The following is a 72,089-nucleotide window of genomic DNA, read 5'->3' as shown; positions in this document are numbered from 1 at the left end:
TGATGAAAAAGGTTGAACCCCGAACCGAATCATGGATTCGGTGCATCCCTACATATTTGTATTAACCACAAATATTACAATTCATTTTAGCTTTGTTGGATTGTTTTTTTCTTATTAAGGTGTCTTTACAATTTGTATTTGTCAGGTCTTCCACCCTCAGGAAGCTGGCAGGATCTGAAGGATCATATGCGGGAAGCTGGTGATGTCTGTTATGCTGATGTACACAAAGATGGAATGGGGATAGTCGAATTCATTCGCAAAGAAGATATGGAATATGCTCTGCGGAAGCTAGATGATACAAAATTCCGCTCCCATGAGGTAATCTAATTGTTTATATTTAAAAAGGATATATTATGGTCTACTGGTTTTTTTTCTTAACATGATCACTTTTTTTATTTTTAAGGGTGAAACTTCTTATATCCGTGTGTCCCCAGAGAGGAATACCAGCTACTCTCGCTCCAGATCCCGTTCTAGAGGGCGTGATTCCCCATATCAAAGCCGTCGCTCGCCTCGTTATTCTTCTCCCTTTCGACAGTACTGAGTTTCCACTATAGGGACACTTTCTATGAATTGAATTCTAAATCCCTTCTACTCAGAACAACATTCCGCGACTGATGGATTTCATCAACTTTTATACCATTTTTTTTTTTTTTTAAGAAATGTTTTCTTGACATAAGGTGTGTTTTTTTTTTTTTTTGTTTTGTTTTTTTCTTTTAAGTTCTGTCATCTTCAAGAAGGCAAAAGGAAAGTATTGTGCCTCCAAGGAAGAATGGATGGCCTGATCTAAAATTGTGTTAAATAGGCTGTGTATAATAGCTATACTGGAAATAACTAAAGTAGAATGGAACCAATACAACCTTAAGGGAATATACACGCGTGTCCTTCATATAGTTCAATGCCATCATTATGTTAGAAAGGTACAGTTCGGAATAACTTTTTAATCCTGTTCACAATCAAGTTTGTACGTATGTTCCTTTTATTATGAAAGTGTTTCAGTTAAATAAAATAAGCATCTGTAGCTGTCCTAATAAACAGTGAGCTGTTATTCTGTTTCTATTCTGATTCTTTGGGTGCTGTGCTTGAGCTCAGGCAGACTTTTTCATGATGGGCAGATAAAGGAATGTTACCTGTAAATAGGAGAGAGAGAGAGAGAATAAGGACATCCGGAAGATTTTTTGTTAATGTTTGTGGATATAAATTAAAAATGTAATATCTGGAGGTGTTACAAAGTATTCTTCTACAACAGTTCTGGCATTTCCTAGAAGTGTTTCAGCACAGTTTCCAGCTGCCACTGTATCTTTTTTTAATGTATAGGGCCCTGCAAAACACAAGCTTTAACTAACTAGAAACTACAAAAATATACATTTAGCAACAGTATCAGACTGTCTTTGACCATGGTAGTTTTTTTTTTACAAAATCATAATATTGCCTTTGAAAGCTACTTATAACCTTGCCATAAAGTATTTGCACAATGCTTTTACATTACCTGTCTGATGCCCCATGTTCCTGTATCAGGGGGCTGCCATATTTGTGCAGGAGAAAGCCGTCGGCATTGGAACATTTAACTGACAGGCTGAGGATGGGATAGTCAGGTTGGCAAAATAGTCAGGTTTAGGAACTTCAACTAACAATTACTTACAAAAACAACACTCGCCAAAAAACATAACCTATAGGTAACTTTTTTTAAAATTTTCATATTTTAAAAAGTAGTTTTTTTTAGTGTATCACTTTAAATGTTATCTTTTTTTTTATTCATACGTCATATTATACAGTATCTCCTGGTGATAAGTCTAAAGCCACTGGACTTGCGGGATTATCTTTAAAACATTTTACTACTCTAGTAAAATCTTTTCAAGATTATTCCGCAAGTCCAGTTGCTTCAGACTTATCACTAGGAGATATGGCTTAAGATATAAAGTACCTGTCTTCTAACACTGATGATAAAGGTTCCACTCCCTTGGTGTTGACTTTGTGCAGCTGATCAGCAAATTGTATGGCCTTCTGAAGCCGCTGCACGCCTTCCTCGTTTCCAAAATCCACTAAAGCTAGCTGCTCAAGATGGTCGATCATGTCTAGGCTAATCTGGGGCTTCTGCAAATAGGGAAAATGTATATTGTGTGTGTTAAATGATCAGGTTTGTGAGGTAGTTTTACACCAGGGCTTGCAAACAAACATACAAGGTATTTTAAAAAAAGAATTGTTTGACTAATGTTACAGCAGTAATACAATATTACAGGTTATAAATAAACCCACTAGGCTATTTGTTATACAAATCAGTTTAATAAACTTAGCATTAGGATATAAATACATACCATCTTGGTGCAATCAAAAGCTAAAGGAAGCAGATAAACTGGCCCCAAATGAGAATTACCCCAATGTTTCGGCAATAAGCCTTTCTCAAGGGGGGTTCTTATTGCCGAAACATTGGGGTAATTCTCATTTTGTGGCCAATATATCTGCTTCCTTTAGCTTTTGATTGCACCAAGGTGGTATGCATTTATATCCTAATGCTAGGTTTATTGAACTGATTTGTAAGACATGAATTGCCTAGTGGGTTTGTTCATATGCTGTAATGTTACTACTGCTGATACCATTGTGCAAATACAATTTTTTATTTTTTAAATACAACCTTGTATGGTTGTGTGCAAGCCTTGTTTGGAAATTGAATGTGCTTTATGGCCTTATACAGGTGGCTTATTGCACTTATATCTACGTTTATAGGAACATATATGAGTGAAATATTGGAGTGCCCTCCACTTTACACCATTCTTGTTTAAGAGTAATGTTCATTATAATAGGAAAAGCTCATACATGGGTAGTAGGGGGCGTATACCAGATAGATAAAGCCTAGTGCTAGTTGTTATTGAATTAGTTAATGGTTTGTGTAAGTGCGCACCTGGCTACTGAACTCGGATTGAAGGTTGGTTTAGGCGGCACCTACAAAATTAAAATGGTTACATCTTACAATACCTATGGCATACAGCGGGTTCTTCTAGTAGTAGTCCAGTAATAGCTTAAATATAATTAATTATAACTAAACCTAACCCGTGTAGCCATTATAAGCTGAACAATACTTTGCGCCGACAAAGAACGGCGGAAACCATAGATCAAAGCCGTACGGAGCGTCGCTCAGAACCACATTTTTTGTGCGGCGCTTTAATATGACGTCACATTAAAGCCACCGCTTTGCGTTTCTCCAGTCACCTTGATAAAGAGCTGATGCGGCCATTTATAAAGTATTTCAGCCAATAGGCGTGCTTCTATTGTAAGATGACAGTCGCGACTCTGCCTTAGGACAAGATGGCAGCTGCGGCATCTCTCGCTCCGTAGGAAGGGTAATGGTGGTGAAGCAATAACTTGTGTTGATCAGCATGAATAGCGTGGGCGAGGAATGCACGGATATGAAGCGGGATTATGACCAGTGCTTCAATCGCTGGTTCGCGGAGAAGTTTTTAAAGGGAGCAGGCAGTGGCGATCCGTGCACCGAGCTTTTCAGACGGTATAGAGAATGTGTTCAGGTGGGTAATACACTCAGTAATTTGAGAATAGGATATTTTCTGGCAGCACACTAACACCAGCTTCTTTATACAGAAAGCCATTAAAGACAAGGACATCCCGGTGGACGGAGTGGACTTTATGGGGCCTAGTAAATCAAAAACAGAATCCGACGGCTCCTCCTGACCCAGCGCGGGCCCCGGAAGAGACTGGGCCCGTATCGTCATATCCCCTGCGAATGGGAATACTTTTATAATAAATTATAGGCAAACTTGGTTGTGTGGTGTTGACCAGTTTATATATACATGCATGTCTTTGGGGCACATCATAGTTGCCACTGACTGCCTGGTATTTTACTAGCCTGGCTGGTAAAAATGATCCATACCAACAAACATTTTGGAAATAAAAAGAGGGACAAAAAAGGTGGCGAGTTTTTTTTACCCACGCTCATTTTTGTGGCCACACCCCTACAAAATTTGGCAGGTTATGAAAGTTTGAACATATTTTTTTTTCCAGTTATTACAGTTTTATAATGAAGGTGAATTGCCCTTTAAGATGTGAGTCTAACATTTCCCGAAGGGACCAGTTATCTTATATTGTTCCAATAAGGGTCAGGCCACACAAGGAGATTTGGGGAGATAAGTCGTCCCAGCAACAAAACTCCTCTTCTTTGGGGCAAATAATCTCCCTGAACTGCTTGCCGTCCGCCTGCTAAAATGCAAACTGGGGACTTCATTTTTTGAAGTTGTCCGAAGTTGCCTCATGAGGATTTTCTAGAAATTGTTACAATTACTTATTTGCTTTTCTTGAAATTGTTACAAACGTATCTTATCTGCTGCTGTGGCTGCTCTGGGCTCTCTGCCAAAAGCCAATTAGGTTAGAAACTTTGTTTCTTTTTCTACCTGTTCAGTGCAGGAGAAAACGGGACTTTCCATTACAAATGAGGGACTGCGGGTTGAGCTGTCAAAAGAGGGACTGTCCCTCTAAAATCGGGATAGTTGGGCTGTATGATGATGGTTTATCCGAATGTTATAAATAGGGAAAAAAGATAAATACATAGGAAGGTCGGTATTTTTTTCCAGAAAAGGTGGCAACCCTAGACATGTTGCAGCAGTTTTCAAAGGGTTAATTCGTTAACCTGATTTCCAAAGGTCAGGCTGCAAGGCAGGCGTTGTCGGAGGGTCTGTCGCTAAATGTTGAGGCCGGGCAGAGGATGTAGCAGAAATAAGTACTGCTGCAAAACTGTAGAGTGGGGTGTCCCAGCAGATATATCCATTATCTCGACACAGAAAAAATAGTCTCTGAAAAATCGCTCTTCAGTTTACTATTGATATCAGACTCTTCGGCCTCGTCATTTTATTCTATTGCAACTGGTTCTTAGAATAACATGTACGGTATGAGTGACCGCTCCCGAGTATGATCCTCCCCGCATATATGTAAGCATGTATGTAATGCTTATGATTAAGGGCGTGCAGCCTGAAACGCGTCAAGTGTGATGCTGTGCGTGCCTATGACTACCTAATAAAGATTTTGGATTTTAATCACCAACGGTGTGCAGAAAACTCATTTCCTTTTTCTTGTAATTCAATACGGCGTGGGACGCCAAGGGATTCCAGCACCCAACACTACTTTCATGGGCAGCCTGCAATGTGGACAGCACCTGCGGTGAGTCTGAGTGGTATTTTTTGTATATATTCATGTATGTAATAAACCTGGCACAATGGAGAAGTAAATAAAATGTTTAGTTCCGTGCCCCAAACTGGCAGGCTGCAGGCTACATCCAGCTGGTGGCCCTCTGTTAAAAGTCTGGCTGGTTTGATTGCTTATCTTTGTGTAAGTTTCAAAAGGTATCAGAATAGAGATCAATTAGTCCATGTATTGTTCACATCTCAGATGCAGGCTGTAAAAGCCTTGCAATGTTTACACTTTTAATCTGATGTATTACAATTGATCACACCTGTAAGGGTCTGGCCACCTGAGCAGATTTGGAGAGATTAGTCGCAACAAATCTCGTCCTTTTCGGGGCGACAATCTCTCCGAACTGCTTTCTCCCTGCCCTCCGCCTGCTAAAATGAAAATCGTTTGGGGGAAGGCACGCGTGGCGCTTCATTTTCCGAAGTTGCCTGAAGTTTCCTTGTGAGGCGACTTCCTCCAGGCGATTTTCAATTCAGCAAGGGGAAGGCAGTTCGGGGAGCTTGTCGCCCCGAAGAAGAGATTTGTAGATGGGGCGACCAATCTCCCCGAATCTGCTTGTGTGGCTAGACCCTTAGACCATGCACCGATCACAACTCGGACTGCCAGTGCCGACATTGTTCCCCTCTTCACACCTCAGACGCTGTAAGATCAGCACTGCCATTGTGTCACTGTAAATGTGGTTTGTCTTAAAGGAAAACTATACCCCTCAAACAATGTCTCTATAAAATGGTATTGCATAAAACAGCTCAAATGTAAAACCCTGCTTCATGTAAATAAACAATTTCACATAATATACTTTTTAGTAGTATGAGCCATTGGGTAATCCTAAATAGAAAAACTGCCATTTTAAAAAAATAAAGGCCGTCCCCTGGAATCCTACGATTCACAGTGCACACACACAAACCATACATGATGGGTCACATGAGCGAATTAACAGACAAGAGTTCTGACTTTTGCTTCGAGACTTCTTCCTGTTAGGGTAGGGCTACAGGGACGTTTTCGGCTCGATCCAATGCGCTGCTACAAAACGCATGTGATGGAAATAAGGTAAGACAGACATGTTGGATGAAGTTGCAGCGTTGATCTGAAGCGACACGACTGTCGGATGCAGACGCAGCGTCTTCATCCTACATTTCTCTCTCTTATCTCCATTGCATGCGAATTGTCGTAGGAATTGTCGCGGCAGATCGCGCCAAAAACGTCCGTGTAGCCCTGCCCTTAGAGTTGTAGTATTTCTGGTCAGGTGATCTCTGAGGCAACACATAGAATATCAAAAAATGGTGGCTCACGGGTAAAGATGTAAAAGGGCAATGTTTACTGAAATATATATTCCAGTTTGGTAAGTTTCTTTAATATGCCACTTAATTTGATATCAACTATCTGTTGCTCAAGTATTCATTTTGGAGGTATAATTTTCCTTTAAGAGTGATCCGGATAGGTTTCCCTGTCTCCTACACTACTCTTAGTAGTTCTTTGTCAGCACACAACTCCTCCACTATTTCTGGTGCACCTTCATTGGTGGCCACCCCACACCGTAGAAGATTCAATGTAGACAAGAACAGCACCTTCTTAATGTAATAAAAGGCCTTTATTCAAACACGGCACAGACCAATTGTAGCTACAATTGGTCTGTGCCGTGTTTGAAGAAAGGCCTTTCATTACATTAAGAAGGTGCTGTTCATGTCTACATTGAATCTCCTACCCTACTCTGCCTGCTCTACCCTATCTGTGTGTGCCATGCTGTGCCTGTGTGCACCATATTCTGCCTGTGGGAGGTGAACCTGGTGGGGATTTGTTAGCATTTAGAAATACATATTACTGAGGTCCCCAAGGTGTGTAATCATGTGCTGGAAATTGCTCCACTATCCACAGGGGAGGAGGAATCATGACAAACTTTTCTCACATATGCATGAGTAATATCCCTGCAGTGAGCACCATTTGGTTCTTTTGCTATAGTACCACCATTAACGTGAGTATAGAGTGTGGTTTTTATAAAAAGAAAAGTCAACACTGGCTTTTGCTATCAGCCATCCACTATATAGGCCAGAAAAAAAATTCCAGTTGGACAGTTGAACTTTTCAATTGACCTTCATTTTTGTGTTATTTGATGTCAATAGTAGCTCAGATCTATTTCTTAAAGTGATACTGACACGTTCCTATAAAAATCATAGGAACGTGTCAGTATGAAGTAAATGCTGCACAAGAAATATTTCCCCTCAAAGCCCCCCGCAAAGCTGCCCCCAGCCCCCGCAAACCCCCAACCCTCCTACAAAATCTCAACTGTTTCGTACATTTTCTGGGTTGCTTCACTGACGCAGGGCTGGGGGAGGTGCGATCCTTCCATAGGCTGATTACAAATCAAAACAGGACTTCAGCCTATGGAAGGATTGCCCCGTTCCCAGCCCTGTGTCAGTGAAGCAACCCAGATGATCAGTCAGTAGTGTGATCGAGTCGGCTGTGAAAGGTGCGCAGGGCTGGGGGCGGCTTTGTGGGGGGGCCTTTGCGGGGGAAATATTCCTTGCAGCATTTTCTTCATGCTGACACGTTCCTATGATTTTTATAGGACCGTGTCAGAATCGCTTTAATGCTGCCGCCTTATCGTAGGCTAGCTTGATGCATTCAGTCTCATATCCTCTACTTAGTCTGTCCCATAATTCCATGGCTTTCTCTTGGAAAGTTTACCAAGTGGAACAGTTCTGTCCGAGTCTGTTCTTTAGAGACTAAATTGCACAATATAAGTTTTCTAGAAACCTAATGTAATGTAGAAACCACCCTCCAATCAAACACTTGACTACCTTTCTTGTAGGGAAACCGTGCTATTTATGACATGGCGACATTAATGGAAAATAAAGTTTGAGATGTAACTTACAAGTAAGCAGGATCTGCTCAGAGACATAACTCCACACAAAAAACTCAAAATAAAAATAAGTATTCCTCTTCAATCCAGAGACAAATACTCTCACAAAGCTTACTCTTGTCGACAGAACATATTTTATTTAAAACAACCACAATTGTGGCAGGAGCTCAGAAGGGAATTTACAGCCGTAACTACAGAAGCTTGATCCCTAAATTCCATTTGGGTCCACAAAACACTGGTCTGACAGATAAACGGTCACCAACTTCAATGTTCTGATTCTTCATAGCCATTGGGAAGAGCATTTACATGAGCATTGTGGAACAGACTCTTGTCTCCATCACCCCATGGAAATCTCTGGTGAGAGGAAAAAAAAATAAAAGTTATCAGCAAAATGTATGCGGTTTTTACCATGGTGGTGTAAAGCAGAAGCCCCTTAAAATTTCAAACTACTAGTCTCTCCACCCACCATCCTTCCACTATTTAGGTTGTATTATAGCTGTTCAACAATAGCTGGTTTAGCTTGCTAAACAGCTATTGGAGGGTAACACCCTTTGCAAGTATGGCATGATGAAGATTTCAACCCTGTTGCTGTTAGTGATTTGGAACAGCACATTGCTAGGCAATACCGTAACCCTAAACCTGGGTATGTAGTTTATCGGCAGTTACTTTAATTGGCAACAAGAGAATCAATACTTTAGTTAATTTTGGTGTGTATTTAACGGCTATATGCCAGGTTCAATTAGTAAGTAAGTTGGTTTAGGTTTTTAAATTGTTTTTGGTTTATGTAGTTTAACTTTGATTGTGTTTTAGAATTACCAAAGGATGTGGTTTATATTTTTGAGCTTTGGCAGTGATAAAATGCTGTGTACTTAATATTTTTCAATCAACATGGAAAATATATTAGGAACAGTACCACCAAAAAAAAAAAAAAAAAGCATTTTAAAAGGGGTTTTCCACCTTCCAAACACTTTTTTTCAATTCAGTTGTTTTTAGATTGTTCCCCAGAAATAAAGACTTTTTTCAAATACTTTCCATTATTTATTTTTTACTAAGTTTAAAGTTGAATGTTCTTGTCTCTGGTGTTTCAGTCTGGCAGCTGAGTAATTCAGGTGCAGATTCTAAACGGTTACAAGATTTAGTTGATACATTTCTCACCAGCATCTCTGGTATTAGCAACTATTGTATCAATTCTAACATCTGCCCGTAATGAAACTCTAGAGATTCTGCTCAGCAGGGACAAAGATAAGAAATGTATCAACTAAATGTATCCATTTAGAACAGTTTACAGGGTCGGTGACCCCCCTCCCAGGGCTGCTTTAGAAGGTGAAAAATTACACTTTACACTTCATTATTATTAGAACGGTCGCACATAGAAAATATAAAGTCCTGTGCCTTTTGCCTTTGGGCAGCTTTTATTAGCCTGTGTGAGGTCAGATTTAAAGAGAGAGTGCAGAGGATATTTTTAATAGTTCTTAGGAGACAACTGTGCTATCTTAATCCCTGGCTAAAATACAACCACTTTACACATGTTTACATTATTTTCAGGCATGTTCAAACACAAATTGAAACAGGATCCGTTTAAAGGGTGATCCGTCACGTAGATATAAAAAGCTACATAATACACATTCTTTTCAAATTAAACCCAAGTTCTTTGGTAAAAACAGCCATACCTGTTGTAAAATGTATTAACAAATCTCAGCTGTCAATCATTTATTGCATCTATGCCCGCGGTAGAAATAATTTTCCATTCTGCAGTAAATGTCACGGACGCCTCACATCTTCCCTCTCTACTTACGGTTTATAATTGTGTTAGCATAGGTATGTGCATACACAAGAGTTTGGGATGTTGCAAAGCTTGACTTACTAACAGTGTCCACATAATGGATGTTATCGGTTTTCTATGATTGTGAACTACAAGACAATGAAAAATGTTAATATATTGTGTAAGTAAGGTGTATTTGGCTTCAATAACAGGATATAAAAAAAAATATAGGATTGTTAGTATAAAAGGTCCCCCTTTAATATCTTTAAAACAACCTCTACATGATCATGCATGCATCAGCTGTAAGAGGATAGGATTCCCAATTAATATGAAAGAAAAATGGCTGCCCCTGAAGGAAGGAAAACTGACTGGGGGTGTTCCCTAGTGATTTGTACTTTACTCTGCCTGCCCAAGCAAGTATTTGCTAGGAGAAGGTGGTAAACTGGCAGCATGACAGTCATTAGTAGGAAGCCAGGGCCATTTTTTCCCCATTGACCTAAGGCAGCACCAGTCCAAGACAAAAAAAAAAAAAGTTATTAATTGTATGCACAAGGGATGTCCAACAAATAGCTCCTCACCACACAAAATATAAATTAAATTATTGTGAAAATGATCAAATTAAAGAGTCATCTCTCAGCAATCTGTTTGCAGCTTTGTGATGGATCTTATATTGAAAGGCAGTTATTTATCTAGACAAACAACGCGCACACTAATTAAAAGGGGTTGTTCACCTTTAAATTAACTTTTAGTATGACGTAGAGAGTGATATTCTGAGACAATTTGCAATTGGTTTTCATTTTTTTTTTTATTATTCTTTGTGGTTAGTTATTTAGCATTTTATTCAAATGATCCTAGAAACCATGCACTGATTTGAATAAGGGACTGGAATATGAATAAGAAAGGCCTGAATAGATAGGAATAGATAGATGAGAAATTAAAAGTAGCAAAATTGTAGCCTTAAAAGAGCATTTGTTTTTTTTAGGTGGGGTCAGTGACCCCCCCATTTGAAAGCTGGAAAGAGTCAGAAGACGAATGCAAATAATTTAAAAACTATAAGAAATAAATAATAGACCAATTGAAAAGTTGCCTTGAATTGGCCATTCTATAACATACTAAAAGTTAATTTAAAGGTGAACACCCCTTTAACTGACAAAGCTGTTAAAACAAAAGCGGATTTCTGTATGAGAAAGAGAGGGGGTGGTGTATTAGCAGATTAAACACTGCAGCTCAAAAACCTTCCATTTTGCTTGTTGCTGCGTCCAACAACAGCTTTGAATGTTTGAGCTATATAGCATTGTTACTGGTAAAAACTACTATTCTTAAAGCGGTGGTTCACCTTCAGGTTAACTTTTAGTATGTTATAGAATTGCCAATTCTTAGCAACTTTTCAATTGGTCATTTTATATAGTTATGAATTATTTGCCTTTCTACCGACTCTTTCAAGCTTTCAAAAAGGGGGTCACTGACCCCGTCTAAAAACAAATGCTCTGTTAAGCTACAAATTTATTGTTATAGCTACTTTTTATTACTCGTCTTTCTGTTCTGACCCTCCCCTATTAATATTCCATATTCTCATTCAAATCAATGCATGGTTGCTAGGGTAATTTGGACCCTAGCAACCAGATTGCTGACACAGCAAACTGGAGAGCTGATAAAACCACAAATAATAAAAAATGAAAACCAATTGAAAATTATCTCAGAATATCGCTTCTTACGTCATACTAAAAGTTAACTCAAAGGTGAACAACCCTTTTAAAGGAGAATTCAAGATGAGCTCTATCACTGCAGGCGCTCAGCCGGAGAAAATAGGGAATATATGAACTTCATCAAATAAAGCTTTATTCAAGCAAACAATGTGATAAACAGTGGCAATCAAAGTGCAGTTAAGCCTACGCGTTTCGTGCCCAGAAGAAACAGCACTTCTTCAGAGATAAATTCGTAGCAGGTGAACTCCCCTTTAAATACTGTGATAAATCCACCCCCTACACGTATGGACGCAATTAGTGATATATTTGAATAAAATTTGTAAAATACCCATTTAAATTTTTATATATATATATATATATATATATATATATATATATATATATATATATATATATATATATATATATATATATATATATATATATATATATATATGCATAAGTTTGAAAAATAAAGAAATTTTTAGTTCACTAACCAAGGTGTGCGGGTCCTCTTGAACTTTACATAAACACTTTGACCCAGCACCCACGTTCATGGAAGACTGGTTTAGAGTGCAAGCGTCTGATTCAGGTTATATATATATATATATATATATATATATATATATATATATATATATATATATATATATATATATATATATATATATATATATATATATATATATATATATATATATATATATATATATATATTCCAGTTCACTACCACATGTGGATGTAAATTTGATGGTATCTGAACATACGTTAAGTTCACTTATCATATTATCAAAACTCTCTGTGTTGCCCTTCCAAATCAACACAATATCATCGATAAAACGTTTGTACATAACGATATTATGATGAAATTTAGACAAAATGTGGGTCACCTCAAATTGAAACATGAATAAATTTGCATATGTGGGGGCCATTGGGGCCCCCATCGCTGTGCCAGATATCTGTTGGAAAAAATTTTCTTCAAATCGAAAATAATTATAATTTAGGCACATATTCAATAATTCAATGACAAACTCTATTGGTGGACCCACATAATTGTCTACCTCTTTCAATGTTTTTTCAACCGCAGCAAGACCCTCTTGATGCGGTATGCTTGTATACAAGCTAACCACATCAACAGTGGCCAGCAGTAGGGACTCATCATCTGGAAAAGTCAGAGAATTGATATAAGCAAGAAAATGGGGCGTATCCCTTAGATAAGATTGTGTCGACTGTACAATAGGTTGTAACACCTGATCAATGTAAATCCCTAGTGGGTGTAGTAAACTATTTCTCGCAGACACTATAGGCCTCCCCGGAGGTGACACCAGACTTTTGTGCACCTTGGGGAGGGCATATAGGATTGGACAAATTGGAAAGTCCTGTTTTAGAAATTCATACAATGGCAAAGTGATCCAACCATTATTGAGAGCAATGGAAAGATAATTATCAATGACCTTCTTAAACAACTTAACAGGATCTGAATCTAGGCGTTTATATGTTCGATCATCAGAGAGCTGTTTTAGAAGTTCCTCTCTGTAATCATTATAATTAAGGATCACAATTCCTCCGCCTTTATCCGCAGGGCGGATTACTATAGATTTATCTTGACTTAATGTGTTAATAGCCAAAGATTCAGTCCTGGTTAGATTGTTATAAGACTTATGTCCAACACTTAATTGATCCACTTCTTGTTCAATCGCCTGTTTGAATAATTTAATTGCCACATTCTGTGTGGGCGGACAAAAAGTACTTTTAAGTTTTAATGTATCAATGTTATGAGTCTCATTCGGTTGAAAATCTCCAAAATATTCATGCAAATTGAGCTTTCTTATAAATCTAAAAAAGTCTATGTCCCATTTAAATCTTTCGAATTTCGTAGTGGGCACATAAGATAAGCCTTTTTGCAAAAGAGAAAGTTCCGCATCGGTCAAGGTGTGTGCTGACAGATTAAATACTGATGTTGTTACTGCTGGCCTGATCTCCCTCTTCTTACCCCTCCTCGTGGGGTACCTTTTCCTCGATTTGTGGAGGGTGGAATTGGTGGGCGAGCTTGTATCGTAGCTTGCTCTAAAAAACCTTGAGAGGCTTGTGTCAGACCACTGGCAACCTCATTGCTTCGTGTATCGCTGCCCTAAACATCTTTTGGTCCTCCAAAATATGACAATCTCAATAATTTCTCCAAAACATGCTATTCAATAAAAAAATATATTTTATTCACATCAGTAGTTAAAAAACATGTATAGTAATCCCTCTAACGCCTAACGCGTTTCATGCTTACCCAGCACTTAGTCATAGGCAGAATCCAACTAGTCTCTCTTATTTAGTTCCTTAAATACTAGCACATATAGTCCCTCCCCTTAGTAAAACCAAAATATGATACATGGTGTTTATTTAGTGTGAATTATTTGTTTCCTTTTGTTTTCTTATTTTGATTACATGTATATATATGTATTGAGCACTTTAACTATTGCAAATCATGCTGCTCCTATCAGGAGCTGCCATGTCAGTACCTGGGCGGAGTAAGTAAGTTTTAAATTTTGTAACTGGAATACATCTTATTAGAGGGAAAAGCATCTTGAGAAAGGTTCTAGATTCCGAACCGAAACGTTGATGCAATATAATTAATGACTTCCTAATAAAGTAACATTTATATCAACTTCGGTGTGCGTGTAAACTTTTGGACTTTTGGATTTTACGATCTACACACAGCACCCGAGTTCAGCTTTTAACGACGAGTGCGGACCTTAATGGTGGATATTTATTCTGTCAGAGATTGGATGGATTGGCCCAGCACCGTCTCTTTTTTTGTTTTTTGAATTTAATCTGTTACAATTTTTTCTATACTTCTTGGCTGAGAATGGAGGACTTTGCAGAGCGAGCAGGCTTGTTATCAGACTATGCTGAAACCTGGCATGTATCTGAAGCCGATGCGGATCGTGTTCTATGGGCAGGCACACAGACGGAACTCCCTACCAGCACCAATATCAAAGATGTCGGCAAAGAACTTACGCGGTTGAAACAACGCGTGATCAATTTAGACCTACACGGCTTATTTCTTTCCGATTATTACAGAGCCAAAAAAATCCCGCGAGGTATCCGGATCCGTAACATGCCGACGATCGGCCGATGGAATCCAGACTTCTGTAAAAAATGGACAGGAGTCCTGAATCGGTGCTCGTTAGATCTTATGGTGCTGGTTATTGAGGAGGTGTCGGGCGAACTCACCAAGGCACGTAAGTCCCTTTTATCCTTTGAACACGAGCATCAGGCTTTGATAATGTCGGAATCCTCTAGGGATATTTTGTCCACTACCAATGCGCAAGTTGATGCGTATAAAACAGACATCTTGCGTTTTAAAAGGGAAAAGTTAAACAAGGTCAATGAGGATTACGCCACTCATAGGGTCTACCGTTGGCTCAGTGGAGATAAATCACACGTTTAAATATACACCTAGACGGTTTAAAGATCGTCGTGTGAGGCCACACACTCTCCAAACAGTTGATTCCAGTTCTGGCGATTCCGAACCTGACGAGAACCCTGTATTAACGGGCAGCGGTACACGAAGCAATGAGGTTGCCAGTGGTCTGACACAAGCCTCAAGGTTTTTTAGAGCAAGCTACGATACAAGCTCGCCCACCAATTCCACCCTCCACAAATCGAGGAAAAGGTACCCCACGAGGAGGGGTAAGAAGAGGGAGATCAGGCCAGCAGTAACAACATCAGTATTTAATCTGTCAGCACACACCTTGACCGATGCGGAACTTTCTCTTTTGCAAAAAGGCTTATCTTATGTGCCCACTACGAAATTCGAAAGATTTAAATGGGACATAGACTTTTTTAGATTTATAAGAAAGCTCAATTTGCATGAATATTTTGGAGATTTTCAACCGAATGAGACTCATAACATTGATACATTAAAACTTAAAAGTACTTTTTGTCCGCCCACACAGAATGTGGCAATTAAATTATTCAAACAGGCGATTGATCAAGAAGTGGATCAATTAAGTGTTGGACATAAGTCTTATAACAATCTAACCAGGACTGAATATTTGGCTATTAACACATTAAGTCAAGATAAATCTATAGTAATCCGCCCTGCGGATAAAGGCGGAGGAATTGTGATCCTTAATTATAATGATTACAGAGAGGAACTTCTAAAACAGCTCTCTGATGATCGAACATATAAACGCCTAGATTCAGATCCTGTTAAGTTGTTTAAGAAGGTCATTGATAATTATCTTTCCATTGCTCTCAATAATGGTTGGATCACTTTGCCATTGTATGAATTTCTAAAACAGGACTTTCCAATTTGTCCAATCCTATATGCCCTCCCCAAGGTGCACAAAAGTCTGGTGTCACCTCCGGGGAGGCCTATAGTGTCTGCGAGAAATAGTTTACTACACCCACTAGGGATTTACATTGATCAGGTGTTACAACCTATTGTACAGTCGACACAATCTTATCTAAGGGATACGCCCCATTTTCTTGCTTATATCAATTCTCTGACTTTTCCAGATGATGAGTCCCTACTGCTGGCCACTGTTGATGTGGTTAGCTTGTATACAAGCATACAGCATCAAGAGGGTCTTGCTGCGGTTGAAAAAACATTGAAAGAGGTAGACAATTATGTGGGTCCACCAATAGAGTTTGTCATTGAATTATTGAATATGTGCCTAAATTATAATTATTTTCGATTTGAAGAAAAATTTTTCCAACAGATATCTGGCACAGCGATGGGGGCCCCAATGGCCCCCGCATATGCAAATTTATTCATGTTTCAATTTGAGGTGACCCACATTTTGTCTAAATTTCATCATAATATCGTTATGTACAAACGTTTTATCGATGATATTGTGTTGATTTAGAGGGGCAACACAGAGTTTTGATAATATGATAAGTGAACTTAACGTATGTTCAGATACCATCAAATTTACATCCACATGTGGTAGTGAACTGGAATTTCTGGACTTGTTTTTGTCCTTACACGGATCTCGTTTGGAATACACGTTGTTTCGTAAAAAAACTGATCGTAACACTTTATTACACGCCTCGAGCTGTCATGCTCCAGCCCTAAAATGATCTTTGCCATTATCACAATACTGTAGAGTGTTAAGAAACAACTCTGATTCCTGTAAATGTGAGGTACAACTGTCACAAATGACAGAACGGTTCCAGGAAAGGGGCTATTATAAAAAAGATTTGGATAAAGCCCTTAGTCTTGCTAGACAGAGAGTTTCCTCAGTGAATACTAACCAAGGGGATAAGAATAGTTTAATATTATCTACTCAATTTAATGGCCTGTCACCTTCAATTTGTTGAGCTATGCGCTCAAATTGGAAGATAATCAAAGCAGACCCTAAACTCGATAAAATAAGTCCTAAGCCCCCGATGTTTGGTTATCGCAGGGGAAAAAATTTGAGAGACTTGCTAGTCTTAAATGACCCAGTACAATGTTATACTACACAAAATGTTGATCCTACTTGGCTTCCTTCAAAAAAAATTAGGTTGTTTTAAGTGTCCTACATGTCTGTCTTGCCGATATATGACCCCAGGTAAAAGTTTCGTTCACCCTCATACGGGACGGCGGTACTCGATTCGCCATCATATCACGTGTACTACTACTCACGTGATCTATTTAATTACTTGTCCTTGTGGATTGTCATATGTCGGCAAGACAGACATGGCGCTGAGACTTCGTATGGATGGCCACAGGTCGGCCATTAATACGGCGTTCAGGGACAATAAAACTTCTAAGCCTGTTGCTAAACATTTCCTTGAGATGGGGCATGGTTTGCCCACCTTTAAGTATATGGGGATTGATCATGTCCCCATGCCACGTAGGGGAGGAGACCGCTCACGGTTGTTGCTGCAGCGTGAATGCTTCTGGATTAAAACTTTAGATACACTAGCACCACGAGGGTTAAATGAATATTGTTAATTTAATTGCTTTCTTGATAAACGATAGTTCTCTGCATCCTAAACATCTTTTGGTCCTCCAAAATATGATACATGGTGTTTATTTAGTGTGAATTATTTGTTTCCTTTTGTTTTCTTATTTTGATTACATGTATATATATGTATTGAGCACTTTAACTATTGCAAATCATGCTGCTCCTATCAGGAGCTGCCATGTCAGTACCTGGGCGGAGTAAGTTTTAAATTTTGTAACTGGAATACATCTTATTAGAGGGAAAAGCATCTTGAGAAAGGTTCTAGATTCCGAACCGAAACGTTGATGCAATATAATTAATGACTTCCTAATAAAGTAACATTTATATCAACTTCGGTGTGCGTGTAAACTTTTGGATTTTATGATCTACACACAGCTTTTAACGACGAGTGCGGGTGTGCGGGTGTGTGTGTGTGTGTGTGTGTGTGTGTGTGTGTGTGTGTAAAACTATTTGCCCCCTTCCTGATTTCTTATTCTTTTGCATGTTTGTCACACTTAAATGTTTCTGCTCATCAAAAACCATTAACTGTTACTCAAAGATAACATAATTGAACATAAAATGCAGTTTTTAAATGAAGGTTTACGTTATTAAGGGAGAAAAAAAACTCCAAATCTTCATGGGCCTGTGTGAAAAAGTGATTGCCCCCCTTGTTAAAAAATAACTTAACTGTGGTTTATCACACCTGAGTTCAATTTCTGTACTCGCCCCCAGGCCTGATTACTGCCACACCTGTTTTCAATCAAGAAATCACTTAAATAGGAGCTACCTGACACAGAGAAGTAGACCAAAAGCACCTCAAAAGCTAGACATCATGCCAAGATCCAAAGAAATTCAGGAACAAATGAGAACAAAAGTAATTGAGATCTATCAGTCTGGTAAAGTCATTTCTAAAGCTTTGGGACTCCAGCGAACCACAGTGAGAGCCATTATCCACAAATGGCAAAAACATGGAACAGTGGTGAACCTTCCCAGGAGTGGCCGGCCGACCAAAATTACCCCAAGAGCGCAGAGACAACTCATCCGAGAGGCCACAAAAGACCCCAGGACAACATCTAAAGAACTGCAGGCCTCACTTGCCTCAATTAAGGTCAGTGTTCACGACTCCACCATAAGAAAGAGACTGGGCAAAAACGGCCTGCATGGCAGATTTCCAAGGCGCAAACCACTTTTAAGCAAAAAGAACATTAAGGCTCGTCTCAATTTTGCTAAAAAACATCTCAATGATTGCCAAGACTTTTGGGAAAATACCTTGTGGAACGACGAGGCAAAAGTTGAACTTTTTGGAAGGTGCGCGTCCCGTTACATCTGGCGTAAAAGTAACACAGCATTTCAGAAAAAGAACATCATACCAACAGTAAAATATGGTGGTGGTAGTGTGATGGTCTGGGGTTGTTTTGCTGCTTCTGGAAGACTTGCTGTGATAGATGGAACCATGAATTCTACTGTCTACCAAAAAATCCTGAAGGAGAATGTCCGGCCATCTGTTCGTCAACTCAAGCTGAAGCGATCTTGGGTGCTGCAGCAGGACAATGACCCAAAACACACCAGCAAATCCACCTCTGAATGGCTGAAGAAAAACAAAATGAAGACTTTGGAGTGGCCTAGTCAAAGTCCTGACCTGAATCCTATTGAGATGTTGTGGCATGACCTTAAAAAGGCGGTTCATGCTAGAAAACCCTCAAATAAAGCTGAATTACTACAATTCTGCAAAGATGAGTGGGCCAAAATTCCTCCAGAGCGCTGTAAAAGACTCGTTGCAAGTTATCGCAAACGCTTGATTGCAGTTATTGCTGCTAAGGGTGGCCCAACCAGTTATTAGGTTCAGGGGGCAATTACTTTTTCACACAGGTTTGGATTTCTTTTCTCCCTAAATAATAAAAACCCTCATTTAAAAACTGCATTTTGTGTTTACTTGTGTTATCTTTGACAAATAGTTAAATGTGTTTGATGATCAGAAACATTTCGTGTGACAAACATGCAAAAGAATAAGAAATCAGGAAGGGGGCAAATAGTTTTTCACACCACTGTATATATATATATAATCAAATACATGCTGTATTGAGAAATTATTAAGTGCTATACGCTGGTAGTTCCAAATTTAGAGATACAATTTGTTCTTTTAGTTTGCTACATATGTAACTCTTTTAGCATACTGTTTCCACTAACATTTGTTTCGTGATTTTGTTACAGTGAATAGGAAATATATATGGATGATGAAAGTTCTTTTACGGGACAACGAAGTGAACGAAAAATGTGGGATGTTGTTTGTACATTAACAGTTGTGAAGAGAAGATACTATTTATTAATATACTGGAGGTAGTACCGATATATGAAACACGGTTTTGCACATTTAAATACACCATTGAAATATGATTGGGACTCAGGTTTGCTAGTGATAGATTCACAAAAAATGTTAAATGGGTATTTTACTCATTTTATTCAAATATATCACTAATTGCATCCATACGTGTAGGGGGTGGATTTATCACAGTATTTAAAGGGGAGTTCACCTGCTACGAATTTAGCTCTGAAGAAGTGTTCTGGGCACGAAACGTGTAGGCTTAACTGCAAGTTCATACGTTCCCTATTTTCTCCGGCTGAGCGCCTGCAGTGATAGAGCTCATATTGTTCCATGTGAATTGAGATTGCTTGCACCTGTGGAGTTCTCGTGGGATGCCGCTGGAGGGGAGACGTGCTTCCTAGACGCCAAATGGGTGAGCTCCGCTTATTATCCTCATATACCTACTTTAAAGGAGAATTCAACCCTGTATAAAAAAAAAACCATACCCCCCAGCCTAACTGCCCCCCCCCCCTCAGGGAAATGGCCTATACTTTATACTTACCGCTCTGCGCAGATTCTGCCAGTGTAGTTCCACGCATCCATCTTTTGGGTCCTCGGTAAGCTGACTGGGAGATCGGCAATTTCTGGCCAATTTGGAGCATGTGTAGTTGTTGCAAACCGGCAAACTGCTCCAAACTGCGCATGCATACCGATCTCCCAGTCAGCTGCGCCGAGGGGTAAGTATAAAGTATAGGGCACTTGCTCGGGGCAGTTAGCCGGGGGGGGGGGGGGGGGTCTACCGGGGTACAGGTTTTTTTTTTTTTTTTTTACTCAGGGTTGAATTCTCCTTTAAAGGGGTTGTTCACCTTTAAGACATTAATTAATTAAAGGTTAGAATACTTGGGGTGCCAATAAATTGAGCATCATCCACAGAGTCAAATCGCTAACTTGGTGGTCAGTGCGCATCTTCTATGACAATTGCCCCGGTCTTCCAAGGCACAGTAACCCTATACTGTATTAAAGGACCAGTAACATTAAAAAATTTTTTTTCAAAATTCGTTAGTATAGAACGAAAAATAAACATCAAGGCAAATAAAACTTTTGAATTGCAAAGCCTTTATTAAGAGATAACTTACCAAAACTCCACTTCCTGTCCTCTTCTAAAACGGCGAAAGGGCGATCATCCATGCAGCGGTGTTCAACTTCTCCACCCTGGCTATTCTAGTGACAGTATGTGAAGGAGGCAGAGGTTCGCTCTGCAGCGCTTCCCCTATTCCCAGCAGTCGGACTTTGACTCCAGCCTTTCCTCGTCCGGCGAGGAAGAAGAAGAGGAGGAGGAGGGCAGCCTCTGCCTCTCCAGCGGCAAGTGTTGTCTGCAGGCGCACCGATCTGCTGAAGAATATCCCCAGGACTACAGTGCACAAGCGCATGGACAAACCCCTTGTTCCCGTGATGTTCCCACCTGAGTGTGCCTGGGGCTGGCAGTCCCTGCTGCTGCAGGAGAAGGCGGCAATTTTAGATTCCTGTAGCGCCAAACCACTTGCTATCTGTCGATGCGCTACGATTGCGGGCTACGTTAGCACTCCTGGCTCAAAGGCGGAGCGGAATGCCAGGAGTTGTGCACTTGGAGAGTGCACTTGGCCGCATGGAAAGCCTTGTGTTTGCGCAGCTTCTCCACGTCGCACTGATCCATGCGCTTGGGGATATTCTTCAGCAGATCGGTGCGCCTGTAGACAACACTTACCGCTGGAGAGGCAGAGGCTGCCCTCCTCCTCCTCTTCTTCTTCGCAGGACGAGGAAAGGCTGGATTCAAAGTCCGACTGCTGGGAATAGGGGAAGCGCTGCAGAGAGAATAGCCAGGGAGGAGAAGTTGAACACCGCTGCATGGATGGTCGCCCTTTCGCCGTTTTAGAAGAGGACAGGAAGTGGAGTTTTGGTAAGTTATCTCTTAAAGGACCAGTAACATAAAAAAAAATGTTTAAAAATTCGTTAGTGCACAACGAAAAATAAACACTAAGACAAAAGAAACTTTTAAATAGCAAAGCCTTTATTAAAAAATAACTTACAGAATGTCCACTTCCTGTCTGCTTCAGAAACGGCGAAAAGGCGACCATCCATCCTGCAACGATCAATTTCTTCTCCCTGGCTAGTCACTGACAGGCATCGCTTTCATCCACCTGCTGCTGTGTGTCTGTGGCTGCTGCTCCCGCTGTGTGCCCGTGACTGGCTGCTGACACTGCTCCCTGCTCTGACTCTGCCAAGCCGTCCCTTTCCCATGGTCCGAGCGCAGCCGACACTTCAGTACTGGTGGCGGCGTAAAAACACTCAGCGCCAGGCTGATGCAACAGTGACTCATTGGCCACAGAAAGCTTTGTGCACTCATTGGCGCAGCTGCTGCACATGAATCGCCGGCACCGGCGGGACAGAACCTCAGCTTCATGGCAGTTGGGGCAGTCACAGGTGGTAGCGCCGAGCTGCGGACTGCCCGGGCCTCCACCACTCCCTGCCCCAGCCGCTACCCCTCCGCTTCCTGCACTACGCCGCCACCAGTACTGAAGTGTCGGCTGCGCTCGGACCATGGGAAAGGGACGGCTTGGCAGAGTCAGCGCAGGGAGCAGTGTCAGCAGCCAGTCACGGGCACACAGCAGGAGCAGCAGCCACAGACACACAGCAGCAGGTGGATGAAAGCGATGCCTGTCAGTGACTAGCCAGGGAGAAGAAATTGATTGTTGCAGGATGGATGGTTGCCTTTTCGCCGTTTCTGAAGCAGACAGGAAGTGGACATTCTGTAAGTTATTTTTTAATAAAGGCTTTGCTATTTAAAAGTTTCTTTTGTCTTAGTGTTTATTTTTCGTTGTGCACTAACGAATTTTTAAACATTTTTTTTTATGTTACTGGTCCTTTAATAAAGGCTTTGCAATCTAAAAGTTTTATTTGCCTAGGTGTTGATTTTTCATTCTATACTAACGAATTTTGAAAAAAAATTTTTTAATGTTACTGGTCCTTTAAGTTACACAGTGCAGCCATCTTGCAAGGCGCATTTGCAATATCAGCAGATTACTATACTGCACATGTAGCTGCACTTGCTAATTGGATCCAATCATAGTGGCACAAACTTAGTGGGATGAAACACATGCCAAGCAGGTTTGACTAATTCTTTTACTCTTTAATTCTCATTGTGAGCATGGCATGCTACCTGCTGGCTGACTAGACCAGTAGACATGAAGCTGGGTTTAATGTAATACAAGATGGAGCGCCTCTCACCTTTGTGCGGATTCTTAAATGCTCGTATGGAATAAACTCGGGATTCTCATGGGAGTGATGTTGCATCTTCAAGTAGACATTCAACATACAAACTGCCACCCCGGGCAAAGCAACAACGTAGCTCAGGATCTTCCAGGTACGAACTGAGGAAATGCAAGATCATCGAAGAAGAGAGCGTTTAGGACGGCATGACAAGATCATCCTGTAATAACCGCAGCCACTGACAGCAATAAAGGCCTCAGGACAACTGAAGGTGACCTCCAACAACATGGCTGCACACCCGTCTATGAAGTACATCCGCATCTCCTTACCTGCCCCGGCATGCTCTTGCTCTGCAGCTGCGGAAAAAAGTCTCCCGCGAATGGGCAATGAACGGCGAAGAATTCCGGAGAGCCTTCCTAAAGAAGCCATGATGTCCGTGAAGTCTGTCCAGAAGCGGACGTGACGCTCCTAAAATAAATGTATGCGGCTGTGACATCCGCATGCACGTCTAAATCATGAGGGATTAGCAGACTGCGCATGCGTTGGCGAAATTTATTATGCGCATGCCTAAGGAGGGAACAAAAAGCAACAGAGGAATGTTTGCACATAGGATAGGTTTTGCTTGATTTGACTATAAAAAAAACACAGATGACATTGAAACTTTATATTTTACACAAAGGACATTAAAAACCAATGCAGTAAATCTTACAGTAAGTTGTTTGGTGGGGCCTTTGGTTAGAACAGGCACTATTTGTTTTTACTCCCACCTCTGCTTTGCAGCTTCAGCTTGGCACAATAAGCCTTTTTCTTAGTTCAGGTGACTTGGTGCATTGTTATGTTTCCTGGGGCAAAAATGTATTTGTTGTATTTTAGAGTAACTGGATATGAGAAAAAAACATCCATGTGATGGAAATGTTCTAAGATGTTATCACTTTTACTTCATATTTGTTATATTATGAAACTGCAGATTAATGTGATTTTACTGGATGAAATGAACAGGCATTCACTTGCAGTGTGGATCCAATACAAGCAATTTACAACCATTTATTGTAAGAAACACAAGTGAGGATGTGTTTATCATTATAAAAAATGGAAGATTTCTGTGTAGTAAACAAATTACAGTTTCAGCCATGCTGCAAGTTGGCTACTTGGCAAAATAATGAATCTAGTCATGTGCGGGTAAACCTGTGGGTTGGGCAGGTCTGGGCTGAATTTTGGATGTCCATAGCAGGTGCAGGTTGGTTGTGGGTCTCACTGGGGTACTACAATATTGTAGTGGCTGTGTTTTCTGAGATATGGCTTTTTTTGTGACAAGCACAACTGATCTGCACGTGTGGGTTGGGTGTGGGTCCTAAAATTAAAACATTTTGCTGGGTTAGGATCGGTGTACTGTGGGTTATGGTTTTGGGGGTTAGGGTTGGATGTGGGTTAAGTTTTTCCTGACCGGCACATCACTTACTGAATCATTCCTAAATTTTAGAAAACTGGAATTAATAAGGGCATATTTTCAGAAGATCATCCTGGTGAATACCATAGTTCAATCTTATTTTCTGTTTCCTGACTAAAAGGAACATTTTCCTGACAGTCAAGAAAGTGTCAAAGCAAAGTGTCATCATTTCCTGTGTATGGCAGCAGTGGTAGAAGTACCAGGATGTGACTGCACCAGGGCCCACCAGAATTCTATGGTGTGCTGTTTTTTATGTTTCCCCCAATATATAGATAATTGGTGCTGGTGTGTTCTGTAGAGGTATAGTTACATTACTGCATGTCAGTACTCATCTCTGTTCTTTCATCTATGTTTCAAGTCACATATAAATAAAAGGAATACAGATAATTTTGTAAAATAAATTGTTATTCACAATTTTTGGGTTATCTAATTAAGTAGTTGTAAGTAAGGTGTTCTACCAGAAGAATAAACATTTGGTTAAATACGATGACATATTATTAATAGTTTCCTTTATTTTATGATTGGGGACTGAAAGCCCTTTAAAAAACTTTAAAATGAAACAGTTGAAAAGATTCAACTGCAGATAAAAATAATGGTTTTACGTTTATCTAGATCTACATGGTTATTAAAGGGGTTGTTCACTTTTGAGTTACATTTTAATATGATGTAGAGAGTGATATTCTAAGACAATTTGCAATTGGTTTTTGAGTTATTTAGCTTTTTATTCAGCAGCTCTCCAGTTTGCAGTTTCAGAAATCTAGTTGCTAGGGTCCAAATTACCCTAGCAATCATGGACTAATTTGAATAAGATACTGGAATGTGAATAGGTAAGGCCTGGATAGAAAGATGAGTAATACAAAGTAGCAGTAACAATATGTATTTTAGATGGTGTCAGTGACCCCCATTTAAAGAAAAAGGCAAAAAACTATAAAACAAATAAATAACAAAGACCAATTGAAAGGTTACTTAGAATTGGATACTCTATAACATACAAAGAGTTAACTTGAAGGTGAACCACCCCTTTAAATTAGAATTAGTAATGTGTCATTTTACAGTATTCAGCTGTTTTTGCATGCATAACAGATAGATCTCTGTTTTTTGTACTCTAATACTACAGTGAATAAGTTCATTCAGTATATTCTATGCTATATATACTATAAGGCTAGGGCCACATGGGAAGATTCAGGAAGATTGGTCGCCTGGCGTCTTTGAGGCGAGTAATCTTCCTGAATGGCTTGCTGGTATCTCGCACCCGCTAGCGCTAAAGTCGCCTGCGCCTATTCACACGCGGCGATACATTTTTCAAAGTCGCTTGCAATTGCCTCACGAGGCAATTTCAATCAACTTCGAAAAACGTGTCGCCGCGTGTGAATAGGCACAGGCGACTTTAGTGCTAGTGGGTGCGAGATACCAGCAAGCCATTCAGGGAGATTAGACGCGGCGATTAGTCGCCAGGCGACTAATCTCCCTGAAATCTTCCCGTGTGGCCTAGCCCTAACTGTACATAAAGATCATCAAATCTATATGCTCAGAGATTCTTATAATTGCTATAATCAGGAATAATTTTGAGTTTTGTTATCATTGTTCTGTTTGGCAAAAAGAACATTGATCAAATTCTGAAGAATTTCACAGGATCAGAGATTTCTTTCATGTTGTTCATTAAGATTCCTTAGTAGTAGGGCAGAAATGTTGTATAGTATGGGGTTCAATACCAGCCCAAGTCAATCACAGTCCTTTAGCAGTGAAGATATGTGCCTCCAAAGTGCCCCCAAAAGCTCCCCTTCTTTTTTCTAATACTCAGCACATCTTCTGTGCTGCTGTCAGTTACTGAGCTATGGGATTGACTTATAGTATGCAATATTTATACAATACAAGGCTGGTTAGTAATAATTCAGATTCTCATTACATGACACTTCTGAAACCAGGGCAATTCAATATTAATTATTAATCCCTGTAGCTTTAGTTTATATAATATACCAGCCTTTTTGTATTTGATTAAGTACATTTTAACCGGTACACTCTGAGCCATTTCTACCAAAATGTTGAGCTGCTCTAAGAAGATAAGTAGAGAAACCTACATTTCTGAGACTATTCTGTAGTTTTTTTTTACCATACATTGTACACTGCATTCTTCAGCTTCAATGTTTACTATTTCTAGCAACTCAGAAAAATTCCCCAATAAGGTGACTGGATTTTCTCTGCCATTTTGCATTCTTAGTTTAAAGCCTTTGAATCAAACTGTAGCCCTATGCAGAAACTGGAATGTTTCATAGTGCTGATGCCTTCACTGCAAAATAATAGTTGCCATATTCATAGATGTCATGCTTTTATAGGCCATTTAGTATGATGTGATATTCTGAGATAATTTGCAATTGTTTTTCATCTATTATTATTTGTGTTTTTTTGAGTCATTTAGCTTTATTCAATAGCTATCCAGATTGTTATTTAAGCAATCTGGTTGCTATGACCAACTTACCCTAGCAACCATGCACTGATCTGAATAAGTAACTGGAATATATTTAGGAGATGGCCTAAATAGTAAGACTAGAAATAAAAAAGTAGCAATAATGTTACATTTGTAGCTTAACAGAGCATTTGGTTTTTTTATAGGGGGTCAGTGACCCCCATTTGAAAGCTTGAAAGAGGGAGAAGAAAGAAGCAAATGATATAAAAAGATCTATTACAAAAATAATTACCGTAAGACGAATTTAAAAGTTGCCAGTTAGCAATTCTATAACATACTGAAAGTTAACTTAAAGGGATACTGTCATGCTCCAGCAGAATTCTGTACTGAAATTCATTTCTCAAAAGAGCAAACAGATTTTTTTATATTCAATTTTGAAATCTGACATGGGGCTAGACATTTTGTCAATTTCCCAGCTGCCCCTGGTCATGTGACTTGTGCCTGCACTTTAGGAGAGAAATGCTTTCTGGCAGGCAGCTGCTGTTTTTCCTTCTCAATGTAACTGAATGTGTCTCAGTGGGACATGGGTTTTTACTATTGAGTGCTGTTCTTAGATCTACCAGGCAGCTGTTATCTTCTGGTTACCTTCCTATTGTTCTTTTGTTTGGCTGCTGGGGTGGGGGAAGAGGGAGGGGGTGATATCACTCCAACTTGCAGTACAGCAGTAAAGAGTGATTGAAGTTTATCAAAGCACAAGTCACATGACTTGGGGCAGCTGGGAAATTGACAATATGTCTAGCCCCATGTGAGATTTCAAAATTGAATATAAAAAAATCTGTTTGCTCTTTTGAGAAATGGATTTCAGTGCAGAATCCTGCTGGAGCAGCACTATTAACTAATTGATTTTGAAAAAAAAAATTTTTCCCACGACAGTATCCCTTTAAAGGTGAACCACCCATTTAATCGATTTGGAAATCACTGGGTTTCCCAAGGAGAGGGCTTCTTTTATACATGTAATTTTAGTCATGCATGGCAATGTGGTCACTGGGTGTTTCTTTTCCTTAGCAAACAGACTTCTTCGAAAATCAAAGGGGAAAATTAATAAAAAAATAAATACCTTGGTAATCTGTGTTACAAAAACCTTTTTATCTTTGGTCTTGATGAGCAATTTAAGAATTTAATTAAAGGCAGCTGTTATAATTGATACAGTAGTTCCTAACATTTTCACAGGTGCTGCTGATAAATGTATCAGCCAATGTAGCAAATTGTAACAGTTCAGTCTCTGCACCTGATTTATTAAAGCCTAAATTTTCAGCAGGACTTCAAACTTGTCACAGGGGTCACCATCTTGGAAAGCGTTTGCGACACTCAAATGCTCAGTGTACTCTGAGCAGCTGTTGAGAAGCTAGAAAATAAGGTTGGCCTGTAATATAAGCTTATGCTACAAGACTGATTATTAAATTCTGATGCTAATTTCACTGGTTTCTGTGCTGCCATGTAGTAATTCTCTGTATTAATTACTATCAACCTTATATTGTGACATTTATATTCTATGTGTACTGTACATTGTGAGTGGGGCCGTAAACTCAGTAAGTGACAGCAGTTCAGACCATGTGCAGTGAATCAGCAGAAAAGAAGATGGGGAGCTACTGGGGCATCTTTGGAGGCACCAATCTTTATTGCTAAAGGGTTGTGGTTGCCTTGGGCTGGTACAAAAGCCAAAACATGATGAACAACATTTCTAGCCTACTTCTTTAGTTAAGCTTTAGTTCTCCTTTAAAATTTGTCTATCTTAAAATCTGTCACAGTGCAGTAGATGAACTCTCCACCTTATCTCTTCGGAAATAAAAAGCAGCGATCAACATTCAGTTGGAACTGTTGAACCTTACCTTCTTGGCCAGAGAAGCATTAGTCACACTTTTTAGGGCAGAAGAAAATGAAATGCGATACTGTAATAAAAATGTGTGTATGCGTATATTCACTTGTCAGTACGTGTGTGCTGTAAGTGTGCAAGAGCACTCCCACACACGTATTAAAATGGACAATAATAATTAAATAAGTTTCATGTTTAAGTGCAAGATTCTTAAGCTGATTGCTGCACTTAATTTGGTAATTCTGATGAACCCTGACATAGAGTAACATTAGCAAACCCAAAGTTGTATTAATTATTAGATAACTTATTGCTAAATACAAATGGCACACAGCTTAGGAACCTGTATCTAAGAAACACGTCTGCTTAAAAGGCAAAAAATACATTATTAAACCCATAAATCAGAAGCATAAAAGATTTTGAAAGCAAAAAAAAAAACAGTATGTCACTAGATACTAAATATTTTTTTGAGGGCAGTGCACTTTTTTATTTGCTCATTAAATACGTTTTTTATTATTTCAACAAATAATTTTTGTCTGGTAGGTAGGCTCAATTTTGATGTGTGTTACCATGCAATGGGATCCATATGCCATTTAAAGTGAGTAGGTTTCAATAACTTTTGGTGATCCAAATTACCATAAGACCCATTATACTGAAAATGCCAGCATTCCACATATTGGATCCAATGTTTGTATCAAGTGTGTTCTACATTCTTACAATGTCACCTGAAACTTTATAAATGGTCAGCGTTAAGAAAACTGATAAAGTACACTATATTACTAAACTTTAATACTTTGATGCTTTATAAATATTTTATAGACAAACAAAAACATTCATTGATAGGTTCTATTTCATTCAGATGAAAAAGGAATTGCTGTCTTGCAAGAGTCATGCTACCCTTTTCTTCCCTAGCAGTAACCTGTAACATTACTGTTATAGATCAGTGCCTTTTGGTTGCCAAAACTTTTATCTGTTCATTATTCTTCCACTGCAATATGCTTTTCTTCTGCTGGGTATATTGTTTCTTGTGAATGCAATAATTTCCTGTAGATCCACTTTTCTCCACCATGTGTCAGTCTTCTTTCTAGGAATACACTTTTAGGACTGTTTTTTTCATGGGGATATGGTTATCAACTTTTTTCCCCCTGTGGTGTCTGTTTGTACAGCAGCTATAATTTTTGTTTAAATGACAATAATGATCGAGGCATTAATTCTGCATTACTAGGGCCAGTTCTCTCAGATTGCAAATCATCATACTCACAACTGATAACCATTATATTTTACATATTGTCATTGGCTGGAAGCATCACATGTGCAGAAACTGGTCTTTATTTTGATCAATTTCTGTCACATTTTACCAGTGTCATTTTTTAGTGACATAAATGTTGCTGCATTGGGATACTGTACAGCTCTCCAGCTGGCATCTTAGGGTATAAATCCTATATTCTGGTCTTGATGATTTTTCTGTATAGAGTGTAGATTCCAAAGAAATATATGGGTTCATTTACTAACACAAGTGCAGTGTTCAAGGTGCAATTTTAAATGCAAGTTGCCAGTTTTTAGCTTCTTAATATGTTGGCGCTCTAAAAATACATGTTAATAATAATACCCACAGCAGCATTTTCCCCACAATTTACCAACATAATTGAAATTTTGTCTGTAATTTGACATGAATTGGACACAATTGAGCTAAAAAAAAAGTCACTTCCAGTGCACGGAGATCAATACTGCGGCAATCCAAAAGCTACAATAAACCATCTTTAAGGTGACGGTATTTCCAGGGTTTCCCTGCGATTAATTTGGAAAAGAAGGTGGGACAGATGTTGCAGCACAAAGTGTAACTATACAGAAGTGCAAGCAGCAGCTTTGGGCATAACTACCTTTGATGAAATGTTCAGTTTTGAGCAGCAACTGAAACAAAAAAATTGTAACCACAGCTGTGGTTTCACTAGTAAGTGAGCCCTATAGCTTGTTGTCAGCTTAAAGATCAAGAAGAGTATTTCTATTAACAGTTTGTACCAGGTGTAGTAACCTATAACCAACCAGGAGCCTAATTCTCCAATGGCAGGCAAGGTGCAAAGCACACAAGGGTCCATAGACTTCATTTGCAAACCCCATCGAAGTGTGAAAGTGCACAAAAGGGCTGTAATGGGCCATTTTTTTTTTTGCACTTTGCACACTGCAAGTATCCACAGCAGGCCTCTGTGCTCCCTTTTGTAGTGCAGTGCCTTGAATGGAATACTGCCAGAGTTAGGGGGCACTACAGCAGAAGAGTCAGGCGGGGGCAGGCACATTGGTGTGTTCTTGTGCCCTATAGTACTCTTGCACTTGTACCCTCCCCCGTGTCTTAAATGACCCCTCATATTTTGCTCATCAGGAAGTTTCACTGCCCTTAGTATCATAAAATCTGCACCTAGCACTTTGTAAATGGGCCCTCAGATTTTAAACGGAGGACCACTAAAGGCATCGTGCTGACTCATTGCTGTGGTTTGATAAACATGATGCAAACTCTGTGACTTCTACATGATTTTTTTACTCTATTGGAAACCAAAAGTATAGATACAATAAATGACAGGAAAGCTATGAGGGTTTGCAATTACACTGCACCCCTAAAACAACTCTTTCAAACAAACTAGACGTGCAAGACTGAATGCACAGCATGTACAACTCAGTTAGTCTGCAATATTCTTATTCCTTACACAGAAACCAAATGCATTTTTTAAACTAAATTGATACTCTTTTAGAAAATATGAATACAAAGTCTGTAACGGAATAGATAACTTAACAGAAAAGTGCATCACACGGACAAACTCTGCATTTCTGAGTTTAATAAACATTTTTGCCCCTAAACCGGGCCTCGCTACCCAACTTGAGAATACACATAATACACATGCTTTCAGGTCCTGTCTTTCAATAATTGTTGGACTGGTGAATAGGAGAAAGGTCCTTTCATGTGTTAATCATGCTTTAGCTTTCAGAATAGAAGAGCACTTCACGTATACAGGGCGGTGCAGAGGAAGCAATATTGAACACACAAGAACTCATGCTGACAATACATCACATTTCTTTACTGACCATGTCCAGAATCACCTAAATTGCTGAATCATAGAGGTTGTAGTGAAGTCCAGAAGTTACATTCCATTACTGCCAAAGCTATCCATCCCTTTTGGCATCTCCCACGTTGCATAGGGATATTCTTAATGTTCGTGCACAGTAAGCTGTTTCAGCCTAGGAGGTCTCCTCCCTGATAAAATTTTCAGTCATTGTACATTATTAGTTAAAGGTTATCTAATCCCAAAAATTAATTTATGTACATTTACACAGATTTTTCCCCTGAGAATAATTCTAGTTTTGGTGGTTTCAAAGATATCAGGAGTTTTAGACTTTCTTTATTCAGAAAGTCAGAGTAGTGTATATGTACTTTCTATACACTTTTCTATGCTGTCAATCTCGCTGAACAAAAGGTTGGGGGGTTTGCCATCTGCAACTTCATTCTGAATCACTTAAATTTCATAATATCTAGTTTCAGTTTGGGGGGCATTTCATGCCTCTGTAAGACCACACTAAAGTTTTGCTTATTGCTTTTCCGGGGCTGGTATGTTGGTATGTTTTATCCAACAACAAGAAAAAAAGCCTGAGCACAGTTGCTCCAAAACTAAAAGCAGAGTGAAGAATGTTTTGAGCGGGCTGTCTGTAGGTAGTTGCAGACCCCTGAAATGTTGTTCATTATGGCTTCTGACAAAATAAATAATATTCATTGCTGCACTAAATGTAAATGATAAGGGACCTTTCTTCTACTTTCATAACTGGTGGACTACCCAGCAGCACAGTTTCCTTCACAGATGAAAATTGCACCAGGAGTGCAGGGAGTGCTCCTATTTACAGTATTTCTGTGAGATAAACATCCCTGAGTGATCATCCTGTGCAAATTATGAGTGTTTGAACAAATCCAACTGTGGACTGGATATCTTTCAATGTTCAAAGGCTTTCCAGGGCAAGCTAGTGTTTTTTGAAACTTGGAGACCAGATTGGCATTAAAGAATACAGTAATTTCATTTGATTAAAAGAGTGCAAATAGATAAAAAGTAAAGGAGGAAGAAGTGGAAGCAGATGTGTGTTCCCTCTATTGATCATAAACATTTAGGATAATACTTAAGAATTATGAACTTTGGCCAGCTCTTTACTTGAGACAACATTTCTAAGTAGAATTATTTCAAATAAATCAGTTTGATGCATGATGAGTGGCTCTGTCTAGAGCGCCTGATAAGGTTGTCCCGCCATTGTTTAAGTATGCTCTAGGATGCTTAATAGTTTATGAAACATAAAAAAGCTTAAAGCCCATACCCTCTCTATTGTAAGCCTTTATCCATACATATGGAATTTTTATTGGCTTCTTCAAACTGCAATTTTTTAGATTCTGCGTTTATGGAGTGCAGTTATAGATTTTTCACACAATTAACATTCTTTCCTCACTTGACTTACATTTACTGGGCATAAGTTTAATTCTGCATGTAAGCCCTTGTGGATTTTCTTGAAAAATGCATACACAAACCATTCTGCATAGAAAGTTGGTGAAGCATTTGAAGGAGTAAGGAGTCTTTTGCAGAGAATAAACATATTCCTTGCTTAAAATATAAGCTTTTTCCGTTAAAATGGCAGGCTATGTGTCAAGTTGTGGTGCCTTGAGAATAAGCAAAGTGTACCATGAACATTATACAGGACAGGCAAACCTTCAATTTTTAATTCAATTCAGCCAGCGAATCCTAATTACACTGAGAAGTTATATCTTATACACACAGAGATAAGGAACAGATAGGATAACCAAAAACAACACAGTACTTAGATGAACTGTAGAAACAGGTACATATATATTCTGGTACCGGCCTTCTCTGCTTTATATAAAACCTTTGAATTTCCAGGACTATCCATCTTCTCAGTTTTGAAGCCCTTTCTTGAGCTTGCTGAGATAATTAATGAATGCCATCGTCTACACACATCTAGGGATTGGTCTTCTGTCTCAATCGTCTGCTGTGTAAACAAAAGCCAATTAAACAGCTTATTTATATGAAACCTTGATGGTAAGAATTCTAAGACAGGTTTTAGTATGCAGTAAAAAACTGTCCATAAAGTTTGTATTTTAAAGGCTCTTCGACCAGAAATAATGGTCACTGCTATGGTTTTTGGGGTTAAAATCAAGAGCAAGGCTTCCCAAGAACTTCAAATAACTATAAATGTATAAGTACAAAAGGCACATCGCACAGAGGTGCAAAAGATTTCTGCTATAATAAATTGGGCAATCTGACAGTCTGAGCCCAAGTTCTCATCCCAGACCTTAGCCAACTTTGAAAACATCGCTGGTTTTCTCAACTTGAATTACCTAATCTTGCAAATGACCATTTAAAAATGTAAGCATTCTATTGGGTTTCTATAATGTTAAAGCCACTGGAGGGCATTGTTTCATTGCCAATGACTTTTATATATGCTTGACATGGGAACTGGTAGGGCAACTCCCACTCATATGAACAATCACAAATATGTAGATAAAGAAAACTCATAGTTTAAAGTAACCTTTAAAGGAGAAGGAAAGGCTTTGTGTACTTGGGGGTGCCAAATGTTAGGCTTCTGACAAAACTGAGGGTAATAAGCATGGGAGATCGCACTCACCAGATGAAGAAGATGGCCCGGGGGGTGCATCGCCCCGAGCCCGTAGCTTGAAGTAAGTTGCAATTGAACAAAAGTCGGCGAGCACTCCACGTCCACCCAGAAGTTAAAAACATGGTCCTGATGCGTTTCATATCCATGATACGTAGTCAAAGGCCTATGACTACGTATACAAAACGCGTCAGGACGATGTTTGCTTTTAACCTGTTGAAATAAAATTCTTTGTTTTAAACTTCTGGGTGGACGTGGAGTGCTCGCTGTCTTCTGTTCAAATGCCATACAGTCTGTAGCCACTAGTACAGTCTTCATGCATAAAGGCAGTGGGCCCATATATGATAACCTTAAATAGGAACTATAGCAAAAATGAAAATTTAATATAAGCTTCATCATACTGAAATAAGAAATCTTTTAAATGTAATGAATTAAAAATTCTGACCTGTTTCTAAAATAATCAAATCGTAGTAGAGGGTTCAACAATCAGTTCTATCACAAATACTTCCGTCCAATGAAGCAAATAGTCATAAAGAAAAAGGTAGTGATGAACTTCAATAATACGCAGTAGGTTGCTGCAAAAGTGCTGTTTATTGAACACTACATGTTTCAAGCCTTGCTCTTTATCAAGTGTAAACACATACAGTAACATCCATGAATATAAACCTTAAACTCCACCACTCGTTAGTGAAATTGGTTGCAGGCCATTGCTGTTGGGTAATTATTCAGCCTAGCCAAGCAAAAGGTGAAAAGAATGTCTGACACCTCCTCCGAGTGCAATGATATCGTGAAAGAGTTCAATACAAAATGTAAAACTTCATATTTCTTACGAATTGATCTGTAAAGAAATAATATTAAAAACCAATAGATAAAATCAATTACGCTGGTACTACTAACGAAGCCTACCTAGAGCAAGCTGTATGTTAAACAGGATATTAAACAACATCTCAGTACTATTTTAATAATAGTTATGAAAATAGTACTGAGATATTGTTTAATATCCTGTTAGCAGTACCAGGGTAATTCTGCTGGAGCAGCACTATTCTGCTGGAGCAGCACTATTAACTGATTCATTTTGAAAAAAAAATTGTTTTTCCCATGACAGTATCCCTTTAAAGAACAGATCAGCCGATGTTCTGCCCCTGACAGCAATCGTACGATAGACAAAGCTAGTGACAGTCTCCCACTGAAAATCCTACGATCGGCAATACACACAGAGATATTATCGGCAGCCGACAGAAATTTTCTAACCTGTCCGATCGACCAAACAACCGAAAAATGTCGGGACTCTCCACACACACATTCCGAAAATCATACGAATCCTCGATTTGTACGATGAGATCTTTGCGTCTATGGCCAGCTTAAGTCTTCACTATACCCCTCTCAACATCGGTCTTTCTCTTCATGCAGGAGTGGGGAGTCAGATTTTAAGTGACAGTTAGGTCTAATATAGCCTTTGTGGTGGGGGCTCCTTTTTGCTTAGAAGATGTATTAGAGCTCACTCTTTTAAAATCACCAGAAATCCTGTCTCTTTACTTGCAGGGTGTGTGCCAGAGTCAGTTATTTTGTGTGCCAGAGTCAGTTATTTTGTTAGATTTTGTTTGTGCTTGAATTGGCTATTCAAGTGAGCGCTAATACATCTGCTGTCAATAACAATCAGACTCCCAACTTCTGCATGAAGTGAAACATATGCTGAGAGAGGTATAGACAAGATTAACTTGCTTATTTCATAAATGGATCAGAAATTTTAACTGATTATAAATAGGTATTTTCTTATTTCAGTAAGTGGAGCTTATATTAAAAGTTTCATTTTTGCAATAGTTCCCCTTTAAGACAGAGCGGTAAGGAATAGCAATAGAAAATGGGTAGTGAGGGGCAAAGCAGTGTTGCAAATGCAAGAAGAGTACAACATGGCTTAGACAGTGTGGTTAATTGACTGTGTCAAAGGCTTTGGAGATATCTAAAAGGATACATATGGAATTGTTGATTTTCCTAGACATCATTGGATATTTTGGTGAGGGCAGTTTCTGTTCAGTGGTTTAGGCTGTAGCCAGATTTCAGAGATCAAGTATGGAGTTGTAGGTGAGATACTCCATCTAGAAATAGCCTTTGGAGGGAAAATGGACAGAAATTGGTAGGTGAACTGTGATAAAGCCTAGTTTTTTTTTAGGATGAGAGTAATATGTTTTTAATTTTTGAATGTGGATTAAAAGTACCAGAAGAAAGTGAAAGCTAAGTAGGTCAGTAAGTGCATGTTAATGCTTACCGGATAGTGGCCAGAAAAGTTGATAAGGTATGGGAAACAGACTGTGGGGCAGGCACTGCAGAAGGTAATTTTGGGCAGGGGGCCAGGAGTAGGTTTCACCAGTGCAAAACTTTTCCTCCATCCATCCCTGCCTGGCCTTCTGCACTCTCACAACCAGGGCTGAGAATTCTGGGGGGCCATGGTTCCCTTCACCACCCAATTCCAACTTTCATGAATGTCGTGGGGCTACAGAATACCAAAAGTTTGCTAAATTCATGTACTGTTGCATGGGTAAAAAAACTAAATGAAATGAGCAAGATCTTGAGCAGTGACAGTAGTGGGTGCGGGAGGTGCTGGGGTGCAGGAGGGAGTTAAATGTAGCAAACAAGCTCTGGGACTTAGAGGATAGAAAGGACATTAAAGAAAAGAAGTACCGTTGTTTAGCAAGAAAAAGAGTTGTTTTCTAGTAGAAAGCATGAACTTGAAGTGGAGGAAGTTTGCATTTGTTTGCGACTGCCTTCAGTTGAGTTTAGCTGAGCAGAAGCATTTTCCAAGTTAGTGTGTTGTGTCAAGGAAAAGGTATTCGTGGAAAGTATGACAGGTAGTGGTAGAAGTGAGTCTGTCAAGTGATAAGAGGGCATTGTTATGGAGGGGGATGCCATATTCCTTCAGGAGTGGTTGTCGGAACATTGTTGAAGTGCTAGTGATGCTGAGAGAACATATATGGGTTGAGTGCATTTAATGTGCAAGTTGTAGAGGTTATAATGAGGTATTCTAGACAGTGTGAGCTGAAGGTAAGTAAGTAATGGTCAGAAGGAGAATCAGCGAGGCTGGAAGGAAGCAAGAGTGGGAGGATCAGGTAAGCAAGTCCACTTAGTAGATACAGTTATTAATGAGAATGACTGTCAGTTGTCACCTTCAGCTTGCTTTTCCTGTGCATCTAGCTAGTTACCCGTTCCTGCCTGCACTTGCCTCCATTACTTTATTTGTCATTTTATTTCCATTGGTTTTCTCCACGCACTAAAAGCACACAAACAGGCTAATTGGTTCTTAATGGAATTGACCTAATCAATTTAATAAGAATTTTAGATTGTCAGCACTATATAAATAAAGAATAATTATAATAATAATGAATGTGTTTTCCTATTAGACACCAGTGTTTTCCATTGGTACTATTTACAGTGTTACTGCTTGTGGTTTTGAGACAAGTCCCTTTATATCTCTATGGATAGCACAGCACTAATAAAACTGTAATTCCTAAAGGACTGAGTGTGCTTAAAATATACTTTGTACAGTGCTTTATACCAAATTATTGTTATTAGCTGTGCATTGTGATTCCTAGTGGATTATGCCTCATTTAATTATTATTATTTTTTTAATCACTTGTTTTCACTTTTTAGTCTTCTACTACAGTCAGCTGTTTCTCCTTACAGCAAAGTTGTCTTTCCAGTCACGATGCAACTGTAGTGAACTTCTGTTATGCTCACCTGTTACAGCATATTCTCTTCCATTTCTTTTGTACACCTCTTTCTCTCATTTTACAGTGGCAGGGGGGCAGTTTTTCTTATGAGTCACGGACCTGAGTTGTCAGGTATGCATGCTGCTTATTGCAGGCCATCTCCAACCTTTTCACATCTGGGTGCTGTACCCAGGGGGACCCCTAGCTTTCGTTGTGCTGGCTGCTAACAGATGGGCGCTTGGATCAGCTTTCTAAATCCTGAATAATTTATTATGAACAAAATAGTTGGGTCTGTGAACAGGTCCCTCCTTCCTCTCCCCTTTGTCTCTATAAAGTGCCATTGAGTGGTGGAGTTTCTAATTACATGTCAGACAGGACTGACCCTCCTCCCCGTCACACTGAGTTATTTATACACCTGAATTAAAGTGACGCAGCTTCTGATGGGAGAAGCGGATTTAATTCACCTTTTTTGAAAAGGCTGCATTCACTCAAACCCCGTGACCCAGTTTAGATTCAGAGATTGCTAGGCCCTGGGGGAGGGGCAAAACAGTGAACAGGCAAAAAGGCAGTGGAGGATGGGAATATTGGTTAGATACTTATATCTCAAAGACACGCTACTGTTTCAACTGCATACATGCTAATATACATACAATTTAATGAGTGTGTGTGGTTATCAATCCAACTGCAAAAAAAGAATCTTAGTTTCCTTAAGCAGTTTCTTCACAAACATTTAACTGCTTCGCTGCCGCAAACCTTAGGTGTTGAACTGAGGTATGACGGGAAAGTGCTCTACTTTAGAAGTTACCCATGAACTCCTTCCTGTCAGTTTTGCTGTGTGTCAAGATATGGCATTTAAAAAGCTGGATGAGTGGTGGTCCCAGGAACTGGGGGTGATTTGAGATCCCTGGAAGTGGCCTCTTCAGCTTGTGCAGAGAGAGTGATAGATGGGAGGTGCTGGGCTATGTGGCTGGGTCTCTTTCCCAGCTCCTGTTTGCTCTCCGCTCCCATTGATCAGGCATGTGGAAACATTCCGCCTCCTGCACTCCTATTGTCAGGCTCATGTTGCCAAGCTGCAGTTGCCCTCAATAACTTCACCACGACCCCCACCACAAACTTATTCCATGAAACTCAGCCCTGCATTAGAAGACAGTTTTACTGGGATCCTAAAAAGACGTATCACAATCTAAGCGGATCCATTTAATAATCTCAATGCATTAAACTGTTAAAAAATACACGTGTGTATGGCACCTACTATATAATTGTGAGAACTTTGTTCTTTTAAAGCTCATACCTTGATACCATTCAAAACTACGATGTTCGCCCAACTTCTAGAACCTCCATGATAGCTTGTATATGGGAAGATCTTATATAGGCCTATATGCACCATAGCTTTAAAAGCTTTATATCCTGCACTGTATTCCTACATGTGGGAAATGTGGATTCTAACTGGCATCTGTTGTGTGTTGGACAGATTTCTATGAAATGTATTGACATTGGATTGGGGTATTTCTGTAGGTGCTTTATGGGGGGCTGTTGCTTGCTCAGTGAGTTTGAAGGACACTGGAAGTGCTGAGCTCAGCTGATTAGCATAACAATCCCTGCAGATCCTCTTCATCCTGCACTAACGCCAGGCTTTTCAATCCAATTTCCAGCCTCCTTCTTTAGCTGATTACATCAACTGGGAGGAGGGGACTGACCTTAAATCGATGCAGCATCTCCACAAACAAAGTATATAGGTCACTGTGAGATGGAAGCAAGCAGCTTGTAACATAGTGATACAGAGAAACCGATTCACGGATGATAGTGCTTCAAGGGGGAGGGGAACGATAGTGTGTCAATAAAATCTTGTTACATATGATTTTTAGTAAATTTATGTTTGCCGACTGATCACAACTGATATCCTTGTACAGTGCTTTGATCCAGCAGGTTTACAATTTCATGCACCATGGTTCATCAGCAAACAAGGAAGTAAACAGTGGCCGCAGCTCCTCTTACTTCCTGCTGTTCAGGTTGTTTGAGCTTTTGGTCCAAACGGAACAGTACAAGTATGGTCATTCTGTGTATGGCCCTCGTATGGTACCTGTCCATTTGGCCTACAAGTTAACCTCTAGTTCTGTGATCCCCAACCAGTAGCTTGTGAGCAACATGTTGTTCTCCAACCCCTTGGATGTTGCTCCCAGTGGCCTCGAAGCAGGTGTTTATTTTTGAATTCGAGGCTTGAAGGCAAGTTTTAGTTGTATAAAAACCAGGTGTATTACTAAACAGAGCCTCAATGAAGGTGGACAATACACATAGGGGCTACCAAATGGCCAATCACAGCACTTATTTGGCACCCCAAGAACATTTTTCATGCTAGTGTTGATCCCCAACTCCTTTTACTTCTGAATGTTGCTTGTGGGTTCAAAAGGTTGAGGATCCCTGCAGTTGGTGGCATATTTGTCAATGCATTAAGAATCCTTCTGAATGATATTTCTTTCTTACTTTCTTAAAGGAAAATTACCCCCCCCCCCCGAAAAATGTTGGTCTCTATAAAATATATTGAATAAAACAGCTCATATGTAAAACCATGCTTCATGTAAATAAACCATTTTCATACTAATATACTTTTTTAGTAGTATGTGTCATTGGGTAATCATAAGTAGAAAATTGCCATTTTAAAAAAATAAGGTCCACCCCTTGGGATCCTAGGAATCACGGTGCACACAAACAAACCACACATGCTAGGTCACATGAGGCAATTAACAGACGGAGTTCTGTCTTTTGCTTCCACACATCTTCCTCTTACAGGTAGGGGCAGATTTATCAAAGGTCGAAGTGAATTTTAAAATAAAAACTTTGAATCGCGAAGTAATTTTTGGGTACTTCGACCATCGAATAGGCCAAATTCGACTTTGATTCTAATTGAAAATACTTCACAAATTCGACCATTCGAAAATCGAAGTACTGTCTCTGTAAAAAACTTTGACTTCGACACTTCGCCACCTTAAACCTGCCGAATTGCTATGTTAGCCTATGGGGACCTCCTAGAACCTATTGCCAGTATTTGGCTACGTTTTGAGAAGTCGAAGGACTTTTTTGTAAAACATTTGATTGTACGATTAAATCGTATGATCTTACTTCTTCGACTTCGAATGTTGGACTACCCTATTCGATGGTCGTATTTCGAAGTTTTTTTCATTTCGATATTCGACCCTTGATAAATCTGTTGTAGTATTTTTGGTCAGGTGATCCCTGAGGCAGCACAGAGACCATCACAAAATGGTGTGTCAGGGCAAGAGATGTAAAAGGGCAAAATATACCAGTTTGGCAAGATTCTTTAATATGTCACTTAATTTGATATAAGCTATCTGTTGCTTAAGTATTCATTTTGGGGTATAGTTTTCCTTTAAGTGTTTCTCTGACTGCGTTTGTAACATTAATCTCGTGGGTTGCAACATATGGCCTGTTGTTGAGCTACAGTAATTTGTAGTTCAGCAATAGGTTTGGCGCCATACTTTGAGCATTTACTGAACACTTGATCATTCTACTTCAGTTTTAGGGTTTCTTAGCTCTTGAGCCAAATTTAAATCCTGACACTTTAGCCCAGGCTCCCCCACCTGTGACTCAATGAATTCTTGTGAATGTGTCTCTGCTTCCCACATGAGCTCACAAAGCCCTCCCTGCTCTTGTTGGTTGGAATAAAAGCTTCTATTCAGGCCCTCCCTGTAATCTCGGCAGGTCCCTCTCACCCTCTGGAATTCTTATGCGAGGCACGAGTTAAATTCAGCCAGCTAAGCTTAGCAAGAGCTGGAAAGAAAGCAGCATGTTTTGAGTGACCTGTTAACAGGACATCCAATAAACCACCACTACTGACACACACTGTCTCTCAGCAATAGAGTCCTCACACAGAAAGCAGGCCTCTGTATGGATGTGGGGCCCATGCAGGGGTGAGTAGCACCAACCCTCTGGAGTGAAGAAAGGGGCACGATTGCACTGGGTTTTTGTACCTGATATTTTATTTGATACGAAAAAAAATGTACTTGCCAACTTATTGCCAGATTTCCCTATGGACTTCATTGAAGGTTTTCACAAGATCAGGCATGAGATATGGTTAAGAATGTAAATTCTTTATTGTATTTCAATTTATTTATAAAATCATTCTATTTTATGGGACATATTATTTTGTACTTTTTAAAATAGCCTTGCCAGAGACCACATTAGGCCCAGGGTTCACTGAGTCAAAGAACAGATGTCCAACCTGCATCTTTCCAGCCTGTAGTTTAACTCCCATGATCCAAAGTCTGTCAGTGAATGCTAAACATGATTTAATAACAACTGGAGGGGAGTTCTTGTCAATATATATTATACATTTGACTATTTGACAATCTGATTTCTGTTGCTTTTTAAGAGGCAAAATGTAATTTATAAAGAACACTTTGTGACTCTGACACAAACGCCAGGTCATGCCAGGCACAGTCTATAAATAAGAAGTTGCAAATGAGAGTTTTAAATGTATCCCTGTAAGGATGTCCTGGGAGAGGAAATCTATAGCAGTGGCATACATGTTACTGGGTAAATAACACCCTTAGAAAATAGATGAAAGTGGTTTGCATTTAAAAATGTACAAAACTCACCACATCATAAGGCATACCTCCAAACATTTTGGAAATAAAAAGAGGCACAAAAAAAGTTGCAGAAAAAAAGTATCTTATCTGCAACTGTGGCTCATGTACCATGTATCTATTTATCAGTTTGTGATTGGCTACTTTGAGCAGTCAAACACCATTCTGCTCTATGAGGGCTGCGTTTTCATCCGACAGTAGGATTAATGTAGTTGTTTCCTGCGATTTCTCCTTCCGTTTTCTGTAAAACATCTGACACGTCGCATGCGTTTAGTCGCATTGCGACGTGTGGGGTCCACACGCTTCGTCTAGTCCTGCCCTTTGATATCCTACAATATTCAATCCTTATGTGAATCTGCCATCATTTTCCTTTTGAATTCACAAAAATGGATAGATTCTGAAGCTAAGCCTGCATTATGGTGATATATTAGTAACTGTGTTGGGCTCCTCACAGAAATGCATCAGGAATTAAAATAAAGAAATTACATTATGTTTTCCTTTGCTGCACTCTAATCTGTTTTTGTATAACAGCAAAGATGGGCTTGACCTTGTTAATCCTAAAGCAGTAGTCTTGAAACTGTGGGGCTTTTACCTAGGGGGGTGCAATGAGTGGCTGGGGACCAGTTATAAAGAGATATCTGAGGAATGTCTTTATGATTATTTTCTTACACACTGGAGTTTTGTCTGTTTATGAAGTTTATGCTAGGATCCATTTATACCAATGGCCATATCATTAAATAAAAATCGTTCTGTCAGTCCACCTAATCCAAAGGACAAATGTGTTTATTGTTATGCTTTCAAAAATAATTTAGTTCAGGACTGTAGCTTGCAATCCCTTCCAGCATGGCCTATCGGCTGACACTGTTGTTTGTCATAAAGTTTATTTTACAGTCATCCCTGACAAAGGATATAGGAAGCTGTAGTTTGGCAACAGAAGAATACACAAGTCAGAGTTGTCACATACTATTGTCATAACAGTAGTAACATAGTAAATATAGAAATAAGTTAAAAAAGAGACAAAAGTTGACACAAGCTGATCTAAAGGAAAGCAAATAAATCTTCAAACCACCAAGCAGCCAATTTATTTCTGACCTTAATATAGTAATCCTATTGTTCCATGGTTCAGTAACTTCTACTTGTTTAAGCGCCAATACATTGCTTTTCCTACTAGAATGGCATCACTAATGAATCACACAGTGCTTCCATAACTTGACTGCCCTCATAGTAAAGAAACCCTCACTATACTAATGGTAAAAGCTCCTGTGCTGTTCCACTGAAAACATTTTCATAGCAAATTTTCATTAGCAAATTGACCTTATATTTGTATGTTATGGCAGTTGTAACCTTAAAGAATATTTCTGATTAATGTAGTTTAAGAAAGCATAGTTTCTATTGAGGGTCATGTTTATGGCTTGATTTATCAGAACACATTATTTTTCATAGTGGGATTATAATTATTTATGTTGTGCTAAAATATTATGCAGCAATTTACCGGTTATTCTTCATTTACATAGGCCCTGCCCCCTGCGGCTTCATAAGAGACTAGTTAACCTGTCTGTATGTTTTTTTAAGGGCACTAAGCTATCATTAAATGAATATATTATTCACTATTTTCAAAATTATGAATGTAATGTAAACATTTTTGTTTATAGGGAATTATCCTATTTGAATAATTATTCAGTTCCCACACGTTAACAATATGTAGCCACATTTTCCAGCAAAAACAGCTTTAAGTCTATGGTTTAAATGTGTACCAGATTTGCACATTGTTTATTTAACTGAGTTTTTAAACCATAGACTATCTTACTATAAGCTAAAAAGTAAATGAAGGCTTTGACTGGGCCATTGTAAGGTATTCTTTTTATTCTTGAGAAACTCCAATGTTAATTTTGCCATCTGTTTGTGATCATTGCCCAGCAATTTTTAAACTTGAGTTTTTTGTTGTTTTTTTTTAGCAGACAACAGTTTCTCTTATAGTAATTATATGTATTCTGCAATTCACCCTTCTGGCTAACAAGATGCCCAAGATGACTGCTGATGAAAAACAGCCCCACAGCATAATGCAACCACCATCATTTCATGGCAGATTGTATCACTGACATTCATGTTCCTGGCCATTGTCCACTTTAAAGACTTGTTTCCCCTACTTCGCATAAACTAATACAGTGAAACCCAACCAGTGGCTCATGAACAACAAGTTGCTCACCAATCCCTTCAATGTGACTCCCAGTGGCATTAAAGTAAGTGCTTATTTTTGAATTCCTTGCTTGGAGGCAAGCTTTGGTTGCATAAAAAACAGGTGTACCTGTAGGCTACCAGTCCACAAAGGGTCTATAAGTAGTCAATCACTTATTTGGCATTCCCAGGAACTTTTATTATACTCAGCTTTTTCAGTCTGAGAAAGTCCCTCCACTTGCATCTACCTGTGCGTGTCTCTGCATAACAGACACATGGAGTGGCACACTTTTTTGTGCCAAAATCCAATACAGGAATACGGAGGTCGAGAAACAGCCCAGTGGGGCAATAGCCTTAAAGTGATACTGACGCTATAAAACTACTTTTTAAAATATGACTGTACATTAAAAGTTACATATGCGTCATGTTGACCGTTTTTTGTTGATAGGTTTATTTTTCTAAATCATTTTTAGTTGATGTTCCTAAATCTGACTGTTTTGCCAACCTGACTGTCCCATCTCAGTCTGTCAGTTAAAGTTTTTAATGCTAACGAACTCCTGCTGCACAAATATGGCAGCCCCCCTCATAGACAAGCACGGTGAAACAGATGGGTTATGTAAAAGCTTTGAGCAAATACTTTATGGCAAAATTATAAGTAGCAAACAAAGCCAATACTATGATAGATATAAAAATGGTTTTAATTTCTGGTGTCAGTATCTCTTTAAATGTGAGTGGACTGTCATATCTTGCTCCTTCTTTGACACTTGCTTTTGTTCATTATAATATAATTTGAAGTTACATGACTGATAAAATATTTGTTTGGTAAACTGCGAGACTGATGCAACACTGCTTTTGTTGGGTGTCATTTTCTTATATGCTGGTCAAAAGTAAGTAGACTCACTTTTAAAAAAATATTTATGTTATTATATCTGGAGTTCTGTAATAGATACTTCTCTGCTTGCTTTTCTAAACTAATTTCTGTCTCAGCTTCAAACAGAAGAGCAGCATTTAATTTTTGTTTAAAGAAGAACTAAAGCTGAACAAAAGAAGTAGCTAGAAATGTTGTGCATTGTGTTTTGTGCTTTGTAAACCAGCCCAAGGAAACCACAGCCCTTTAGCAGGCAAGATCTGCATCTCCAAAGATGTCCCAGTAGCTCCCCATCTTCTTTTCTGCTGATTCACTACACATGCTCTGTGCTGCTGTTACTTACTGAGCTTAGGCAGCACAGAAGCCAGCACCATAATTTAATAATCAGCCTAATTTTCTGCCTGATAATTTGCTACAACCCCAAATTTTAGCTTCTCAACAGCTGCTCAGAGCCCACTGAGTATGTCAGTGTCGCAGACACTTTCCAAGATGGTGACCCCCTGTGACATGTTTTAAGTCCTGGATCATTGCTGCTATTGAGAAGCTGAAACTTTAGGCTGTTGCAATAAGTTCACTATATAAAATATGGCATTTTTTTGGCCATATTCATTTTTAGGGTTTAGTTCTCCTTTGAAGATGGCAGTATCCTTTTCAACACTATCCAAACAATATGAATGCAACTATACCACATTTCCAGAACAATGCAAGCCATGACTTATGCATACAAAATAATATACAATAACATTATTAACAATCGAAGATGGATGTACTTGCTATTATCATGGTTTTACCTGAGATAAATGTTACACATAGGGGCCGATTCACCAAGGGTCGAATATCGAGGGTTAATTAACCCTCGATATTCGACTGGGAATTAAAATCCTTCGACTTCAAATATCGAAGTCGAAGGATTTTAGCGCAAATAGTGCGATTGAACGATTGAAGGATTATTCCTTCGATCGAACGATTAAATCCTTCGAATCGAACGATTCGAAGGATTTAAATCCAATGATCAAAGGAATATCCTTCGATCAAAAAAACTTAGGAAAGCCTATGGGGACCTTCGGGCTTGTCAGAACTTCCATTACTTTTATGTAACATATTCTGAATTTACAGCTAACCTGTTATTTATTTGAAAATATACTGCAGGAGTGTAACTACAGAGGAAGCCGACACAGCTGCAGGGGAGCCCAGGAGTGTAGGTGGTCCAGTTAGCCCCAAAGTAATAAGCAATTTCAATATATCTTGGTAAAATAGGTCAGTATGGAATAAGTTCTGGGGCCCTATATTGAATTTGCTGTGGGGTTCAATAACATCTAGTTATGCCACTGATATATTGGATGGTTATTTAAAGTGATGTTTAATAATGAGACTTACTTTATAACACAGGAAATAGTTTCCCATAATGTTGCTGTGCTATGTGATATAGGACTTGCTTTGATGCACCAGCCTAGCTGCAAAGGATCTTTAGCAGTGTGTGCCATGCTTGACTAAGCATTTGTCATTGTTGTCCAACTTGATACCTAAGGGCTCTAAGATGAGGCTCTGACAAAATTTTTATTGCTCCCAGTGCGCACTATTTTTTTTTTACATTATCATTTCAATATTGTCTTTTCTACAAACATGTATACACTAGATGGCATCCAGATATAAGCTGGCTTTACAGTTGGCAATCAAGTCTATGTAACCTGTGCAGACCAAATTGCACGGATCTGATTATTTTACCCCCAAGATAAAGATTGGTGTTATATGGGCCCAGTGGGAGTGGAAGACATCTATGATTTGCTGTGGTCCTTGTCCAATGGGATTTCTTTACCCAGAATGACGGATATGAAGGCCCATTAAACTGTCCAAGAGTGGCCTAGTCCATGTATGACCACCTTTATCTATAAGTTCTGCCTTTTGAATCTCTTCAGGATTACAGATGTGCTGGCATTTAAATATTATCTATGCATAAATGTTTTCACTGTGGAGGATGCTTACATTTAGAACAGGTGTTTTAGAAGAAAGGGGGAGTCTTATGCTGTCCTTCCGTAAACAACAGCAAGGCTACATGGACGTGTCTCAGTTCCCAATACACCATTAATTAAACAAAAAAATTGGGTCCCATAGCCTATTTCTCATAAAAATTCCCAAGTTTTAATTAGCATGAATAACAATGTTATTGTTGGTACATACTGACCCTGTATGATCCACCTTGTGTTTAAACACCTATGACTAAGTGCCGGAGGGTAGGAAAAGCATGAGGTGTTTTAGAAGCTCAAACAACCTCTAACAGAAACACCATTCTATGCAGGGTAGGACTGGGGAGCCCGGGGCCCACTGGGACCTACTGTCCAGGGCCCCACTCTGATCGACCGTAACGCGTCCCCTACAGTGACACCGAGGGCGCATGCATAGAGGTGCCTCGCGCATGCGCAGTTTTCGCTGAGCGGCTGCTTCTGGGCCCATCAGGTTTTTTTCCGGTCTCCTGCCGGGCCAGTCCGACACTGATTCTATGGGATCTAATGGCAGCCCCAATGGCATTTTCCATGATACGTGTATTTGCAGTCCAGTCCTGTGGCACAGCTAGGGTTGCCACCTGGCATGTAAAAATGATGGTTGATTCCAATGTTATTAACAGGGAAAAAAGATAAATATATAGGAAGGCCGGCATTTTTTCCCCAGAAAACGTGGCAACCCTAGGCACAGCCTAAACAGCATGCCAGCCCACTGGGTAAGGAGTCACTCACCACTGCACAGTAGTTGGCCAAATGTTAAGTACAGCTCCTGAGAGAAATCTGGCAACTGCTGCGCGTTTGATTAGAAATCTATGAAACCCATAAGCCATGATGACTACAGAGAAATACCCTGTGTAATGAACACGACTCGTCTAATATTGGGTGGTTGGCGAGCACTTACTGGAGTCTATACCATAAAGCACTGCTGCCGACTTCCATTAATCCTCCTTAATTCACCGGATCATAAATGCTCCCCGTACTATTACTAAGCATTTCCAGGCCTCGGTATCCTCCCCACCCCCCACTTAATATCCAGCGGCTTTAGGGACAGTCGGTGGCAAGCTTTTCTCTGTGGGGGGCCGGGCAGGTGCCGGGGCGGGGCCTCTCACAGACCGGGAGGGGATACAGCTCTCCGGGGCGGTATTTGTGAGGATAAGCACTGAGAGCCCTCCCATTGTGGGCGTGGCTACACCGCCCCTTCCAATCCTCTTGTCCGCGGGAGCTGCCTCCGATCTCAGGAGTCGCCAGAGACCGAATGGAGACTGAAGCGCCCCAGCCCGGACTGTCGCCCCCGGACTCCGCGCACGATCCCTGGTAATTCGCAGCAAGCGGCTCCATTGCCATCAAACTCCTCTCCCTGGCAACAGCGGTTCCAATGGCCGAGGCAGAAGGGGGAGGGACCCGAGCATCCCAGGCTGCTCCAAGTGACTAAACCCTAATAAGTGCAGGCTGATGGGGCAAGTTTAAAGACAGCCCTCATTGTTCCACGGGCAGTGAGGAGAGAATTGAGGCAGCAGCGGTGCATTGTTACCTGGAGGGCACGAGGGGATATGGGGGTGGGTGGGGGTGATAGTGTACGTGTGTCTCACTGAGAGGGAAGGGATTTGCTGCTCCTGGAGTCACTACTCGTGGCAAACTTTATGTGGTACTGAGATACGTGGGCTTCAGCCTGGCCCTTATAGACACACATTCAATATCATCATGCTGCCAATACATTTCACTATTCCCACTGGCACCTCACTTAAAATTGACCTGCCACTGGCTCTCATTGTATTCGCATCTCTTGTGATATATAACAATGAACAGAAGTGAAAATGGCCTGTTAAATTGCCATTTGTACAAGAGAGAGGCATGGACCCTTATCTGGCACATAACATCACTGTTTTGTTTTCTGTTCTCTCTATTATTCTAGTCATTGTTACACAGTCCTGCATTCATTGCCTACTCACACTTACATCTGGCCTGTCCCATTCAGGCCCCCTGCTACAGTTGAACTACAGCTCCCAGAATCCTATTAAACCCCACTGGCAACTATGTGTAGGATATTGCCTGTCGTTGACTTCCAGCATGCAGCTAGAGGAAATCTGTTAGGCAGGCTAAGGTTAAATCTAAATAGCTGGAAGGTCACAGACTGGACATAATAGATGCTGAAAATGTATTAGTTACTGCAAGAGGGCTGCATGTTAGACAAACTTCACTTAAAGTGTTCCTTGTGTATATCAGGCAACATTTTGTTGCAGTAATATTTTTAAATCACAATATTAGGATCTGGAAGTCCATGCTGTTGAAAAAAAAAATGGGATGCTTTTCAGAAGTAACTTACAAAGCTTGCGGCGCCATCTGCACAAACATTGTTTTTATCAGTCTAACATACATCATAACTAGTTTTGAAATATCATTTATTTATTTTTTTTTGCACCTTATTATTATTTATTTTTGATGTCAGTTTACATCAGGTGTTTCTTAATGCACTATGATTCCCTCCTGCATGCTGGGGGTTTATGTGTAGTGAATCCTGCATCTAACTGTCTGTTTTTCTAAGTCCAGCGTTTAACCAAAGGGTCAGCCATACATGTTTGCTTATATAGTGGTTTCAATAGGCTAAATGCTTATCAAAGCATAACATAAAGGCCTCTCCACTCTTACATTCTGAAATAACCGGAGCAAATTTCACATTTTCCAAAAGTATCTTTTCTCCACCAAAAAACTTGGGGATATATATATATAAGTCCAGATAGTACCCGCACTCTTCCTCCAATTTCAATTGTTGGTGCTATGCTCAAAGTATATATGTATATAGTGTGTATATATATATATATATATATATATATATATATATATATATACACTCAAACTCAAAAATGTAAATTTTCCAGCCGCAACACTTTTTGTTATTCATTTTTACAGGAAATGCGTTTGTAGCAAAGGATGCGCAATTAGAAAACTTGTCACTAAATGACCATGTTTAATCATAGCATTACAAGCGCATTTCTAAGTTTTTTAAAGTGATGTGTAGGGTTTTGGAACAGCACTAACAAACTGTCTTCTTGCATTGCAAACGTATAAAATGTATTTCATCCATAGTATATTCAGTACATGATAAAACATCTTTAGTTCACATGTAGTCTGTAGAGGGCAATGTGTCTGGTGATTACTAAATGGTTAAATGTGTATGTATGGTTCCATCTGTTCACTGCTTGCTATTGTTGCTTTTACAGCAAAATGTTCATTGGGGGACTGAGCTGGCAGACAACACAAGGTGAGCAAACTCACTGGAAGCATAATTGCATGCACACTTTTGTTTCCTTTTTTCTATATTATTTTATCTTATACCTCCCCTCCAACTTATACCTTCATATTGTTTGTTCTTTTCTGAGAATGATGTTTTATGATGAGATTTTCTATACTTTATTTATGACTGAATACTTCCCTTTTTTTTGTAGAGGGACTGCGGGAGTACTTCAGTCATTTTGGGGATGTAAAAGAGTGTCTTGTCATGAGAGATCCATTGACCAAAAGATCAAGGTGAGAAAGATTACTTTTTATTCTGATCAAGTTTGAAAAGATCTGGCACTTTATATATCACTCATCCTGATCATTTTTCTTTAGGGGTTTCGGATTTGTAACTTTCATGGACCAAGCGGGAGTGGACAAAGTTTTGGCTCAATCACGACATGAGCTGGACTCAAAGACGGTAAGAGATTAATTTGTATGCAATTAGTATTCTCTTCCATGAGGTACATTACTATGTTCTGTTGAGAATGTGAAAATTGTTATTCTTGGGACAGAAATCAAAAGTCGAAAATAGAGTAGTTTCCAAGCATTCTTTTGTGAGTAAGCACGCACGCTTGGTCCTAATGCTGCATCTAGACAAAAAGGATTGCAAAATATAACTAACATTTTACTTTAGCAAAAAGGAAGAATGAAGGAGGTAGGAAAGATGATTCATTTAGACATTAAAAATAATTTAATTGGTAATCTACCCAAATTAATAATTCAATAAAGATTCCATAAATTGTAGATTTGTAGGAAAATGTTTGCTTGAACATATGGCCGAGCAGAATAATAGTATTTGTGTTATTAACCTGCTTATTGGTTGTTATTAAACTGTTGTGTCAGTCAAGGCCAGTCTAGTCTATAGATTATAAACTGTTAAGAGCTTTTGCAAATACATTTCTACTCTACTACTATTTAATTTAGCATATAATATACCTATTCTTAGAACAGGCCATACTATATAACAAAGTAACATGTTTCAAAACAGATAAAATAACTCTGGTAAATTAATTATGAGACACGTTCAAAACTTTCTGGGTCATTACCATTGTCATATTAATCCTAAACTGTTGATTTTGTTGTATATATGCTCATATTATTTTCTGAAACTTTGAATCATGTGTTAAAGTATGTGTATGCAATGGAAAAAAGGTAGTGGCTCTTTGAGCTGATGTAATGATTCCCTTGTCAGTTCTTTGTAGCCTTAGAGCAAATCAGTGTCCCCCGGGATACAGTCACCTTAACTGGATTGTAAGCTCTACAGAAAAGAAAACTGTGTTTGATACATCAGTACATCCTAGCTTTATTTTGCAGTGCCGTTGGTATGAAATATAAAACATTATACACACAAATTACAAAAATGTAATAAGCACATTGAAGGTTTATTTTCATATGCAATCTCTTACAATAAATTTTTTTAGTATTTGTATATTTTGTTTTTGAAAGGGATTCTATATACTTATGGAATATCTGCATAGTTGCAGAGGGCAAGTTCAATAAATAAGGGCTGATTCAAGATACAGTACTGCCGTATTTACACTGTTATATATACTGTATAAACAGTCAGATAAAGAGATTATGAAGGGTTAATCAGTCGCTTCACCAGCCAACATCCTCAGCCAGGCTGTACGTGGAAGTGGCAGTTCATGAACAGGTGATGAGCTGCTGTAGGGCAGTCCCAGGCATGGATCTGCAGGTGAAGGAAAGCCACAGGTTGGGTATGGATGCTCTTAAAGTGAACTATCGCCAAAATGAAAATTTCATATAAGCTTCCTCATACTGAAGTAAGAAATTTTCTAAATAAAATCAATTGTTTCTGAAATAATCAAATTTATCTTCATTATTCCTCTTTCAGCATCCATTTCTCTTCATTCTGTCTTCAAGCAGCAGTTGGGTGTCAGATGAATGATCCAATTTATCTTATAGGATGGGGTTCCTTTCCTAGCAGATGTATTAGAGCTCACTCAAATAACTGATTCCAGTACAAACAAAATTAACAAAATGACTGCCTTTTGCACAAATTCTGCATGTAGAGAGACATGGGGGCAGATTTATCAAAGGTCGAAGTGAATTTTCGAATTAAAAAACATCGTATTTCAAAGTATTTTTTGAGTACTTCGACCATCAAATAGACCAAATTCGACTTTGATTGGAATTGAAAATACTTTGAATATTCCACCATTCGAAAATCGAAGTACTGTCTCGACACTTCGACTTCGCCACTTTAAACCTGCCGAATTGCTATGTTAGCCTATTGGGACCTCCTAGAGTCAAAATTTGGCTAAGTTTTAAAAAGTCAAAGTTTTTTTTAAAAAAAAAAATCGTTCGATTAAATCGATAGATTCGAACGATTGCTACGATCGATTGAACGATTTTATTTCGACAGAAAAAATTCAAAAAGAAAAGTTTGTCTATCGAATTTGGCCAATTCGATGGTCGAATTTCGAAGTTTTTTAACTTCGAAATTTAACTCTTGATAAATCTGCCTCATGATGTCTGGTGATTTTAATAGAGTCAGCTTTAAAACATCTTGTAGGCAAAATAATCCCACCTATAAGATGTATTGGATCATTCATCTGACACCCAACTCCTGAATGAAGACAGAATAAAGAGAAACAGATGCTGAGAGAGGGATAGAGAAGCCTAAACTTGATTATTTCCGAAACGGTACAGAATTTTGAATTGATGGTATTTAGAAAGTATAATGAAGCTTATATTAAATTTGTATTTTCGCAATAGTTCCCCTTTTAAGATACTGGTTTCCAATCGGTGGCCCTCTGTTTTTAAAGTACATTTTTATTCACAGTTGTAAGGGAATGATAACCAATCGTGGGTTGCTATTTGGTGTGTGTGTGTTTTTTTGTTTGTTTGTTTGAAAAGTGCAAACTGTGAGCATGGTTAATCCATTAAGCGCCTGAGGCATGTGCATCACTGGCACAGTTTCTATCAGCACAGCATGGAATCAAGAGAAAAACTGGAATCTAAAGAGTTCTTTCCATCAGTTCTTTGGGTTATCCTGATTAGCCTTGGGAAATATTCCATATGTGTTAACTAACAAGCTATAGCATGCTGTAGTGGAAGGCACGAAGGATGGAGGTGAGTCTGAATAGGCTTCCATCATCCTTAGCCAGCAGAGCTGCAGTTCAATAGCCAAGGCCCACACCTTTGACATCCCTGTCATAGATATCCAATAAATCTTTCTTTCAAATCCAGTTGTTGGCTGGGTCAGCTTCATTTTAAAACACTTAACTATGAGCTTATAAACCATCCAGTAAAATGCCAGACTTTTCTTTCATTTATGGCTGTGTCCTGGTCGGTGGCCTTTTATTTGTCAGAGTAAGAGCTAAGGCTCTTGAGACCGAGTCCCTGCAGGTGTGGGGGAGGGGAAGAGTGCTGCACAGGCTGTTCTCTCCTGGTCCTTGTGGATGCAAACTTGCTTTTGTTGCCAGGGAGGGGAGAAGTGCTCTGAAAAACATACAAAGAGCATTTGAAAGCTGTAGGGACCTACAAGCAGATTGAAAGAGTGCTTCTTTTTACTTTTGTTCATATTGATGGGAGGAGGGTGGGTTAAATACTCACTGATGTAGAGCAATTGGTTGGTTGGGTTACAAAGATGTGGATGGAGCTCTTTCTTATGGGATGTGCCAGATAATCTGGGTGAGTTCTTCGTTGGTATGAAACATCGCAAGGTGGGTTGCCGCTTGGATGTGATAAAGTCAGCTGGCAGGATAGGGCAAATTGGCTCTCCGAAGGGTAGTTTGTAGCTTGCAAGTCTGGCATTGCTTGCCCATTTATATAGGACAGATTGGTTTTGTTTGGGAAGCTTATATTAGAGCTGTGAGTGATCAGTCTTTTCACTGCTGGAGTTGTTGAGACCGATTGTGCTGTGCTTGCTTAAGCAACATGAAAAGCAAATGTTTGAAGTAGGCTCATAGTATTCAGAATTGTGATGATTTGCTCTTTATAGTTTCCTGTGAAATGTCATGTATTTCTACAGTGTCTATCACTGCTCCTGTAATCCATAAATCACTGGTTTCCTCCTAAAGTGTTTTGCCACCATGTATATTTCTCAAATAAAATTGCCAAATTGCACATTAGGAATATGCAGTCTTTTTATCACATGTCATCAGCGTCTGGCTTAATGGTTTTTCCTGCTCGGTTATTCCCTACCTCAGGTGCTTGTGCTGCGCTTCTCTTTGCCATTTGCTAGCAACAATAGTGATAGTGTTTCATAATGTGAAATTGGTGCTTTCCCCCCCTCTAAGATCTGAGCTGCAGGTTTCTCTGTTAATAGCATCTTCCTGGCCTTTGCTGACATAGCACAGAGGAATGCATGACAAAGGGGTATTGTTGGGATAACCTATCTCCTGTTTTCATTTCTCTCGACTGATGCCCAGAAGTGCAAACCTTTCCCAGTTTATTTCTGCTCAGCCTCTGGTGTTAGCCAAATGTGTGTAGCTTCATATATTTCACCAGGGACACCTACCATTAGCCTGGATTGTATTAGTACGAACTTCTTTTGTCACTCTGATAACAAAGCACACACATTAAATAAGAGGATAATGAGGTACTTGTTAGGGTCTCTAATGAACATTAAGTTCATTGTCTTAACAAGTCAGGGGAAGGATTTTTCTATCTCCAATACTTAGAACTTTTTATAATAATTCTCTTTATATTATTATACAGCTTGTAGATAATAGCCACACCCAGCAGAATTGCCTGTTGCGAAAGTTTCAACCGTCTCATAAACTGCCCTCATTTTAACATGCAGAGTATGTGGTTTCATCTTGTTGCCCTTCTTTTTTTTCTCATATTTACATAGTTTTAAGGTTTTATCCCCCCAACACTAGATACATACATTTAGTCCGTTCAGCAATAGGTCAGCCGAAAACACCCACTAGAATACAGTAACTTGTGGTTCAGAAATAACTCAAGAGTTACAAGTCTGAGGGTGCTGACAGTTGTACATTAGCACTGTTGTGTGGGAATACCAAAAGTTTTAAACAGCTAAGGGCAGTGTTAGCATATGAATAAAGTAGTAGTTCTAGCACCTGTGTGGCTAGTGTGGTAGTCTATTGGGCTGCAGAACTAACGATGCTGGAATTTCTAGTTTAGGCATGGACAATCAGAAGTTCTGTAGAAGTTTTAGTTCAGCAACATCGGAATGTCCCACAGTAGTACATGGCTTGGCCAGGTTCTACAGCAGTGTTAAGGATGCGAAGAGTTGTAGTTCTACAAAAGTTAGATGGTTGCATGCTTTATGAATAATGGAAGGAGGGATCTTGGAGTTGTAGATATAAAACTTGAAAACCTTTTGTGTTTATGTGTGTGTAACTTCTGCTTGATGCCCTGCTACTCTGATGCTTTCCATCTTCATAAATTATGTTGAGCAAGAAGACAGACCATGGAGGGAGTATTTGCAAGCCACTCAGATTTCTTCATTCGTATTGCCTTATGATAATCACACAATAAAGATATTGTTGTTTATTCTGGCCACCACAAATAGATCTGTAGATAAATTGTACAGATTGAATCATCTGGGAGTTGGGCCAAACAATAGGATTGCAGGATGTTTGAAGCAGTGGGGTCAGTTGATGACTGCATGCACATTCATATGTGATGATTACTCAAGTGATCAACTTAGATCAACTATTCCATTCCTTTTTGGATCATGCACAGTGCACTATGCAATCTACCCATGCAGCAAACTTTACATTTGTGTTTAATACTAAAGACCCTTATATTAAATTACAGATTTAATTCTCAGAGACTATTTGTGCAACTCCAAAGGAACATGCTATGTGCTGTTGCTCAAGTTTGCTTTTTTCTGTAAAGCCAGCCTTAACCCTTCGGATTTTATTTGTTGTATGAGGAACGTTTAGATACTGATCGGTTTAAATCATTGATCTGAAACTAACATTCGGATTGAATTTGTAGAATTGAAGTCCTAAAAATAGCAAATCTGACCATGTTTTAGCCATTAATAATTGCCAGACATATATTATCATATATCTGCACGTCTATGGTCAGCTTAAGTCCCAAAATGCTCTATTGTAAAAAAACTTTCTGGGTTCATGTTAAAATTCACTGTAGCACCAACATGTGCTGTTTTTTCTTGATCACCCATTCATTAACTAATTTATTATAATAAAATTGTCAATTTGATATGTAGCTGATATTATATCTTTCAGATTGACCCAAAAGTAGCATTTCCTCGTAGAGCTCAACCCAAGGTGAGTAACTGCATAGAAAATGATGTTTAGCAAGATAAAAGCTCAAATGGAATTGTGTTCAGTACGCTAGTGAACAAGAAGGGCCCAAAAATACGGCGGCTATGGAAATATTATATGCTGTTGAAAAAAAACAACAGCTTATGGGTGAATCAGCACTGTGCCTTGAAGGCACCTGCAGAATTGGGTTAATTCCTTTAAGTAGTTTGTTGACAGAAGGTGCCTGGTGCAAATGCAAGGAAGATTATTGTCTTGGTAATCAGAGGCTGCTGGTGGAACCTAGTATAATACTTATTTTCATTAGATGATATTAATGGCCCTATTTATTTGGTGGTTTACTAAAAGGTATAGGTACCAATATTATATCTAATTATTATAATTTCTGCTAGCTTCACTAACAGTTACATACTGTTCTTACTAATATAAAGCTATAAATTAATTACAGATGGTAACACGGACAAAGAAGATTTTTGTAGGGGGCTTGTCAGTGAATACAACAGTTGAAGATGTGAAACAGTATTTTGAGCAATTTGGGAAGGTAAGTCTGATAGCTTGCAAAATAGAAGTCAAATAAATAAACACACAGTGTGCATATGGGAAAGGCAGCTATTGGATCATAATTGGTAACAAAGAAAAAAAAAGTCTAGGCCTGTTGCTCTAGTCTCCAGGACATATCTTGTCGCCATTAGGATGGGCACATTGTGTGGAAGGACCATAATTCAGAAAATATGCTTGAAGTGACCAAAATGAGAAAAGCTTCCACTTAAATCCAGTATTTGGGATTTTTCAGGAATGGCTCAAATCTTTTATGGAATAAGAATAAAACCAGAACTATAAATCCGCCATATGAAGTGCACTGCTAATCAGATTAATACAGGGTATACCAACCTTCTCATGGAACCTTTCCCAAATAAGACCCCCTCATAAAGATTTCTCATTATAAGGCGATTAGATTCCCATTTAATTAGTAGGTTGGACAGATAACTGGATGACTCGGATTTCTTTTCCAAGCGGCTGCAGATTATCTGCCACATTTAGGGGAGGGGGATTCAGACACTAAACTGAGATGACAGGAGCACACTTTACTCCATATAAGCATGGTCGCCAGTGTGTCACCTGCACAGGCTTAGCACATGCATTTCAGTAAATGGATTATCTGTTAAACCTATAAAAAAAATCTTATGCTGGTTTCGCATACAAAAAAAATTATTTATGTATATATTATGTGTGTACTGTCTCTGTATATCCTTATTTATGCTGTCTCGCATTACTCTTTGTTACTGTCTCTCTCTTTCCCTCTCACTTTCCCCCTTAATATCTGGTGGGGCCTTCACCCCTCCCCCCCAATCTTTTCAGTTGCACACAAAGACTTTTGCCTCTGTCCCTCTCCCCTGCAGCTCAGGACATACTAAGCTGCAGTCATAGTAACAGGACAGGGCTCCCAGAGCCGTTGATTCTCCAGGGAACCAAACGGTTTTGTTTGAAAAGCAAAAAAAAAACTCTTATGGCCCAAAGAGCCTGCCATGAAACTGTCTGGCACTGTAAAATGCAGAACACAGATAACATCTTTCTCCCCTTTTTTCTGTGATCAGTGTGATCCCCTACTTTTCATAATGTTAATTTATATTTCCCCATTTTATATTACACTTGTACTTTTCCCCATTTGTACATATCATACATGCTTCATTTACTATGGCTGCTTCAGGATCCCATTGCCCTAGATATCTCTGCTGTACAATGAATACTTCTATATGTGAACCGTAAAGTTTTCCTACTCTTTCAATCCTCTAACCCCAACCCCCCTCCTGGTTTTACAACCATGCCCCCTGAAACCAAGGAACATATGTAGTGGAGCTCCTTATGGCTTTTCATTTCCTTAAAACATGTTGAGAGCATTGAAGCCACATGACAAACATCCTTGTTAGGATAAAACATAATAAAATGTGTTCTAATTAATGTGCCTTCATTATTCGTTCACTCTAATGTACTATCATGGCAATGGCATGGCATGACCAACAATAATAAGTGAACATATTGATAGGTATACTTCCTACAAAACCTTCTCATCTATCAAATCTTGTGTTTTGAACAGGTGGATGATGCCATGTTAATGTTTGATAAAACAACAAACAGGCACAGAGGTGAGTATTTAAATAAGATATTAGAGCAGAGAGAGAGATCAGAGCCTTATACCTATTGACTTATATAATATTCCATATAAATATGTTTAAGAATGTGACTAGCACAGAGTTTGAATACAAGTCTGCAACACAACAATACACTGCTAACTGACAACCTTATTGGTATATATATTAACTGTTGCTCCAGCCCATAACTCAGCCTCTTGTTTTTAGTTGTCCAGATTTCAACTATGTTTGGAAATTGTTATAATTATCTTGACAATTAGGCTTCACAGTTGTATGTTATTGTTTTTCTTAAAACCTTCTTAATCCACCAGCTATTAATGCTCATGGTTTGAGCATAAAAGTAAGCAGTAATGCATTGCTACCTGGTCCTTTAGCACTTTGCATTGTACAAAACCCTCCACTGCTATTTAGGCAAACATGTATACTTTGCACCTCTGGATTCTCACATCTTTGCTTTGTTCATTACAGTGATGCTATGCATAACCAACACCTCCTTTCTTTGTATTTTGTTTTTTGTTGCAGGATTCGGGTTTGTGACTTTTGAAGGAGAGGATATTGTGGAGAAAATTTGCGATATTCACTTCCATGAGATCAACAATAAGATGGTGAGGGAAACATACATGACCTTGTGTTTTACTGTTTATGCATGCATGGAGACTTGTTAGGTATGGATGCTTATGGTGAGGCACAATCATGACGCACAAAGCCCAAGATTCTAATTTACAATAGGTGTAATGCCTCTGTCCTTCTGTCCTTGAAAATGTACATGGGGCTCATTTGCTGTTTAAGTGATGCAGCTGCATGGGTGTTAAAATTGGGCCATTTGGATTTTTTTACTTTTTCTTTTTGCCCCTGCACAGGCCAATTCTTGGCAAAATGGTGGCCTTTGTTTACAAATGAAATGGACACCCTATTAATATTTCTTATTTTGCATAGTAGCATTTTGCTATCTAATGATGCAGTTTGCTTCAAGTTTTATCAGTCATAAGGATCAGGATCATTATGCTCTGACTTCAGCAGTTAGTAAGTGCAGATCCTAGAAAAATCCAGGCTGGGATAGATATAAGGAAGAGCTTCAATTTGGCTTCCCTTTGTCTTAGGCACCTATTCTGTCATTGGTTTAAACCCTTAAGGCTGGTCCTGTGTTGCTGTGCTAATAGCTACTGCGTGTGAACCCTAACAATGTAGATTAGAATGTGATGTGGCAGGCTTTCTGAATACACATGCAAAATTCTTTATTGATGCTAATTATAACAACAGCTGCTTGTGAATCAGTGCAAACTTTTACCCGGGGGTTAATGGCATGCACAAAGGCCCACTGTAAACAAACAGAAGTTTTGTTTATGACAGAGACATGTAAACTCTGCTTTCCAACTAGGTAAAGGAATAGGAACAGGCATCTATAGGTGTAATTCATTTTTATGTTTATATTTCTTGACAAATACAGACACAAGTAAAAAGTTATTAGTGCTTAAATTTGCTTTAAAATATGGTTTCTTATCCTGAGCATACTCACCTGTATATAAATAAAAACCTTTATTAACACAGAGTGCATAGACACAGAAGCTGAGCAACATTTTAAATATATAGGAGTAATTTACCAAAAAGTGTGCTCTTTAGTGCTCATTCAGCAAGCACCTCTTCCCAACTCGCTTTAGGGGAAGAGATAGAAAAAAAAAGGGATAGGGAAAAAAAAAAATCCGCACAATGTGCAGAGGACTGCAGCAGGGGGCGCAGGCTAGCCCTATCCAAGTTAGGGGTGGGAGTTAAGGGAGGGGTTCCTCCTTCTGCCTGCACATTATAAATACAACGCTGCTGAATGCAGGCAAGGATTGTATCATTGGGGCAGCCGCAGGGCTGGCGGAGTAAAGTAAAATTGGTGTCATGAAAACAATTAGATTTACAAATGCCTCACTCCATTTTTGTCAATGCAGAGTTTTTGAATACTTCGATGTTAAATAGTCAGCTGGGCACTGGATAAGACACAGGATAATATTTTTTGGAAATAGGTGCCCTTTAAAGTGCCCAAAAGGTATGGGAAAGGGGCAGACACTGGGAATTTAATTTAGCTTTATACTGTAAACTTTTGCTTCTAAATTCATAGACTGACAAAAAGGCCTCTCAATTCTATCAAACTTGGATTTCAGATATTACTCTTGAAAGGCTCAAGCATTAAATCTTGGCTTGCTTGAATCTGTAGTGTTGCTTGACAGATGTAACCTAACTTTTCTTCTAAATTATGTGTTGGGTCATTAGCTCAGATTATCACAGCATCCACAGTAGAGAGGGCATGAGCTGTGCCTTAGCAAAAAAGAAAGATGGAGAGGGGTAATGATCTTCTTTAACACGTGGGCTGCTGGATCTTTGGGATGGGGAGGTACTTATCTTCTTTATCAGGTGGGCTGCTGGATCTTTGGGATGGGGAGGTACTGATCTTCTTTATCATATGCGCTGCTGGATCTTTGGGATGGGGAGGTACCGATCTTCTTTATCAAATGCGCTGCTTGATCTTTGGGATGGGGAGGTACTGATCTTCTTTATCAGGTGGGCTGCTGGATCTTTGGGATGGGGAGGTACTGCTCTCCTTTACCAGGTGGGCTGCTGGATCTTTGGGATGGGGGGTACCGATCTTCTTTATCAGGTGGGCTGCTGGATCTTTGGGATGGGGAGGTACTGATCTTCTTTATCAGGTTGGCTGCTGGATTTTTGGGATGGGGGGTACTGATCTTTTTTATCAGGAGCAGGGCCGGATTTACATAGTGGGCGCCCCTAGGCCCACTGGCGTTAGTCACCCCTGTCACTACCCCTTTATTCGTGCAAATTTTCATTATCAATGGGGATTGGTGCATGGGAAATTTAAAAAATGATTGTATTTCCAGCGCATCCCAAGTGTTTTTGAACCAATGTGGGTGTGGTTGGGCAGCATGCCGCCCCCCTAAAATCCTGCCGCCCTAGGCCTGGGCCTAGGTGGACTTTCCACAAATCCGGGCCTGATCAGGAGGGCTGCTGGATCTTTGGCCTGGTGCAGTAAGCAGAAAACAAACAGTACAGCATCTCTAGCCTTCTATTATGTTATTTCTCCTTGTTTGAAAGGATTTGGATTTTTGATTGCAGCACCCTTCTCTTCAATTTGGCAGTTAGGGTTATAGCATAAAGGTGTAGTAGTCTGGTTCTTTGTAACTAACTGTGGTAGTGGTTGGGCCATTACTCAGGATGGAAGGGTGGATAGTTGGAGATGGCGTTCAGCATCTGGATGACATGCAGGGGTGCTTCGCCAATGAGGTGAGTTGAGGCTGTTGCCTCAGGCGGCAGCGCCACACTAGGTACCAGGGGCGGCAAAAATGCCGCTCCTGGTACTTTAAGAGCCGAATTTCCGTTTTTCAAACCAGAAATTCGGCTTTTCTAGTGCAGAGAGCGCAGTTAGGCACTCTGCGCTAGCATACTGGCCCTCTCTGCAGCCCTCGCGGGACCCCCTCAGGCGCAAAAAGGTAAGCGCACAGGGGAGGGGGGCGGCAGCAACTGCTGCTGCCTCAGGCGGCGGAGGGGCCAGGATCGCCCCTGATGACATGTTGGTAGGGCATAGGCTTGACAAACCATCAATCAATATATTGGAGTGATAAATGTGGATGGTGGGTTGATAAAATCTTTTTATTTGCAGGTTGAGTGTAAGAAGGCCCAACCCAAGGAGGTGATGTCACCAACAGGATCTGTGAGAGGCCGATCTCGGGTCATGCCCTATGGAATGGATGCTTTCATGCTGGGAATAGGCATGCTAGGTAATTTGTGCATTTCAGTAATAAACTACAGGTATGGGGACCATTATCCAATTACTTCCTTTTTCTATGGAATATTGTACAGACTAATGGGTTTATTTAATGGTTAAATGATTTTCAGTAGACTTAAGGTATGAAGATCCAAACTAAGGAAAAATACGTTATCCGGAAAAGCCCAAGTCCCGAGCATTGGTCCCATACCTGTACCTTGAATTTGCTATAGGGTAAAATAGTAGATTTACAGAAAAAAAAATATACCTTCTGATACTATTATTTGCTCTGTAGCCATTGCTTGCGAAATTACTGTAAGACCCCTGTTCGTTATAAATTAATATAAAGCACTGCATTATTTTCTGGATAAATCATCTGAATTGAAGTTGATCCTCGCAGGTTTTTAAAGCAATAAAACCATTAAGGCATAACTGCTAGTGTAAATGATTGTGAGCACAGATTTCCCTCTTCTGGTCAAAGTTGGTTATTGCAGTTTCTATTTCTATGCAAGTGTTTCAGACTTATATTATCTATAGAGTTTTATGGAGTTCATGGGGGAAATATATATATATATATATATATATGGTTAAAATAAATATTACTGTCTATAATGATATTTGATATATCATAGTCTACATTACTTTTTGTATATCTCAGCACATACAAAATTCAGTGTGCTCAGTGTTGCCGTTTATTCCTCATGAAATAATTTGAGTTTTCTCCATCTTAAGGCACAATAAATAATGGGTCAGGAAAATTACTCTCAGATGAATTTGATTAATCTCTGCTGAGACAGTATAGCTTTTTTAGATAAAGATGAATTATTGTATGGGGACTGCCGTTTATTTTTTATCTTACATAACTTTTTTTTACAACTTTTTTTCATTGCCAGGATACCCGGGATTTCAGGCAGCTACATATGCCAGTCGCAGCTACACAGGCATTGCTCCTGGGTATACTTATCAGTTCCCAGGTAAGTTTGTGGCTCCAATTACTTCCATATGCTCCATGTCCTGCATGCATTGTTTGATTATTTGACATTAATGTATAAAAAAGAAACATCAATGTTTGGGCTCAATGTTGGGTTTGGGATGTCAGTGGTATTTTATTGTCTATCTTTTTATTTTTGATGTTGGGTGGCTAAGATCAGGTCCTCCCTGCTCGCTCACTGACAGATGCCCCTGTGGGCTGGGCATCCAGCTATTCCTAAGCTGTTTCACATTTCGTTTTAGAGTTTCGTGTAGAGAGAACCCCTCTCCCGGGCGCCCCAGTCCTCCCAGAACTCACAGGTCAGTCCCATTAATTTCATAAACCTCATAAAGGAGGAGATCATAACAGGATAAGTTGGCGCAACTACCCACCTTTCCCTCTAGAGAACAGATTTCAAGGGACTGCATCTGTCATATCTCTGCTGATCAGAGTGGGTAACTGGACACTGGACTCTTCCTGTGCTTGGAAAGAAACTTTGAACCCAGCTGTCATGTCTGCACTGTTTCATACACTAAACAACATTTGGTTCATGTGGTTTCCTTGAGATGGGTGAAATTAGTACAGGTATCGGATCTGTTATCCAGAAACCCGCTATCCAGTAAGATCTGAATTACGGAAAGGCTGTCTCCCATAGATTCCATTTTATCCAAATAATCTGAATTTTTAAAAATTATTTCCTTTTTCTCTTTAATAATAAAACAGTACCTTGTACTTGATCCCAGCTAAGATATAATTAATCCTTATTGGAAGCAAAACAAGCCTATTGGGTTTATTTAAAGTTTCCATGGTTTTCTAGTAAACTTAAGGTATGAAGATCCAAATTACAGAAAGATCCTTTATCCGGAAAACCCCAGGTCTCATGCATTCTGGATAGCATGTCCCATACCTGTAGCAGTTATTTCTTTGTGCCTTTTGTGATGCGTAATACTTTGGTTATGCACAACGTTTTCTGTGTTGAAACATTTAGTAAACCATAAAAAATAGTATTATTATGTGGTATGTAATGATAAGAAGGTACAGAAATTAAAAAAGAAAAAAATATACCCCCTATTTTGACATGAGCTCATTCAGTTGGACTTATGTAGAAAAGGTTATAAACACTATCTGATCTTCCATAACTTTTCTTGTTCATGACAAGAGATAAATTAAACATACTTTTTATTTATACAGCATGTACACTGGTGCTCTATGGACTATTTTTAGCTGTCCAAGCTATATTAGGGTGTGATTTAACGTAGCACAGAATGAATCTATTTGCCAAATATCGTGCACCCTCTTTTTATGACTATTCTTACAGAAATAAATATAAATGTATGTGTGTATGAGTAATTTCAAATTCCACAATTGAACGAATTAGTGTGTGTGTGTGTGTGTGTGTGGGGGGGGGTGCATTACACTGTTAGCCTAAGGGGTATAGGACACTGGTCCCACAGAGACAGACATTGCTCCCTTTCAGTCTGTGGAATCAGGTATGGTTGTGTAAAACAAAAGTAATTTATATTTCTGGAAGTTTAGCTAGTCTTTATGTACCTTTTCTACAAAAGGGGGTATATTGTCTCTTTAAGTGCTGTGATGATTTTCTACTGTTTGCTTCCTAATACCTTTCTCTCTCTGTTAACTATTGCACCCCTGTATAAATCACAAGTAAATATAGGTTGCCATTTTGTGCATTTACTATATATCATATATCAGAACATTTTGGACGCGTACATAAATTATCAGTAGACTCACTTTTTGCAGCTTTTCAGCCTTCATCAGGTGTCCAAATCACTGATTTGCATAAAATATTAAACAGAAATAATGTATTTTATTTTGCCCTATTTTATGGTTTTAATATATAATGGCCACAAGTGGTGACTCGAGCCACAGAACATTTACATGTTTTGAGCAACAGAAGCAAGTAGCTCAGACAGAGAACAAGGCATTCTGATTTTATTTCTACTTGTGACAATAAAGGCACACTTGTAATCCCCATGGATTACATCCCACCAACTATGAAAGGGAGTGTTATAAAAAGGCCACATTACACACTTTAGTCCAACTGTAGTCTGACTGATGTTAGTGTTGGATACAACTATTCTGATCAGTATAACAGTCATCCCTATACTGGAATTTATTTACATACACTAAGGGGCAGATTTACATATGGTCGAATATCGAGGGTTAATTAACCCTATATAATCGACTGCCGAAGGTAAATCCTTCGACTTAGAATATCGAAGTCGAAGGATTTAACTCAATTCGTATGATCGAACGAAAAATAGTTTGATTCGAAGGATTTTAATCCATCGATCGAACGATTTTTCTTCGACCAAAAAAAAGCTTGCAACGTCTATGGGGACCTTCCCCATAGGCTAACATTGAGGTTCTGTAGGTTTTAGATAGCGAAGTAGGGGGTCGAAGTTTTTTTTTTAAAGAGACAGTACTTCGACTATAGAATGGTTGAATAGTCGAACGATTTTTAGTTTGATTCGTAGTCGAAGGTCGAAGTAGCCAAAAAAAACATTCGAAATTTGAAGTTTTTTTTATTCTATTCCTTCACTCGAACTGAGTAAATTTGCCCTTAGACGTCAGTACGGTAACCTATACCAACCCATCAGCAGTTAGTTTTCTTCCAACTTCGCCAGGAATGATGAGAGTACATTTCTCGTTGGATGTGAGTTCTGAGTTGGCAGCCCAGATAAATCTGATTCAGTTGGTCACACACGTTTTTAGGATTATTTTCAACGATTTTATCATTTCTATTTAGTCTATATTTCCCATAAGCAATGCTTATATGTTGTCAGACTCCTTTTGTGGGACCATAGTTACCAGTTAAGTTCTGGGTTGAATCAGAAGATCCAGACACAAAATTATAACACTAATTTCTACAACAATAATAATACATGTAATAATACAAAGGTGGCCATAGATTTCACCCTTGTATCGGACGAACGATCGGACGATTGGATTCCAACCTTCCACTAACCATTCAGATTAAATAAAGTAGTAAAAGAACAAATCAGACAATGTCTGCCTGTGACAGAAATCATATTAGCCGACAGAAATCTTTTCAGGCCGACTAAACGACTCATGTCGCCATTGTACGAAAAATGTTGGGATGAAAATTGTACAAAACTTTGATTCATACTTTGCGTCTATGGTCAGCTTTAGTGTCTTGTTAAGCCAGTTAGCTAATACTTTTATGTAAGTTATAGAAAACAGTGCAGGATGTAAATAATGATGCATTGACCACTTTATAGTTCCATTGGATTGAACCAAAGAAAAAATGATAAAATGGCATATTGACTTAAGGGCCCACCTTGAGTAAAGTCAAGATTTGCTGATATTATTTAATAATTATTGTTGCTGCTCCCTCCATATTTACATCTGATTTTGTTTTCCAGCTATCCCCCTGACTGCATATGGTCCTGTAGCGGCAGCAGCTGCAGCAGTGGTGAGAGGTAACAATAGTCTCATTAATAATATATTGGGGGATAGTGCCTTGTGTTTTCCAGGTTTTCTGAATGTAGTGAGAGATTAATAATGCTTTCTATATACGTGCAGTAGTAGTCTTGAAAATTATGCATGCTGTTTGCCACCACATTTAGCATGTATTATACAAACAAATTGTATTCTTTATCTCCAGAAAAGTTAAGGGCAGCTGTTTTTAAGCATATTTCCTGTTTAAAAGTGTGTGTTCCTCAGCAGTAATACTATCATGATATTCAGAATTATTCAGCCTCTGATTTATTCATGTGTTTATAACATTAACTGCACAGGGCCATGAGAGATAATTTGACTGCAATTGCCTGATTAGTTAATGGATTTGAAAAGAATTCAAAATAAGTTTGATTTTGGAATGACCAATTGTACAGTGGATATGATGGCTACTAGGAGTTATCCATGGGAAAGAGGCTGAGTGTAGGGGGCGCTCTGTAAGATCTGTTCTCTTACTTTGTAAACAAGGCTCCACTCCAACCCGCACAGGGGGGTTTCTTGGAACAAGCAGCCCAGGACCAATGGCAGAACTTTATGGAGCAGCCAATCAAGAATCGGCAGTTAGCAGCTATATCAGTGCAGCAAGCCCAGCACCCAGCACAGGCTTTGGACACAGCCTTGGGGTAAGTGAGTCTAGTTACTTCTGGATACTTCTATTTTTTTTAACTAGTATAACAACTATGCACTAAATAGGTGAATCATGAAATTACACATTCTGAACTTGCTTTTTGGATTAACAAAAAAATGTGTTTTTAGGGTCCTCTGATTGCCACTGCTTTCACCAACGGCTACCACTGAAACAGCAAGTCACTGCAGAGGTACGGGGTAAAATTCATTATGTCAACATAACTGCCTGGGCTGGGATGTGCAGGTCAATTCAAAAAGGTTTAAGGTGGCTATACATAGGCTGATATAAGCTGCCAACAGACTATTGGGCAGTGTATGGGGCTCTCCAATGGGCTTCCCCCTATTGAAAATCAGGCAGCTGTTGATTGGCCTTGTTTAAAAATCCATTCTGATCAAGGGCCGCATCTGTTAGTTGATGTCTTCGGTCAGACCCTCTGTATTCACAGAGTTGTGATCCCATCGCTTGGCACTAGGGCCCATGATTGCATCAACCCGATATCACCCAACTCAAGGCATCGTTTGGCAAGGTTGTCAAACAAGTGGATCTTTGCATGCACGGCCTGCTTTATTTTTACTAAGTCAATTCCAAATATTCTTTGACAAACTTGGGTTCACATTTGTAGCTGTAGCCCTTTGCCTGATTAGAACTGATTTGCTATTTTCAGTCAAACAGCTATATTTATAAAGATACAAGTTTTATTTATGACAAACTGGGAAATTCTGGCACATAGTTATTGCTAGGACACAAGTCAGATTAATGTTAATCATGTGCTGTAGGGTACCCACTCACTGGCAAGTATACAAGTTAGTATGCTTTTTCTGTAAACTGTTGCTCCAGCTGTAAAATACATGCCTTTACAGTTCACCCCACCAGCTAGATAGAAGCAAAGCACAGAGGTTCCATAATAAAGTATGTGAGGAGCACCCATTATTATCCAGCACAGACTTCCTTTATGATAATTTGCAAGGTGGTACAAATGATATGGTTAAGTAAATATGGACTCCTCTTATGTTAGACCGTGTCGTAGCGTTGATGCGACGTGACACGACTGTCGGATGCAGGTGCTGCACGCTGCATCCGACAGTCGTGTCGCATCGCATCAACATGTGACATGATCCGACAATAGCATTACTTACATCCGACGTGACGCCTACGTTTTTGCTCAGCGTGTTGGATCGCGTCGGAATCGTCCGTGGGGTCCGGCCCTAAGACCAAGTCTTGCCTCAAAATAATAGCAGAAAGAACACATTAAACTACTAGGTTTGTTACTGATCCCATAGCAGCCCCTAGAGGCATCTAAAGCATCACAATGTAGCCAATAGTAAATTCATTAAAAAGCAGATTTTTCCAGATCATGTTCCTACATTGCAATATACTCTAAAAAATAGTATTTTGTTCACTTTAACATTTTTGCACAGCAAATTGTGAGAATGCGTGTAATAGATTTTAAGACAGAATTGTGCCTTCCCAACATCTCATTCCAAAAAACAAGTATATTAAAGTGATGGTTGTGTGATAATCTTAGTTGTTTGATTAGATTTTTTTATGATACAATTATCAATGTTAAAGAACAGTTCAGTGTAAAAATAAAAACTGGGTAAATAGATAGATTGCACAAAATAATAGTAATCAGCTGTTCTAGTGTGTTTCTAATATAGTTAGTTAGCCAAAAATGTAATGTATAAAGGCTGGAGTGACTGGATGTCTAATATAACAGAACGGAACACTGTGAGACTGTTCTAAATAAAAGCAGTGAGGATGGCAGAAGTTTTAAGAATCACCATCTCTCAATTAAACTTCATTCCTTTGCAATCTTCTGCATAAAACACAATCGTTAACTTGTCAAATTGTGACCTGTGTTGTGTAAGAAACTATCCAACTAGCTTAAATGTCCCCTTAAAACTCATAGAACCTGTAGTAATCAGCTGTTCTAGTGTAGTTCAAGAATATAAAAAAATATCCTAGCAAAAAAAAAAAATATTCTGAAAAAAATGGATTTTTCTTTAATCACAATTTATATACAACCTGGATGAGAGTGGACAGAGGTGGCTAATGTAAGTGCATATCATTTGTCATTAGTTCTACTATCCTTTTACTTATAGATTCATAGGGTTTAAGGCAGATACAAACCTGATGCATAGCTTCAGATCCTCTTTTGCTTTTTAGAATCTGTGATATTTTGCTTATATGTACACTAGCAAAGATGTTCTTGTAAGCTCTGTAGATAAGTGTGTGAAGTTGAGGCAACTGAATGTCATGTGACTAATATTAGCCTGTATTTCTTCCCATAGGCTTGAGTCTGGAAGCATCTCTTGCACGATTCTGTTCCTCCCCTCTCTGAATATCACATGGCTGTACCTCACCTTGTGTTCCTGCACAGTAACTGGTGCCTCCTGCACAACCTTCACCTAGGAATTTCTTATTTATTTTTGTTTTGGGGTTTTTTTTTTTCATTCTCCTTTTATTAGATTTGTGTTTTGTCCAAATTAGAAATCAGGGAGACATTTCCATAATCTTCATGGTTATTCTGTTCTGGTAAGATGCAGAGAATCCTCGGTACGAAACCATTCTGCAGAGAGAGAGGGGAGATTGTATTTCGACTGTCTGGAAATGTGTTTTTTTTCTTCTTCTTTTTTTTTATATTTTTATGTAAATTTCGGCTCTTAAAAACATGTAAAACTGAAATTTGGAGACAACAGTGCACAAGAACAAGACAAATGTATATTTTGCTAAATGAAAAAGAACTATTTGTAGAACAGAAATTATTTTAATTTTCTCAAAGCTGGTTTGAAGTTTTTTTTTTTTCTGTGTAAAATATGTAAATATTGCAGACTGATTGTTCTGCCACCGGAAAGGTCTCTTTGGCCCAGATTATCTTTTTTGCCTACTTGGGCCTGTGTTTTAGCAATATTTTCCTAAAGCCTGAATGGATTGTCGGGTTTTTTTATACATCTTTTATTATGATGGATGTCAGTCCACAGGAATATGATGAGTTACTCTGATGCAGGGGAATGCAGATGCCATGCTGCAAAACTTCTTACTCTTTAGCCTCTGATAATTAACTCTTTAAGGCTCACTTGTCCTTTGCTCATGGATATAATGAGAGGGCTATATGGAGGGCTATAAGGTGGGACTAACCTCAGAGAACCAGAAAAGCTACAGTAAAGTGCTGTTACACACTGACATATTTCCTCAGAACCCTCAGAAAAGTAAGTGTATGCCCAGTCCCGATTTATGAACTGTCTGCCCTTTGATCTGCTCTGCACTCTTTATAGTTTTGGGTCCTATAAATTAAATGCAGATCTACCTTTTCTCTATGTGCAGTGTGTAAGTCCACATTTTTGTTATGAGGAATCTTCTTAACGATAAAATCATGTGGAATTAGCCCCCAACCAAACCCCCCCCACAAACTGTCTCTCACGTGAGCAAAGGAAGGTGCTACACTATAAAGAGTTTCTTATCACTGGGCCACACACATTACTGCAATGTACAATGTACTGCAACGTCAAAGCAATAATCTTTGTTACTGCAACTGGACTTTTTTAAAAGATAGTTCAAAATAAACTATGAATTTTATTCATTTGCATTGGCTTATTATTTAACTTTTCACTTCTTATTCATATGTTTATTGTTTGGAAATGGACAGATTTCACATTTTTAAGTTTCAATAAAATTGCGTATGGGGGGGGGTATTTACTAAACTCCAGTTGGGCTCTTGGTTTTTTTGGGGTTTGTTAAAAAAGTCAGATGTTAAAGTCCGATGCAGCAAAAAGCCAGAATCCGAAAATCCTCCATCACTGAGGTTATATATCAAGTCAATGGCAGAGGTCCCTATCCTATTTTGAAATTTCTGTGGTCTGCGCTGGATATAGTCAGAAGAT

General features: G+C 39.2%; 4 protein-coding genes and 1 long non-coding RNA gene across 9 annotated transcripts in view; 4 read left to right on the top strand and 1 right to left on the bottom strand.

The window, feature by feature from the left end:
* srsf9.S (serine/arginine-rich splicing factor 9 S homeolog) overlaps window positions 1–1,044 on the top strand; it is a 3,578-nt gene extending 2,534 nt beyond the window's left edge. Inside the window, 2 exon segments of the mRNA NM_001094931.1 lie at window positions 146–318; window positions 404–1,044. Coding sequence (NP_001088400.1) covers window positions 146–318; window positions 404–541 — 311 coding nt within the window. The 3' untranslated portion in view covers window positions 542–1,044.
* A 2,207-nt stretch (window positions 1,045–3,251) lies between these two features.
* triap1.S (TP53 regulated inhibitor of apoptosis 1 S homeolog) lies at window positions 3,252–4,582 on the top strand. The gene is given in 2 exon segments (NM_001171705.1): window positions 3,252–3,518; window positions 3,592–4,582. Coding segments are annotated over 2 exon segments (237 nt in total). The 5' UTR covers window positions 3,252–3,371; the 3' UTR covers window positions 3,682–4,582.
* Window positions 4,583–8,162: 3,580 nt separating this feature from the next.
* Window positions 8,163–23,430, bottom strand: cox6a1.S (cytochrome c oxidase subunit 6A1 S homeolog). The gene is given in 3 exon segments (NM_001093881.2): window positions 8,163–8,401; window positions 22,991–23,133; window positions 23,302–23,430. Coding segments are annotated over 3 exon segments (333 nt in total). The 5' UTR covers window positions 23,402–23,430; the 3' UTR covers window positions 8,163–8,311.
* Window positions 23,431–41,652: 18,222 nt separating this feature from the next.
* Window positions 41,653–48,727, top strand: LOC121399481. Its single transcript, XR_005965063.1, has 3 exons — window positions 41,653–41,975; window positions 44,606–44,890; window positions 46,843–48,727. It is a non-coding gene; the product is annotated as an uncharacterized LOC121399481 (long non-coding RNA).
* A 78-nt stretch (window positions 48,728–48,805) lies between these two features.
* On the top strand, window positions 48,806–71,791 carry msi1.S (musashi RNA binding protein 1 S homeolog). Of its 5 annotated transcripts, none has more exons than XM_018235145.2 (15): window positions 48,856–49,007; window positions 50,912–50,952; window positions 51,137–51,218; window positions 51,303–51,387; window positions 57,161–57,202; window positions 57,645–57,737; window positions 59,292–59,340; window positions 59,869–59,951; window positions 63,005–63,122; window positions 64,003–64,083; window positions 64,343–64,399; window positions 67,487–67,543; window positions 68,070–68,203; window positions 68,337–68,398; window positions 70,500–71,784. In XM_018235145.2, exons 1-14 carry the CDS (start codon window positions 48,949–48,951, stop codon window positions 68,376–68,378), a joined length of 1,023 nt encoding a protein of 340 aa, XP_018090634.1. In that variant the 5' UTR covers window positions 48,856–48,948; the 3' UTR covers window positions 68,379–68,398; window positions 70,500–71,784.
* Window positions 71,792–72,089: the final 298 nt, after the last annotated feature.

Source organism: Xenopus laevis, chromosome 1S (genome assembly GCF_017654675.1).
Source record: "Xenopus laevis strain J_2021 chromosome 1S, Xenopus_laevis_v10.1, whole genome shotgun sequence".
NCBI classification, from domain to species: domain Eukaryota; kingdom Metazoa; phylum Chordata; class Amphibia; order Anura; family Pipidae; genus Xenopus; species Xenopus laevis.
The sequence above is the reverse complement of the archived record's forward strand: the minus strand, read 5'-3'. Positions and strand labels throughout refer to the sequence as shown.

Coding starts and splice junctions, on each gene's coding strand:
- msi1.S (XM_018235145.2), top strand. CDS start 48,949: ATGGAGACTGAAGCGCCCCAGCCCGGACTGTCGCCCCCGGACTCCGCG. Junction 59,341..59,868: donor AACAACAAACAGGCACAGAG/GTGAGTATTTAA, acceptor TTTTTGTTGCAG/GATTCGGGTTTGTGACTTTT. Junction 63,123..64,002: donor GCTGGGAATAGGCATGCTAG/GTAATTTGTGCA, acceptor TTTCATTGCCAG/GATACCCGGGATTTCAGGCA.